Here is a 72,089-nt window from a genome sequence, read left to right as displayed (position 1 = left end):
AGAGGTGCTGGGCCCAGATATCTTGAAAAATTGAAAAAAGTTCATATTAGAATCCATTTTTTAACAGTTTTTCCTCTGGAAGTTATATGATATAGTTCTTCAATTTTTGGTAAGATATTTTTGGCTAAGATATCTTGGAGCACACAAATAACGTTTTCATAAGACAGTTTTTTTCTTTGAAATCTATATGTTAAAGTAGCTCAATTGTGGTAAGTTTTGCTTGGCTAGAAACCTTGGAAAACATAAGGAAGTTTTTTCTGCGAAAGCTTTTGATAAAGTTAATCAATTTTGGTAAGATTTTCTGGAATAAGCTCTAACAAGTTTACATATGAGAGCTTATTTATGGACAGTTTTCTCTTACATATATGGGATATTGTGGATCAAAGAAAACACAAGAAAGTTTTCCATATCAGAGCTTAATTTTAGATAGTTTTTTCCTTCGGAAGCTATGATAATGTAGTTAAATAATAGTAGATTTTCTTGGTTAAAATATCTTGGAAAACACAAAAAATGTTTATCTTTAAGAGAAGTCAATTCTAAAAAAAACTTTCACATTGAAGCTATATAATATGACTTTCATATCATATCGAATATTTAAGCCAATTCTTCCAACGCCAACAACATATATATTGTATGGCAATAAAATATGTCTTAGCATAGAGTACAATTTTATTATAAGAATAAGAAACCAATTTTCAACAGAATATACTAAAGGCAGTTATATGAAATATATATGATATAGTAAGCCGATCCGAACAATTCCTAAAATTATGCAGCAATAAAATTATCTTTTACGAGTTTTGTCTTCATAAAATCTTTCCAGGTAGATAGGTGCGCACAGCTACGGGGAAAGAGGTAGAGAGAATACATATGTATATATATATACATGTATACAATAAAGGCGCTGCACATTTCGTGATAAATTTGTGAAACTCTACCCTCGGCAGGGTATCAAAAGCTGGCACACCAAATAAATCAACAGACACTTGGCGGCGCGACAAATTAACACATAAATTCTAGCGCATTTATGAATCCAGATCCAGATCCAAGTCGAAGTCGAAGTCGAACTTGCAGCGTGTCTCCTCGCTGCCCAGCCTCCGCCTCAGCCTCCGCCTCAGTCTCAGCCTCAGTCTCAGCCCCAGCTGGAGCCCCTCTTCCTGGCCTGGTTCTATGGGCAGCCAATTAATAATATGCGAGGCAACTGACACGATGACAACGCCAGATACGCGTAATGCATGGCGCATTACATGCCGCTTATGGTAGTGGTAGTCCCCATTCCCCCCATTACCCCTACTCAGCTACGCCCCCCCCCCCCTCTTCACCTCTTCTACATTACCCCCTACTCGTGCAGCTGTGATCTTGATCACGTGTCGGCGTCGGCGCTGCAATCATTGATCATCGTCAGCCAACGAGGCGGAGTGGGGGAAGGGGGGAGAGTGCGGCTAGGCATGGCTTTTACCTTCGGCTTTGACTTTGGCCGCTTGCTTCGCTTAAAAACCTCTTTGCCCCCTTCGCTGATCTGCACTCTTCCTCTTGCTTCTGGCAATCTGGCCAGATCTGCGGCGGCGCAGTTGCATTTCAGTCCCTCCTGTGATTCGAAAATTTCATTTTAATTAAATTGTTGAATGCGCAAGTGCAACGCTAAGTTGCCATTTAGCTTGTTGTTGCCCCCGATCAGGCCTCGCTCTCTCTCCCCCTCTCTCTGCCTCTCTCTCTCTTCCTCCTGTGATAGTATCAATGCAACGGTTTATTACTGGCGGCTCATGCCGCAAAACGCAAAACATTTCGCGCCTCAAATTACATTTTAATGAGCTGTGAAAAATATTTGGAGCACTGCGTGAAAAAATAATAAATAAAAGACAAGAACAAAAAAGAATGAAATCCCCAAAAAAGATAACCTCAAAGCGATTACAGATTTGGAAGGAAACATTTTGCGCTAAGTGGAGGCAAATTGTTGCCCGAAAAGCCAAAGGGAAAGTAAAGAATGAAGCTCTCTCGGCATCCAATATGTTGCGTTATTTAATATGCTGTAATTGCAGCGCTTATCGGCCATCAACAGTCCGAGATAACTCGGGAACTATACACGACATACTTATGAAATTTGGTATGTAGCTTCTGCTAGTTAAATGACGGGCTTTTATGCAGGGTTGAAGCGAGCTAGGCTTAGCTATAAAATGAAAGATACTTGATTTGTAGATACTATTCAAGAAGCCATAAGTCAAATTTGCTGACTCTAGCTCGAAAAATAGATTTTCGATATCGATATTTATCGATTGCTTGGAAACGGGGCAAGTTATCGATTATCGAAAACAAACTCACACTGCGCTGGTACTAGAAGAACCTGCTTTTAGAATTTCAGTTTCTGACTCTTAAAGCTTCTGAGATGGACCCTTTCAGACAGACAGACGGACCTGACTAGATGGACTGGTCTATTGATGCTGATCAAGAATATATATATTCTCTTTGGGGTTGGAGATGCTTCCTTCTGCCAAGGACTTCTAACGAGTAAGTAGGTTTCGTCATATTAACATTGCGGGATATTCACAACGAAGGGAAGGGAGGACATAGCATAATACTGTGAGGTATTCAGATGATTCGCCTCTTAGGTAGGTCGCAGGTGTGTAACCTTTCAGCCAGGAGCCTGGCTGCTGAGGAAGTTTATTTGATCTCCGACCTTTACGAGCAATTTATAGAACTGAATAGATACGAGCTCAAAAAGGGGATAAACCTCACCTTCAGCTCTTCAATAGATTTAACTTACAGGGTATCTATTTAGCTAGTTTCAATAGACTAGCTCAAAAATTGTAGTTTCTGCAGCGACGTGTCAGCTGCGCGTCGTGAGTGTTTAATGGATTTCGTTGGGGTTCGATTGGTTCCCATGGAATGCACTTGTTGTTTTTTGGGCTGTTTTTTTTTTTGGCCCCAAAGTGCGCATGTCATGCAAATCGAAGGATGATCGTCAAAAGGATGCCACAAGGATCAAACAATAAGCTGATGAGCTGAGCAGCAGAGAACAAAGCGGCCACTTGACTAGGGCCCCAAGCAAATTTTCGCTTCGGCTTTTAAACACAATGCCACTTGTTGCGCCAACAACAGCAGCAGCAGCAGCAGCAACAACACTCGAACTTGCCACTTGGCATGATTGACTTATCAAAAGGAGTAGTTGACTGAACAACAACAACAACAGCAACAACAGCAACAGCAACAACAACGACAACGAAATGAAGTGTTGACAAGTGGCAAGCAAAAGGAATGTGTGTGCCTCGTGAATCAATGAGCCAAAAACTGGCTGCAGCAGGTTGGGGGTTGGGGGTTGGGGGCATTGTGCTTGTCAGTCGTTGCATGAATGAATGAGCGCGCTTCAAGCAGCCACAGCAGCAGCAGCAGCAGCCGCATTATGGGGCGGCAGCGGCGTGTTGCATGCAACACAGAGCCTGGCAGCCTGAATTATGCGCACGCATTGTGCGCACGTCATGCAGCAGCCAGCGGCTAACCGGGCAAACTCTCGGCAGCCGGGCAACCGGGCAACTGGGCAACTGATGTTGCATGCGTCTCCAACCGGTGGCAACAGGCCGCAACACTTGCGCCTGTCCAGTGCGACGCGTTTTCTGACGAAATTTACAACAAGTGCGCGCGCGCAAAATGCTAAAGAGATGTTGACGTTGACGTTAACTTTGACGTCGACTTCGGCTTCGGCATCGGCATCGGCTTCGATGTTGACGTTTACGTTGACTTCGACGCAGACGTCGCCGCATTCGGTGCTGCACTCGTGTGATTTATGATGTGCCTCGGCGGCAGCCCCGCTGGCTGCTGCAGTTGCTGCTGCACTCGCTTCGACAGGCAGCAGTGAAATGTGGCATTGATCGCTGCTAAAAATGCTGTTGTGACAAGTCTCAACCCTCAAACCCACCTCCCGTCCTTCCCAGCCGCCCCGCCGTACCCCCTTCAATTTACTTGGCGATTTTTTTATTTTTTATTTTTGGTTTTTTTTAATTAAAACGTGAAGCGCAGTCATGTAAAGCAGCAGCTCCGCAAACGCAATTACATAACTCAATCAATTTGTAAGCAAGCCCCCCTCCGCAACTAAAAAAAAAAGAGGTCTACACATGTAAGCGCAGTCTAGTCGAGCGTGCACAGCTTAAAGAATACCCTGTAACAGATTGTGCAATATGCATGCTTGAGGAGTTGCTTCGCCCACGCCCAACAACCCAAACACTGTCTACAATACATTCTCTAAATACTTTTCCAATTTACTGTTTGATCTTTTCTTAAAATTTACAAATTTACTCACAAACAAAACTAAGGCAATCGAAAATCGATATTTATCGATTTCAGGAAAGCGTTTCACCCTAACGATCACCCGAAATAATCCTTATCTGTGCGTGTTATATGAATATCTAATAAAAAATCTGTTGAAGCTATCTCGTCTAATCTCTAGAATAATGCTAAAACTAAACTGAAACAAAAAATTGATTTTTATCGATATTCTTATCGATAATTGAAAGTGTGTACCACATTTGCTGTGTTCAGAAACGATAATCTCATAGATATGCTCGCAATGAGGCTGACAGTCGATATTTATCGATTTCATAAAACAGGTATACGCTATATATATGATATTCGAAATAAACCCTATCCGTGCTTTCTCATACTAGATTTGTTAAAGCTAGCTCTCATTATCTGCAATATATGCAAAAATATAAACCGAAACATTTTATCGATAATTGAAGGTATGCATCTTAGAGATATGCTCGGGCATCAGGTTGACAATCCATATTTATCGATTTGTGAACACGGTATTTTATTAAAAAGCAACGCTTGCTCCACATATCATACACAAGAACCAGAAATCCTCCACCTATTACACAAATGGGCACAACTGGAACTTACTTTCTCTGTAGCCCATTTGGACTGAGTCCAGGGTATACAAATCAAACCGACTACCCATATAACTTTGCCAATCACTTAATCTGAACTAAAAAATATAAAAAACCAAGAAAAAAAAAACAGACAAGCAGGAAAAAAAAAAACAAAAACTGATCGCTTTTAAATGATTTTGGCTGCTGGAGCCGCGGCGATAAACGAATTTATTGCAACAACGCACACAATAATTGGATGAACTCTACAAAGCGGGAGACACAGCCACTGAGAGAGAGGGCAAGTGAGGGAGCAGTCGAAAGAAAGGCAGCGGGAGAGGGAGAGGGAGAGGGAGAGAGGGCTACAGATCCTTAAACTTTATTATTGCCGACTGCCCGCTGCTGTTGCTGCTGTTGCTGCTGTTGGGCAGCTCCTTGGGTGTGCTGCCCCATTGTTTTGCGGCCAAGAGCCATAACAATAAGCCAGGCGATTGAAATTAAGTTGCTCCATTGGCCACCCAAACAACCAGATCGCTTCATTTCTGCTGCCAAGACAGAGGGTCGGCAACGGGTATGCGGGAATGCGGGGATACGGGGGAAACGGTGCAACGGGGGCACCCCAGTTGCAATTCCAATTGGGCAGTCCAATTTCCAAAGACTTTCTGCGCAATTTATCACGTTCTTTATTAGCGACAAAAAGTAAAGAAGCCCTCGCTTAAAATAAGACAAAAGCGCAGCTTCCAATCTTTTAATCGATTAACGATCGCTGGGCTGCGATCTTACACAATACTGAGCCGATCCTGAGCCGAGTCCTGCGCTTAATTTCGTGTTTCGTAAATTAGTCCATTGTCAAATGGCTGACAGGCTGAGATTCGAACAGCCCCAAGTATACCTACAAGAGAGCTTTATTAGTACTTGGCTGTGCGCAAGTACATGCTTATATATTTGCATTGCTGCTAGGCTGATCGTAAAAAATGGCAACAACATAATCATCGATCGGTCCGATCAGCGATTCGACCACCAATTGATCGCCTATCGCGACAATGCGGCTGCCTATTAAAATTAAAAAAATGTCTGAAGAAAAGCCGCAGCTGGTATACACTACAAGCACTTGATCAGTGTGTGATCAGCTGATCAGCTAATGTTCTGATCAGTAAAAAGTTACTCACGACATGGAAGTACAACATTAATATGCTCCCTCGATCTTTTTTATACTAAACACTGATCAGAACAGACGATCCTTAAAGATAACAGACTTTGAAGATCGTAATAGCAAAGCTCTACTTAGATTTAAAGTCAAGAGCCAGTTAAGAGCCGCTCATGAGCTTTTAATAAGAAGAAGCTTAAAGAACGCAAGATGAGCTTAAAGTGATATAGTCAGATATAATTAAATTTGTATATCTTAGAACGAAAAGCTCTCCTGTCAGACAACAAATTCTCATGTTAGTTTCATACAAACTCTTAAAACGCTTTAAGCAAGCTTTAAGTGTATTAAAAGAAAAGCATTAATGTTTTTCAATTACGAGCTCTTTTGATTAGAACATTTATTCTGAAAAGCTTTTAGTGAGCATCACCTCTACTTTATACACAAATCTATTTATTACTCAATGCTCAAGCCTTATAATTAGTCTTAAGAGAGCTTTAAATGCATTAGAGGTAAAGAATTCAAGCTATTCTAGCAAGCAAAATATACCCTAAGCTCAACTCTTAATAGCTTTAAATGAGCTCGATGTGCATTGCCAAAACTTTATAAACAAGCCTAATAAATTATTTTAAGAGAGCTTCAAGTGTAATATGGGCAAACAATAAAGCTCACATTTGTAGAGCTAAAAGCTATTCATCTAGGCGAGCTTATTATACATAAAAGCTTAGCTTTAAAGCTTAATATTCAGCTAGAAGCTCGTTGGGCAGCTTACTCTCTTTGACTCTTTCTTCTTAAGGATATAGTTTGAACTAGGCTTTTTTTTATGGAGCCGCGAGCTTTTATATTAAATCGTGACTTAGGGACAGATCGTTCATTTCCGAAAGCAGTTGACAAAGTGTTGAAGCCCCGCCGCAGAGAGTACAAAACAGAGCTTAATTATAATGAAGCTCATAAACTGACACTCGCTCAGAGCTTCGAAGAAGATGCTGTTTGCGATGATCGAAAAGGGCTGGAGAGCAGCGGTTAAGCGCCGAGAGCCATGATCAAAGTCATGATCAGCGACGACAAGCGGCGCATATAAAATTGATCAAAACATTATTAAAACGTTGGCACAGCCAAGCCAAAAAGAGGACAAAAGTTGTAAATTTTTAAATACAAATACAACGCATCGACGATACGAGACGAGACGCGACGAGTGCCCACGATCGGTGATCGATAATCTGGCCAGGGATCTGGCTGAGCCGGAGCTGAAGCTCGAGTTCGAGCCTGACCCCGGCCCCGGCCCTGGCCCTGGCCCTGGCATACATTTTGCTAACGCTAATTTAAACGATGCGGCCAGGCGACGTTTCGCCGGAATAAGAAGAGTGGCCCGTCGCCGGGCGGCATAATTTGCATATCAGCTTAATGTAAGGCGTTGGGGATCTGCGAGCTGCGAGCTGCGAGTTTGTAAAGCGCACTCTTATCGCAGTCGGCGATCATGTACCGATGCTCGACGACAAAACTGTCCACGCAGTGCCGCAGCAAGATTGCCAAAGTTTTTATTATTTTTTCTTTTATTTTGCAGGGCGTGCCCCACAGTTTTGTGGCTGTTGCATTAATGAATGCCACAGGCTGACACTTTAATTTTCAATTACAACAAATTGCCTATAATGTCTATGCTTATCGCCCCGAACCACAAGATCTGCAGTGCGAGTGTGTGTGTGTGTGTGCTTAATTGCGATCGCGAGGCGAGGCGAGGAGGATCAACAGCGAGGCGGAGTTCTAATGACAGCTTACAAGACAGTCCGAGTTTGCTGCGTCTGTTATCAATATCTACGCAATCTCAAATCAATTCATCAAACTCAAAGATTACAATTGATTTTCAGCGCTCGACCCGAGAGAGGTAGAGAGGTAGAGAGGAAGACAGCGAGCGAGCGAGAGAGCGAGAGAGCGAGAGGAGCGATCGAGCGAGTGAGCGGGGCGGATCCATAAATAAATGTAGTGCATTTCAGCTTGTGCGTGTGCAGCATATCCGGTCGCCAGGCTTGCAGCTCCAGATACAGTTTCTGGTCCATCAAATGCGCAAAAAAAAAAAAAAAAGAATAAGAAGAAAACTAAAATAAAAGCGGCAAACGACGATCAGCAACGATCGCTGCCCTATAATAATGAAATGGGTCTGGGATCTGAGACCTCCTCAGACCCGAGGAAGCTGCGACTCTCAACGATCTGTGTCTCTGACGCTGACGCTGACGCTGACTCTGACTCTGACTCTGACTGTGTGTCTCTGCCCAGTGATCGATGTGGCAATAATTTTTAAATAAATGATCGCCGCTGCCGCTGTAAATGATCGCTCGGTTTGGTTTGGTTTTGCCTGCCTACTGCACCACAGCACCACAGCACCACAGCACCGCTAGCCAGCCAGCACCCTGTGCCGCTCAAGCTGTGCCAGACAGCTACCTAAGTGCCCAGCATCAGATCAGAGCTAGGCTCGTGAGCTGCTTCTGCTGCTTGCTGCGATCGAACTGATTTAACTTATTTGCCTCCTCTTCTTCTTCTTCTTTTGCGATCGTTTCGATTCTGCTTCTTGTAGGTGTTGTCATTAACTTCTTGGTTAAGTAATTTGCCATGTACACCAAAAACCATTAAGCACCTCTCGAATACACTAAAAAAAAAGAAGTGAGGCAAAATGTCAGCAAAAAAGTGGAAAGTGGGGAACAAAATGTTGAAAGTGCTCCAATTTGTGTAGCACTCAAATGGGGCATGCTCTTCTGATTGTGCGGGAACAAATGACAGCAGGTTAAGACAACGAAATTTTAATTTTAATGGTGTTGTGACTCTCAAACTGTTACGGCCCGAACAATGTCTTTAAAACTGTAGGAGACACCAACTTTTGTAATATGCAGGAGAGGAAAATAATGAAGAAACCTTTTTACAGCCATCCTTAATAATCCCAATTATATCGAGTAAATCTAAAACTGTAAGCTACTCGTTAGCAGTGACTCTTAGACTGTAAGAAATATAGGTTTCGCAATGTAAACTTATTTTCGTGGCATAACTATACACAATACAATTTGAACAATGATTCAAGGCACCCAATTTTGGTAAACTTACTCTAAAACTGTAACTCGAAGACACAGTGGCTCTTAAACTGTAGCAAAGCCAGATTCGTATTAAAAACGGAAGCCGGCAATGTTTTCGGAACAGTTTTTCACAAGTTGTCTGCAATCCAAATGAGATCTGGTGACTCTAAAACTGTGACTCTAAGACTGTAAGCCGTAAGGGCTCATGTTTACTTTCAAACTGTAAAGGATTTTGGAAATAGCTTTGCATAGCTAATGGATGTGGACGTGAAAAATGTATTCGTAACTTGATCTGCGAAGCAACAATTTAGCAAAATCAACGGTGGGCACTATAAAAATGTAGCTTTTAAACTGCGACTGTAGCTTTAAAACTGTGAATGTGAAACTGTAAAAGAAAATATACTTTAGCTTTCAGACAATTTACTTTGGTATTAGTGGGCGTGGCGTCTCCATTGGATTTCATGATCCACTGAACCAAATGGAATGCCTTCAAAACTATGCTGTTAAAACTGTAAAATAATCATTGTGTTGGAAAGTGGGCTTGGCAAAAAAGTAACATAATATACATAGGTCGCAATATGAGCCAGAGTATACATTTTTTATAGTATATAAATATATGAGTCGAATCCAATTAGAAAGTCTGCTCAATTGTGGAAAATCAAACATGCAACATAATCAATATACCCGTTTGATTTGGCCATTGAAAACAGGGCATCAGCAAGGGAAATAAATAAATGAAAAGCCAGAAAAAGGTAAACAAAATATTTTGAATCAACATATTTTTTGTTCACACCTTTGCAAGAGCCCGCGGCGCTAGCGATGCGCGCTCCAAAAGGACCCAACTCAACGCCTCCGCAACTGCACAACACACACTGGAAAAGGGGGCGGCGCGGGGTGCGTGTCGGCTGGGGGGGAGGGGGGGGGGGTACGACTTAATCCAATTTAAGCATATAAATTATGAGCACGAAACTGAAATAACAAATCGCTTTATTAACCAACGCAAACATTTATCGCAAAAAGTATAAATATTTGTTATTGCATTAGTTCGCAGCGCAAAACCTCTCCCCCTCTCTCTCGCACCACGCCCCTCCCGCCAAAGCTTGCAACGGACCAGCGAGGCATTCGGTGTGCCCCCAAAACAACAACAACAACGGCAAAAATGTTAGGCATGCCTCAGACGAGGCGAGCGAGAGAGTGAGGTAGAGGGAGAGCGAGAGGGAGAGAGTGAGAACAGCTACCAAGTCGCGTTTGTTGGCGATGACAATCTCAAGTGCAGACAGCTAAAAAAGAATTGTGGCAACTGCGGGGGCGTCAGTGGCAACGACGATGGGGGTGGACGGGAAGGGTGGGGGGCGGGGGTCTGCATTGCGTGTTGCCGTTTGGCTTCATTTGAATAAAGTGCCCTGTGCCCAATTGAATGGGGCTACACAGTGTTGGAAAATCTCAAAAAACACGTCTAAAGTAAGGTTGCCCGGCTTTGCGCGAGCAAAGCTTGACTTTAGTGAGATATAAGATCATCCAGAAATTATAAATCTTCAGAAATCGGAAACTCTGTATTCAATTGAACTGCATTCAAACCCAAGAAAAAAGGCGAAAGATATATAATGTGCAATTTTATGTTAAGGTTTCTTTCTGTTTTGTATAGAAAAATGGCGCTTACCGAAAGTCAAAGTTTTGCAAATCAGCTCTGAGTCCGAGGTCTTCCTAATTTGCGAGCGACTACTGTAGAGCAAATATCTGGTTTCCTTTATATTCCACCTGTTAGATTGGATTTTAAATATATTAGTAAAAAACGTCTGTAATCAGTTCGCACGTAGCATATATTATAACACATTCAAAACCAATGTGAAAAAAAGAAGTAAATGGTATTAATCAGAATTCCATTCATACTCCAACTGACAAAGTGAAAGCATGCTAGATTTCTGTCTAAGTGCTTATTCACGTCTTACATACGAAGCTAGATAAAGTAATTATTGGCATTGATTTCGACTGAAACATAGATAGAGGCCTATTTTGGACACACTTACAAGTCATGTATTCTCAGCTGTATTCGTAGATCTTACACTAACACTGAAGATCATTTAACCAAGAATTCTTTTTCCATGTATTTCTAGTGTAAGCTTTGTATTAAAAAAAATGTATGGTAAATATTTTGAACAAAGTTTCATATTAAATATTTAATATATATTTTTATAAAATTTTACTTGCTATCAGATATCATTATAGATTAAAAACCTCAAGAATATGCAGGCACCTTCCACGCAGTTCGCATTGGGCACCCGACCGAAGCTCGGCTAACGCCTTAATTATATATGCAAGAGCCGCAATGGCAGATATATCACCAGAGAGGACGCTGCAACACGCAACCGAGGCTGCAGTCGAAGTCTCCATTGATCAGGTTGAACTCTAGAGCGCTAATCAGAAACAATTTTAAAGGCAGACACAGACGAGACTCGCTGAAGGAAACCCAAGTCGAATGCGAGAGCCCATAAAGATTTGAGAATCCGTTGCGAAGGTGTTGAAAGTTTTATATTACGAGAAGAACCAGCCGCAGGCATGAGTTCTGTCTTATTGCCCAGCGATCCACACACACACACACACGCACATCCTACTCCACCCCCCCAAAACAGTCGATCTGCTGAGCCTCATCCAAGTCATGGGGGCTGCCGGAGCTGAGTAATGCTTTGCATATAATTCATGCAATTTTATTAGTAACAAGTAAGAGTGATGCAACCGTTTAAGCACGACGAAAAAATACCCTATGTGAAGTTATGAATTCCTTTGAGCTACTTTCACACTCACTATTGCTTTGCTGTGCACTTTGCAACTTTTTCATTCCTAAATAATTGTTGCATGAATTGTTCGATCTCTATGAAATCGAATCGATATGAATCGATTTTCAGTCACGCTCGATATTAATCGATTTCCAGTGATAATCGATATATAAATAGTTTTTCAGTCACAAATCGATGTTCAGTCACAATCGATATTGATCGACTTTTAGACAGGCTCGATATTAATCGATTTTTAGTGACAATCGATGTATAAATAGTTTTTCAGTCACAGAAGAGAATCGATTTTCAGTCACAATCGATATTAATCGAGCTTAGAAGAAAAAAACTCTAGCTGCTTGCTAAAACTATATCGACTCAGCTCGACCGTTCGAATCGTCTGAACTATTTTTAATGTGTACAGGGTATTAAAGAAATTGCAAGAATTCCATTTTTGGCCTTCGACTGTCGATGGGCAGCTTGTTGTTCGCTGTGATTGATGGGCACACGCAGAGAGACAGGGCGGGGCTGTGTGGAGGAGGGCTTTAAGGATCCTCGCTATATACCAATTCCCTTCAATCACATAAAACAGCAAAAAACGGAGCCGCATGTCAACATCGTTTTGGGCATTGTGTCAACGAGCGTAACGTTTTAATTTCTCGGCAATCAAACGGAGCAGACACCCCAGAGACAACCCAGCACCCCCTCCCCAGCCCCCTGCGGGAGGAGCACCTACACACACGCACACACACGCACACACACACACAATCGATATACGCTGCAAAAGGGTATCAAGTGTTTTTTTGCTTGAGCAGATGGAGGGAAGTAAATCACGCAGGACTTTGACATTTTGTGACAAAAGTTTGTCTCGTGTTTTTACTCTTTTTGCTGCCAGTTTCTCTGCTTCTTCTTGTTATTGCTCTGTATTTTTATGAGGCCGATGTCTGCTGTTGCCTTTAAATTTATAATGTGTGGTCGCTGAATAATTTGAAGGCGTCTAAATTGGTGCATGTCTACATTTAATGGCTTAATTGGACCCAAAAATAAAAAAGATAAAAGAAACCCAAAATGCCCAAGGCATAATGTACTAAGCTCTAAATGCTGACTAGTGCAATTCTAGATGATGATACGAGAATATGATTTAATGAAGATCTGACCGGCTACTCGAAGGAAGCGCAATTAGAGCTATTGTAAAGGTTCCATTTAAATATACATGCCTGTGGCTATCGGAAATGCTTAAAATAAAACTAACTGCGAAATAAAAGTTGCATAATAAAGCAGATATTACGATTTTAAAGATATATATATCAGAGGATTACTTTGAAGCATTATATAGAAGATAATTGTAAGTTTTGTATTGCAAATAAAGAAACTGAACATGAAATAAATCTGAAATACGATCTTTAAAGATGACATGACATAATTTATATACCCTTATAGAGGGTATTGTAATTTTGTCACGATGTGCGACACATAGAAGACATCTTCTACACCATAAAGCATATATCCTAGATCTGTATCAACAATCGAGTCGATTAGCTAAGTCTGTACGTCCCTCTATCTGTCTGTCTGTTTAAAGCTATCATCTTGAAACCTTGCATGGGTCCGTCTTTCTGTTGCAGAAACCGGCCGGATCGGACCACTATATCATATAGTTGTCATATGAAAGATCGGTCGAATAGTAGGTTCTTGTATGGTAAACTTTTTTGTTTATCAAGATTTCTTGACCAAACGGCATTTATAAGTAACACTACGTTCTTCATATATATGCCAAATCTTATCAACATCGCACTACTGTATCATATAGTTGCCATTGGAAAGGTCGAAGGAGCTTCACTATTCTCACATATTTGAAAAAGGGAAATATCTATAAGGGTGTTGAATCTTCGCCGATAAATGGACAAACAATAATAGGATATAGGATGTATATCAAACGAATGGGAATAGAAGACATGAAACCATTCGAAAAGTAAAAATATTGTAGCTGGACTTAAAATATTAAACGAATGCGTCTGTTTCCATACGAAAAAGGATATTTAAGAGAGAAGCTTTCAAAAATGGTTGTAATGAATGAGGAGCAGCTGCTCTTTGAGGCAATTTCTGGCTCTGTCCTTGGTCGAAGGGCAAGCCCCCAGCTAAGCGCTGCTCGCAATTTGCTGATGTATGATCCATTAAGTTGGCGCCGGGCACAGGAACAGGAAAGACGCAGACGCAGACAATTTTTCGTGGTAGGCGTGAAATTCATAGAAACGAACTCGGAAACTTGGGCTGGGCTGGGCTGGACGGGACCGGGTCAGGCACCACGTTACGGTCTGTCGCTGCAGGACTTGTGGTCAAACGGCGGGCCCGGGGCCAGGGCAGGTCGCACAACAGAAAAAAAAAAAAACAACGAATAAGTAAAAGGCAGATACTTAACGCTGGGACTAAAAGGGACTTTTGCCACGTCTGAGGTGCAAATTGGTTCGCACCTTTTTCTCTTCGCAATATTTGAAATCGATCTTGTTAAGGAGCGACTGCGACTGCGACTGCGACTGCGACTCGGACTCGTAGTCGGACTGGGGGTTGGGCTTTGGGTTCAGGGGCATAGTTAAGCGTGTGATTAATGAGTTTTTAAAAGGCTCACTTGGCATTTTAGAGAACTTTAATTGGAACATGCTGCTGCGTAAATCAGCTTAAAATTGCCACTAATAGGAGTACGGGGATTTGAGCCCAAGATCCTTTGGTCTGATCGTGTGCCGATTCGCACCTTTTTTGTTATTTTTTTTTTTTTTTTTCAATTTGGGCACACAAAAAAAGGTGTCGAGTTTGGCACTTGGCACAACAAATTAGCGCACACACACAGAATAATTAGATGCAGCCAGTCGATTGATTGATGATTTGTTGCCAAATATTTGGCTAGACAGGAAGTGCTCTAGATGACGGCGGGGGGGACCTAGCGCGGGGCCACAGGCTCTCCATAGGATTTAGTTGGCCTGGACAGTATCTGTTTTGCTACTGCCGCTGCCGCTGCTGCTGCTGCTGCTGCTGCTGCTGCTGCTGCTGCTGCTGCCTACGGGTTTTCGGTTTTGATCACATCAAAAGTGATCGTTGCCGTTCGCTTCATTAAAAATCAATAAACGGCTGCCGCTCAGACAGTCCAAGGCGGCATCCCAGAGACGGGGCGTGGCAGCTAGTAGGACGACGCTGGGCATAAACAAGTTTTTTCCTTCAACCCATTGCAAATGGCTGAACGGGGTATTCTGTTCCAGTGCGAATGCATGTAACAGGCAGAAGAAAGCCTCTCCGATCTTTCCTAGAGCATATACGATCTTGAGCACGACGATGAGCTAAGTCTTTCTAGCCTTGTCCTTCTATCTGTTCGTACTGCAAAAGCTAAAAACTCGAAATTTGCAATACATATTCGTGGATATTATCAAAAAATTTCCATTATATCCGTAAATATCGATATTGAGAGATGGTGTTTGTTTCTTTTTGGGGCTAATTCGAACATTATAAGATAATATCACACTCGAAGTGCAGGTATAGCATGATAAGAGCTAGATAAATCGAACTTAAGAATAATATGCATAGATTAGAAATATTCAAGCTTTTCAAAGAGAGAGAGAGAGAGAGCTTTGCGCTTTGGTATAGATACACTTTATTAGGCCATGTTCTTGTTCTGAAATTTTCAAAAAGATCGGACAATAAGCACCGAAGTTAATATAGAAAGCATTTCGCATAGTGTGGGACTAGGGGTAGAAGAAGCAGAGCGCGGCTTGCATATATATATGGAATGTATTTGAAGGAAAGCTGGCGCTCAGTCCAGGGCATCTTTTAGTCGTGCACACCCGACTAGCTCACTCTTGCTTGTTTTTCTTTTCGCTTTTTTTTTGTTGTTGTTGTTGTCGAGCTTGCAATCTTCGTCGTTAAAAGGCGCAAAATGTGTCTTTCTAGGCCGATCGCCGCATCGCGATCGTTGCGATCGTTTCGATCGTCTTCTGTCTCCGTGAAAAGAGACATTGTTACAAAAATTTTATGCGTTTTTAAAATTAAACGTTATATGCGCTAATCCCGAACTAAACTGCGATTTACGATCGCGCCACGCAACGAAAAATTGATTAAAATTTAATGAGCCGCAACTGTGTTGGCCATAAATTTGTGGGACACACCAAATGGCTTCATTTGCATCTAGAGCGTTCGCTCTGGCTAGGCTGGAGCTGGAAATCTTTTGACCTTTTGGACTGAAAACTTCTCGTTTTACACGCTTCAAAACACTTTTCATTTCAGCTCGGCTTTCCATCAATTCTCTCGAAAATGGCGCGCGCCACGTTTCAAACCCTGTTGAGGAAAACACACGTTTAGCTGTTGACCCCAATGAAGACGAGGCAGACACAGACACAGACACAGAGAAGAGCAGATGTTTTCGTGTTGACCGCATCTAATGGTGCGTGCTACTGCCGTTTGTTCTTGCAACTTGCCTCTTGCCCCTTGCCTCCTGGCTGTTGGCTCTTGTTGCCGCTTCCTTTCCACCACATCAACATGATGATGACGCTGATGATGATCAGACAGAGACTCAGACCAAGGCTCAGGTTCAGACCGCAGAATTGTAGCCAAATACAAAAACAAGAGCCAAACACACACACACACACAGCCGTATGCAGCCCGCTGCGGGTAATGATAGTTATCAGCTGTGCCTGTCTTTGTGGGTTTGTCCCTTTGGCCCGCGACTACTCATAAAGCAAACCTCCAAAAAAAAAAAGAGAAGCAAAAACAAAACTAAAATAAAACAAAATATACTCCAAACATTTTCTATGCCATGCACTTTTGATGCTCTTTCTGAAAGTTGAAATCTAAACAAATTTTTAACAATTTATTTTATTTTATTATCATTATTATTATATCATCTAGATCGACGCGTAGTTAAAAGAAGAAAGTTTCTGCCTTAAAGCTTTGACATTTTAGTTCCACATGGGAACCAGTTTACAGAACTGATATGTGAACCAGTTCATGAACATTTTTAGGTTGCAGCTGAACTTATTCACACACAATACCCTAAATATGAACAGCTTTGATTACCATAAAATATTATAGAAACTTTTTAACAAGTTTTTCAAACACTCGTGAGCCAGTTCTTACAAATAAGAACCATATACTACACTTTTACAATTTTAGTTCAGAAACATTTTTAAAATAGTTTCTCAAGTTCATTTGAGTCAGTTCGCGGCCCAGCTTATTGAAATTCTTAAAAGATATTTTAAATATGCGTTCCGTGAACTGATTCAAATGAACTTGAATAAGTATGTCAAACATATTTCTGAACTAAATTTGTAAAAATTGAAAACGAACCATTTTTTTTCAAAGAAAAGATCAAATTTTAACACGATTAAAAATCTATTGAAAAGCGACTGCAGATTTTTGATTCAAAATGATTTGACACATTTTTGAACCAGTTCCACTAATTCAGCAGTTATAAAAGCTCAAAATATACTTCAAATTATGCCATATACTAATTTGTGGCTATTTGTTCTGGTTAATGTAGACTCCTAAATTCTAATGTTTTTTTAAATATTAATAATTTTTTTTTTTAAATTAACCTTATTTCATCAGATTAAAATATTAGTGAACCAGTTCAAAGAGCAGAGCAGCTTTAAAGCTCTAACAGCTCCAGTAAAATATTTCTTCATAGCCCTAAATTTTAAATAATTGTAATAATAATATAAATTGCAAATGAAATTTGAAACACTTTTCAGGTTCTTATGAATGTTGTTCGTTTATTTTGTTAATATTAAAAAAAATAGCACATATTTTATTATTATAAGACAGATTGCTAGTTGACAGCAAACAAAACTGAGAATACAAGAAAGGAAAATGTTAAACAAGTTCCATGAAATAGCTAATATGTTCGAAATTTGTGAAAGAGTAGCTAAGCAATGCAAAACAACAAAGAAAGAGGAGAGAATCAGAAAGCTGAACGTCGATCTCAGCTCGGCAAAGTTGGATTTGGCGTCGTGAACTTTTGTGCTCTGTGCGCAAAGTTCAATGAGCCGCTCGCGCGGTCGCGTGGCCGCTCCGCTGGTTCCAGCTCCCCTATTTTAGTGTGTGTGTATATTTATTTATTTATTTTTTTGTACTTGGATACAAAATGCGACTGCGAGACAGGCAACCCCTAGCCAAATGTGTTTTGTGTGCGTTCATTTTCAGCTGCAGCGGCAGACAGAGAGAGAGCGAGAGTCAAACATAAACAAGGGACAGAGACAGAGAGAGAGAGAGAGAGAGAGAGAGGGGGGGAGAGAGGCTGTCTCTCTAAGCCCGTGCCCCTGGTGCCACGATCGCAGCAGATTCGTGGTGTTTGGTCGCGTAAATACACCTGCCACGCGTCAGCTCGTACTCGGAGTCGGACTGAGCGTTCCGGGCGAGTCCTGTGCCTGCATTTAATTAAAATATTAACTACGAAAATGACTGCAGGGGCGTTAGGGGAACAGGGGAGACAGAAAAAAAGAGCAACAACTACGCTCGGTTGCCGGGACAACGCAGGGCGGGGGACGCGGCGGACTGGCTAATAGCCGGGGCCAGCGCATAGGCCAGCGGGGTTCAGTCGGGCAGCCGGCGGCAGGTCCTTACGGAAACTTGTTTCAATTAACATTCATTTTTGCATTTCAAGTTTCGATGGAAAAACGCTCAATGCTCGCGCGCCCCAGTTTCAAGTCAGGATATGCCTGTCCTGCGAGCATAATACCTCCCTCCCTCTCCCTCTCTCACTCGCTCTCTCTCTCTCTCTCTCTCTCTTTCTCTAGCTCGCTCGCACGCAATTAACGCACGCGCCGCCCTGGTATCTGTTGCCTGGTCCGGTCCCGGAACTATGCATCATATCAAAATAATTATGCATTTAAATCTTCCAAGCGTTGCAAAAGGATATGAACGCCTCGGCAATGGCGGGGGCGGGGCTGTTGTTGTTTGCGGCTGCCAGGGGCAACAACTTCCACAATGAGAGAGGTAGACAGAAAGAGAGGGAGGGAGAGAGAGAGGGAGGGAGAGAGAGCGAGAGGGCACAGGGCGCAGCAGCGACCGAACTCTGGCCACTGAAAAAACCCAAAAAAAGTACAAAAAAATGCAAACACATGATCTGCAGCTCAGCTTTGGCATAGATCAGTTAATCAGCTTGATAACTGATCTAAACGATCTTGTTTCACTATTTTTAACCCCCAAGTTGACCGCGATTACAGCTCGAGCAGGGTACGGAAAACATGCAAAATAGTCCAGTATGCAGGTAGCGTGGCGATACGATCAGCGATCGTTCGAGTGCAGCAACTGTATCTGGATTTGAGTTCGCTCATATGTAAAAGATTTGACTTTTTGATTGCTGCATCCGTTTGATCTTCACATATCGAACTGCGATCAGTCGAGTACACTACAATATGTAAGCCAAAAGATCAAACGAGCCTTTGATCGACTGAAGCGTAGATCCCTTTATTGTGCTGCAATCAGCGCTTCTACGCATATTTTTGATCAGAGATCCTCAGCTATACGTTTTGAGCAAAAGCCGATCCTTTCGCTTGATCATTGCTAGCGATTAAAAACCTTGCATAAAAAAAGATCAGTTATGCATGTGACGATCGTTTGATCTGTGGCAAACACTGGTTAAAGTTGAAAGCTGCTTCTCAGATGATGAGCTGCGCTTCTACTCGAGCTCGATCAGCAGCATAGAATATACTTCTGAGACATATGCATCTATATCAAGGTCTATTCACGCCTTTAGAAGATCTGTGTGTTGCTTTGACTTAACGATCATTGCGTTCCTTTTTTCGTCAATCTATAGTGATATTAACTAGAGATCTGAATAGTTTTAGTATTACGATCAAAGCTGCTCACACTTATAATTATAATCGACCAGACACCATATTCCAATGGACTTTAATCCTAAGACTAATCTTTTGTACTGTAATATTACATATGACATTTAAATCATTGGGTTCAGAAGACGCTTCTTGGCATTTTGTTTGTTGCGATCGTTGCATGTAAAAACTCAACAAGAATACACAATTCCTTTTGTTAGGCCACGATCGTACCTCAGTTAGGCGATCGGTATTTTTAATGAAATTCAAAGGCCACACTTTACCCATTGACCGATCCTCTAATGTGATCTTGCAATGGCTCAGATTAATCCATGGCATAAAATCCATATACATAACGTATCTTTAGAGCATAAGCCGATCCTCTAGCCAGATCAGTTCTTTGCATTTGGTTTTTCGATCACTCGATGACGCAGACTAACTAATAGAACACAAGCGATTGTCCATAGGCTTTGACCATAAGCCGATCTATGGACACGATCCGTTCTCTCCAATTGGCGATCATTACGCAAATGCACTTCAACGAGTTGTCTCTCGCATATGCCGCATTTGACAGAGTCTCTGCATAGAGGGGAATCAACTACAATGGGTCATCAGGACGCATTCTACGGGTCAGACAAAAGGCCCACACAAAACCTCACAGCCCTATTTTGAACATTTCAACAGGAATATCATGCGCTTGCTGCAAATGTCAAAGGTAGAGAAGAGCGAGAGTTGCATTTATCAAATCAATTTGAATAGCAATAGCGGAACGGCGGCTCAAAAAGGATATGTCAAAGGATATGCGAAAAATGTCGAAGAGTAGAATTTGCCGAGATGCGAACAATAAAAGTGTTAATGATGCCAAAATAATGGAGTCTAAGCCTGGACCCGAGCGCTCGGCATCGATTCCCTGACAGAGCTCCCTTGGCATTACAATGCATAAATACAAAAATACAAAAAAAAAAGAAGAGAAATACCAATCTGCAGCATGCAAACAAGAACAGGACGAGAAACGCTACGCAAATTGTCAAAGGATGCAAAGTAAACAGCGCCGGCAACAAGCAAACGGACGATCGGGTCGGTCATGGCTGTCAAAAAAGGGTTTTTGTGTCAAGAGTTTTTGGCAAATGGAAAACGAGAAAAATGGGAAATGGGAAAATTGACACGGCTACCGTTTCGATCGATGATGGTTCAGCACAAAATGTGGCCAAACACAACAATGGGAACGAGTTGAAAGAGTGAAAAACAATAAAACCGAATAAAACCAAATCGAAATGCAGCCAGCACCTGGCCATGGATCGTACCAAAGATCGCACGATCAAACGATCGAACATTTCTTGATCATGCCCAGCGAGTGAGAGCGAGACAGGGAGAGTGTGCGAGCGTGCGAGTGTGAGAGATAGAGTGTCAAACGGAAGTTTGCTGCATGCGTGGAAAAAGTTGTGATCTTGTTGATCGTTTAATTAGAGGCATATGTGAAATTGTTCGAACACCTAACCAAAGCCTGACTCTGCATAGCTAATAAGCACGACAATCCGTTCCGTTCCGTTCCGTTGCGCTCCACCGCAGGACTCTGGTGACACGCGCATGCCAAAGCGTTTGGGGGCGAGTTCTCCGGCTCTGCCGATCTGCAGCTCCTCAGTTCTTCTGTTGTTCTTGTCTTCAGCCAGTTCTTGGCAGTTCTTTTCTTGCAGTGGCGGCGCTAATGAATAGGGGCGTGTGCGTGAGCTGCACATGAAATGGGCTGCTAAAAAGAGTGAAGATCGACGGCGACGACGACGACGACGACGACGACGATCGCGAGTTTTGCTAAGTTAATTAACACGGAAATCAAATTGCTGGGATGCCAACTCAGCCAGGCAGCCAGCCATCCAGTCGAAAGCCATAAACGCACAGGGCAGGGCAGGGCAGGTCTGGGCAGGGCTGGGCAGGGCAGGGCTGGGCAGGACAGCTGCCAGCCAAAGGCTCAGACGCGATCTACTGATCCTCGAAACTGTTCCCAGTCCGATCAAAATCAGAGCCACAAGCAGAGCACGAATCAATCAGAAGAAAAACTCGCTCAAATACTAAAATAAAGTTTGCTGATCAATGCGAGACACTCAAAATACGCTCAGCCGAGCTGGGAGTAAAGTTTTGCAAGCCTTGTTGAATGAAAATAATTTTGGCAGGTTCGAGAACAAGACAAACGGCAGAGCAGAAGCAGTTGCAGCAACTGATCGTCGAGCTGCTGATCCTCGTATACTCAAACAGATAAAAACATGCTCGAAATGCAGCAAGTGAAGTTTTGAGTGTGCGCGAAGAAAGAGCCGGCAGAGCGCAGCTTGAGCCAACTGATCCTCGCGTATAAAAACTTAAATTAAGTCTCAATTGAACTGCTGGGGACGAATGGCTGTTCGGGCTGGTCAGAGACACAGGCAGATCAGAATTGAGCGATGCAATCTACCGATCCTCGCAATTAAAGCTAAAGAAAATGGCTCTGAGTGAACTTTAGCTGCCTCTTGAGCTGGTTTCATTTGGGACAATCCACAGCAAAAGGAGCTCATATATAAAATAAATATGCATTGCTGAGCTGCTCAAAGGCAGCGGCAGAGCTCAGCTCGAGCTACCGATCCTCAATCAGAAAATAAAATACACTCAAGATAGGCCCTGAGTGAAGTTTATTTAGTTAGTTTTTTTTTTTGTTGCCTGAGTGGGAACAGTTCGAAATGGCGAGCGAGCGTCTTATCAGGCGCAGGCTAGGCAGGAGCGAGCAGGCAGCCAGGCAGCGATCGAGCTCGAGAGAGCTGAGCGCATTTGAGAGAGCCGCTGCTCACTCGCCTGCTCAATCTCTCTGACTTTCGCTCTCTCTCTCTCTCTCACTACCTGTAGCTCAACAGTTGCCGCACGCGTGTGACTCAATTGCCAGGTGGTTGCCGTCGCTGTGACCTGCACACACAGGTAAGCGCATGAGCGCAAGCCGAGAGCGAGAGAGTGAGCGAGTGAGAGAGAGAGCGACGTGCGCTGAGAGCGCATGAGTGAGTCGCACGCGGCCTATTGCGAAAGGTACAAAACATGAAGGTTTAGGACGAAGGGACTCATTCTTGTGCAAGGTGTCAAACGATCAAGTTGAGCTTCGAAAAAAAAAAAGAAACCAAAAAGAAACAGAATTTGTACTTCAAACAAACATTTGCGTTGCCAAAACAAAAAGTTAAATAATACTAATTTTTTTTTTGTTGAACGTGTGTGTGCGAGACAGAGTCAGAGAGTGAGCGAGAGATATACAATGTCAAGTGTGGTGTTCAATGCAAGCGCCGTCGGCAAAAACGCCGCCGAACTATTTCCCACAACAATCGGCGGTGCGAGCAAAATGTATCGCTACCAGCACATAATGCCCGCTCCAGAGCTGAAGACGAGCGGCAACGGCTCCAGCAATGGCTCGCTGATCAAGACGCGCAAATATACGCCGCGTGGCATGGCGCTGGCCAATGCCTCGAGCGGCAGCAGCAGCAGTAGCAGCAGCAGCAGCTCCTGCTGCTCCACCAGCTCGCCGTACAACGTGGACCAGTCGCAGTCCGTGCAGCGTCGCAATGCCAGGGAACGGAACCGTGTCAAGCAGGTGAACAATAGCTTTGCCCGACTGCGCCAGCATATACCACAGTCGATCATAGCGGATCTGACCAAGGGCGGCGGCCGTGGGCCGCACAAGAAAATCTCCAAGGTGGACACGCTGCGCATCGCCGTCGAGTATATCAGGCGGCTGCAGGATCTGGTCGATGATCTCAATGGCGGGCCGAGCAGCAATGGCAACAACTACAATGTCGCTCAGCTGAATCTGTGCCTGGACGAGGAGGAGACCTGCAGCAATAGCTCATCCATCTCGAGCAGCAGCTCCAGCCTGGGCAGCCAGCAGCTGGGCCATAATCTCTACTATAGCAGCGCTTTGCTAACAGGAGCTGGCACGCCCATCCCGACGCCGACGCCCACAGCGCTGCAGCAGCAACAGCAATTGCAGCGCCAGCAGTTTCCCCATCAGCCGCTGACGCCCATCACGCTCAATGGCAACACGCTGGCGGCAACAACAACAACTCCAGCAGCAGCAGCAGCAACAACAACAGCGACGACAACAACAACAACAACTGGAGGCTGCCACTCGCCGACATCCTCATTCAATTCGAGCATGTCCTTCGACTCGGGCACCTATGAGGCACAGCCACAGCAGCTATCCCCGCCCGTGGCGCCCATGGATGCCCAGCTGCAGCTGAAGTTCGAGCCGTACGAGCATTTCCAGCTGGACGAGGAGGACTGCACGCCGGATGATGAGGAAATACTGGACTATATATCGCTGTGGCAGGAGCAGTAGGGCCCCAAAACGAACATCAATCATAATCATCCTGCTGTTTGCTTTCTAGTCAAAATATTTTGAGTTGAACCAAGTGCCTCAAATTGTAAATAGACTCAGTTTCTAGCCTAGTTACGATTATCATACATATATATATATATTTTTTTGCACTCTAAATATTCATTTTATATTCTTAAATATTATTTTAATATGCTTTTTAGCAATTTATTTTTTTTTTTTGCATAATTTAAGCGAATTTTTTTTTGTTTAGTTTAAGTTTAACTTGAGACCAGTTTATGAAATATATAAAATATAATATAAGCAGATATTTTTTTTCTATTATTGCTAATTATTAAATGTTAATTAGTTGTTGTAAATGAAATAAAAGACAATTATTAAGCAAACTGAAAGATTCTTCTTATGGAGAGCCGAGCCAATTTTCAGCAGCCACGCCCCCCATCACAAGGCGAGTTGCCAAAGATGCGGGCTGCCTGATGATGGTGGCCCGTGCCCGTGTTGCGAGCCGATGAAAATATATATATATATATATATATATTGATTGGAGCCAGTTGTGGAACTGCGCTCTACAGATTGGTTATAAGTGCCAGCTGGCCAGCAGGATGTGCGGGCCATCAGAGAAGCCGTTAATATTCTAAACTCAAGCACGGGCCCGGATTAGCGTACGGGCCCAGATCAAAGAGGCAAGCTCTTAACCCTTTTTTTCTTGTTTCTTGACTTGGGCTAATCAACCGACACATCAACACGCGCCTCATCATCATCATCATCATCAGGTAGCTCACGGTTAGGGTAGAGTAAAAGTAAAAGCCCCTAATTAAATAGCAGAAGTAAACCCCGCCTTGGCGCGTGGTTGAAAACTACAAAATTCAAATTACACGAAAAACACCACAAAAAATACTAAATGAAAAAAAGCGCAGGTAGGTTCCAGGTTCAGAGGCCACAAGCTGATAAGTAAAATGACGCCCTTGACGCGTGCTCGAAGCACTTGAGTACAGCGGAGCGAAAGAGACAGAGACAGAGATCCAGCTATATGTATAGAGAAGGAGAGATATAGCCAGCTATGGCGCAGGGGAGGGCGGGCCAGTACTGGGAACTCTCTTATCGCTAAGCAATTCAAAATAAATACTTCAGATATGCTATTTCAATTGAATTCGAACATTTCGCAAAGCCGGAAATAGGCGGCGAATACTTAAAAGAACGGAAGGCAATCGAATCTGTAACGGATCTGACGAGCCAAAACTCAAAGAGAACAAAATTTACATAACCAAAATTGACGCCAAAACTCAAATAAAACACAGACATTCAAAATATAACTTCAGTTGTTCGAATTTGTTGCATATTGAAGCAGTTGAAAAATCGGAATGCGAGAATTTAGATGATTTATTGGAATGTTTATTGGATGAACATTTTTTCAATACATTTCCAATTATAAATTGTAACCAAGATGAAGTATCGAATAGCTCTGTATATATAACTCGTTGTCCTGAATGACTGACTGATGGACTGATTGACCAGCTGACTGACTGATTGACTTACAGACAGCGAGACTGACTGACTGACACTCACGCTCTCCGCAACATACACCCCTCCTTGGGTAAGAGAAAAGGTAACAGATTTTATATAGAAATTTGCAAATTATGAAAACTCATATAAAAAACAATTAAATTGATGTATGGAAAATTTTGAATTAGCTAAAGCTGCGCACGAAATTTTTTATTGTTTGTATAAATCATTTCGCATCTCATAATCTTTCTCTAACAAATTGTACGTTCTACGTGTGATAAACATATTCACGAATGTTTTATTTTATACTTAAGCCTTAATTCTCGTTTCTCTAACATGGACATAAAATTTAACATTTGCGTACGAACAAAGCAATGTTTTGTCCCAGCTTAGATCGAAGTTACTTGAATTGAGAACGAAATTCTCATTTCAAGAACAATTTACATAATTCAAATATTCTCAGTGACACGACTTAACAACAGTTTCCAGTCAATGCGATATTTGGCTTCAGTTGAGGAAGTTTTATGCTTATTTTAAGTATGGAAATTATTTGTACAATTATTTAATATAACCCAAGCCTATTGACAGTCTTATATCGAGTTTCCAAAACAACTTTCTCTTTTAAAAATTCCTAAAATAAATATGTTTTAATTCCTATTTATTTAATAAATATTTGAGCCAGAAATGTACTGGAAATCTTAAGACTAGAGTTTAGAAATGCGTTTTACACTTAGCTTAAATATATATTAAAAAAATTGGTATTAAGTAATATTTTTAATTTTTAATTTTCTATGAACAAAAATGCGATTTTCAACCAAATCAATTAATTTTCTGAAAGTCAGATTTCAAGATTCTGCTGTAGAAATATGTTTATAAAAATTTTCTTAAAAACGCAGTTCATTTTAAGCTAGAGATGGCGGCCTTTGCATTTCGAGTTGTTTTTGGTCGTTGGCTGCTTGAATCTAAATCCTTTTTCTTCGCTATATTAAAGAGTCTGTTGTTCGCGGGATTGTCCGCTCCCACGCCCCGAAAACAGAGCAAACCGAACAATAAATCACTTTTGCATTACAAAACAACCAAAAAAAAAAGAAAAAAAAGACAGACTCACTCTTTGGACTATATTTTGACACATTAAAGAGCAACAGAACAATGAAGGATATCTCTAAGGACCATTGTCACCTTGCCGTAAAAGAACTGGGTCTGGGTCTCCATGTGGGCCCAAAGCGGGAATGAAAAGTGTAAGGGCATGGAGTTTTCTCTACTCAACTATTCCATATTATTTTCATTTGATTCTATTCTTTCAATGTCAACGCTGACACTTGACAACTCAATGCGATTGTCTCCCCCTCGGCGACCCGAAAAGAGTGTGGGGCTGAGAGAGGTTAAAGGGGGACGACGATTGCGAGGGCAGCGCTACTGCACCTTGATATTAGAATAGTAGGCAAGGCTTATGAAAGGGCATTGAAAACGACAGCGCCGGAAGAACTTTCACCTTTGTTTTCTTTTCTTTTCTTTTTTTTTTGGTCTTTTTATGGAAGAGCATAAGAAATGAGCATTTGATAAACAGCAACTGTCAAGTTGTGCATTGTTCAGCTGGGGGGGGGGATGGAGTCCAGGCAGCTGGTTTTTTTTACCACTTCTTCTTCTTCTGCGTCTTCATTGTTTTTGTTTTGGACTTAATTCGAAATGTTGTTTAATAGATTTTTTGGCGCGCCACATGGTCAACTTTGTGGCCAAAGACGAAGAAACGCGCCGCCGTCGCATCAATCAGGCCAACAAATTTGTACAAATTATAGGCTCAGGCTCTCGACTATGCTAAGGATCCACAGATTGATGGCATGATTCACGGTCAGATGTGGCGCGGGTGTGGAGGGGGGGTGCGCGGGTGCGAAGGGTGCGCGGGTGCGGCCAAGTCAGTCGCTCGGCCGCGCATGTGGCCCATAATTCAGCTCTTTAAGAAGTTGTTACTTTAAACATTTATTTTTACACCTAAGGCGCGATGCGAACGCCGCGATAGCCGAAAAACAAAACATATATTAAACCACAACAACAACAACAACAAAACAGAGCATGTAGTAAAAAGAGCTATGCTGAATACTAAATACCCTTGCAGGCGGGCACATGCGAAATGCATGCTGATTGTTCCTATATCTGCTGCAAGATATATAAGAGAAGCCCAAGCAGGGAACGTTAGATAACTAATAACTATTTGCGTTTAGTTAGAGATATTTATAAGAAAATACGAAAGACAAGAGTTTTTTCCAAGCAAGTGGAAAGTGTTACCATGGCAGCTATATGCTATATGGCAATATTTTATAAAAAAAATTGTTAGCTCACATTATTAAATACTTTGGCAAGTTCTTAAAAGTTAAATTTATTCCGAGTAAGCAACAAAAGTTTGTTATACACTAACTCGAATTTGATTGTAGCTCAAAATATTGCTTAAAGAAACACAATTTGCTCTGAAAAAAACCCGAATTTCCTTTAATAATTACTTTGGGAACTGCATAATATACTAATCTAATGTAGAGAATGGTAAAAGTTGTTTAAAATATTCCGAAAAAACAGAAAAGTGAAACATGAGAATTTTCGCCTGATGATTCCTATGGCAACTATATGATATAGTGGTCCGATCTGGCCAGTTCTGACATATAAACAGAAAGACGGAGCTATGCAAGATATCTAGATGTGGGATGTAGAAAAAGACAGACGGCTTTTGATGCTGATCTAGAATATATATATATACCATATGATTTCCGAACTGTCCTCAATGCGTTACATTTTCCATGTCAGACTGGCAATGCCCAGAGAAAAAAAAGGGGAATCCAGCCGCAACTAAAACTCAAATCGAAAACCCTTCGTTCAAAAAGGAGGTTTATTTGAATTTCAATAAGGCACCGGGGCAGAGCAAGCGGCAAAGGGAGGGGGGCGGCGAAGGGGCGCTGTGTGGGCGTGGTGTCTCGAGTTCATTATCCTGTTATGTGCATAGGGCGGCATTTTCGGCTTTCATCTCTCACACACACACACGCAACATTTGAAGCGGGGCGTTATTAATTAGCGTTATGAATTATGGATGTGGGCTCCATCGGGCATCGATTGTCCCTCCTCCCACTTTCCCCTCTGCCAGTCCCCTTAGCTGCGGCTAATTTTGATAGTCGCAACTATTTGCACTTGCGACAAGGCCTCACAAAATTCTGATATCTTCATTGTGCACAGTGGAGAGGATGCATAAATCCCAAACGGACTGCGCGTACATCATCATGCACCAGACTGGCGGTCGATGGGAGGGAAGGGCGGCGAGTCGCGGGGGAAGCATCACAGCCAAAGCTGATGCAGCAAAATATGTTCCAATTAGCGAATACTGTGACAGCTACACACAGAGCGAGCGGGGCAGAGCTCACGAGTGGACAAAAGTCTCCAACGAGTTGTCAAGAGAGTGAGAGGGAGGGAGAGAGAGAGAGAGAGAGAGAGAGGGAGGGCTGCCGGGTAGTCAGGCAAAAGTTATTCGACTTGTCATATTAGGTTGTGATAAATGTAGTTACATACCCAATGTGATAACTTTGCTCGCTGTCGCCGGCGCTTAGGTAGTCCCGAGCCGAGAACCTAACGCCAGCACCCGCAGCCGTAGCCAGCCTCAGGCTCAGGCTCAGCCTGAGGCTCATCTCCCATCATGACGTTGATGATGATGATGATGATGATCCGCGTTGCAGCCGCGGCATTTTTCAGGCTTTGGGAATCATTCAAAACGCTTTTATGACATTCGGGAAATTCCTAGAGCCTGGCATTCGATATATTCTTTTTGCGCCTTTGTACTTTTCGGGGTTTTACAACCTTCGACTCTGACCCTGACTTTACAATGGAGGCCTCTTCGCCTCATGGCCACGCCGCCGCCTGCCTTGTCCTTTTGCATGCCAGAAAATCCCGAACTGATGCTCGCCTTAGCTACCTGTCCGTCCTACCGTCTATCTGGCTGACCTGTTTTAGAGCGCTTAAGATTACACCTGCCCGCGGGGCTGGCTAGGCTGGCACATGAAAGGGTTCAAGCTTCTGGGCGCTACCTGTAATAATTACTGGACCTATTAGCTTCTAATCTGGACAATTGGCACGAGTTGTCAAGATCTGTTCAAGTGCCTATAATCGCGTTTTAGCTAAGAGTCGAAAGACCCAAAGGTTAAGTAAAAGTTGAAAGTTCCCAATCCAAATGCCAAAAGGCTTTAAGCGGGTTTTTTCTTGCTCTCGAAAGAGGAAATCATACGAGAAAGAAGCATTATCTTTGTCTAGGGAAATGTGAAAATACAAGAGAAAATCATAACATAAAGAATTATTATCCTTGTCTCTTCTGCTGCAAGCTTTTTATAAACTGATCAAGTTCGAACTAGATTTTTTCTAATTCTATTTCTACATTGAACTGAACCAGTTGTTAAAAGAACACTGGTTCTAAGCTCGATTTGGTGTGTTTATTGTCTGACCTTAATGAAATATATGAAATACCAAGTTCTAAGATCAATAGGATATGTGCATAATACACTCTTCTAGTTAAGTTATGTCTCTGACTCTTAAAAGTTCCATGACGACATCGATATATATCGATCTCCTGGAAACAGGGTAACTTACGATGACTTGAAACTAAAAACTCTGCGATCAGCGTATGCACACAGACGGGCAGACAGAGATGACTAGGTCGACTCGTCTATTGATGCTGATCAGGAATATATATACTTAATGTGCTCGGCGAATCATTCTTCTCTGTCATGTATGCAACATTTTATTCCATTTAAACATTTTTACTATGTTCGGGCTATAAGAAATAAACATTGCACAACTTACGCCCATACAGGCTGCATATCTTATATATTCGATATATTCTCGAAAGATTTCGTATATCCAATAAATATTTCTAGTGCAGCTTCTGTTAATAGTTTTCGAAGACCACCCGAGTTGTTGGTTTTTGTCTCAATTAAAGACTTAAAATAATTATTTTAAATGCTATTTTCTCAACACATAAACTCGAGTAGTTGCAGTTGCAGTTTGTAGTTTGCAGATTTAATCCCAACTGTCAACATAAACAATTTACGAGCTTGCCACTGGGCGTGGCCCGTTTCGCGCTGCAATAACAAAAAGTCAAGTGTGGCTGCAGTTTTTCTTCATTTTTTTTTTTTTTTGCTTTCAATTTCCTCCTTCTGTATCCATATTCATGTGTTTTTTTCCACATTATTTTGGCATCTAATTGCCCAGCACTTGAGACGGTTTACTATGAACCATGACAACGACAATAAAAACAACAACAATAACCAGAAGAATTGTAACAACAACAACAACAGAAACGTTTGACATTGCCACACGTGCCCTAGGGGCAGTTGCAGACCCAGTTCCCAGTTCCCGAGTTGCAACCTCAAAGAGCTGGCACGTAGTATAGCAGAATATATATATATATATATGTATATCTACACCTATATATGATACAGGGTGTGCGTGCGTGTGTGTGTGTGTGTGTCTGTCGCGTTGTTGTTGTTGTTGTCGCTTTTGCAAAGATCTCGCATTGAAATTCCGAAACACGTACAGCGAACGTCTGAGATGTTCTTTGATGGATTATATGGATTTTGCTCATAAAGTGGAAGTAAGGCAAAAATTAATATCGCAAAGCGGCAAATAGTTTTTGAAGTACCCACGAAACAAGAATTGCCCGCATGGGGAGCATGCCACACATTGGGGATAACTATGCAACAGTCGGTGGGAAAAAAGTGTAAAATGTGTTCACAATTTAGATGTCTGTCGATTTGAACTGAAGACTCAAGACTTTACCTGTATGCTTAATATAGAAACTGGCCTCAATATTTTTATATACGTGGGATATGCTCAACCCACCTATGTGAACTCGGGAACTTTAAGAGCTATCTTAAGCAAAGTTGGTAAATGAGCTCGTCTAGACTTTATATAAACGCTCAATAGTTAATCTGATATCAATATTGATATATTCTTCAGATATCTTTAGTCTACCTTTACGATCTCGGGAACTTTAAGAGCTACTTTCATCAAATTTGGTATATGAGCTCGTCTAGACTTTATATGTATGCTCAATAATGAATCTGACCTTAATATTGATATATTCTGCAGATATCTTTAGTCTACCTTTACGATCTCTGGAACTTTAAGAGCTACCCTCAGCATATTTGGTATATGAGCTCGTCTAGACTTTATATACATGCTAATAGTTCATCTGACTTCAATATTGATATATTCTTCAGATATTTTTAGTCTACCTTTACGATCTCGGGAACTTTAAGAGCTACTCTCATCAAATTTGGTATATGAGCTCTTCTAGACTTTATATGTATGCTCAATAGTAAATCTGACCTCAATATTGATATATTCTTCAGATATCTTTAGTCTACCTTTACGATCTCGGGAACTTTAAGAACTACTCTCATCAAATTTGGTATATGAGCTCGTCTAGACTTTATATACATGCTAATAGTTCATCTGACCCCCATTATTTATATACTCGTTGAATATGCTTGGCCCACCTATATGAACTCAGGAACTTTGCAAATTAGCATCAGCAAATGGTATGCGGTTTCTTTAAAACGTTTCAATGTTTTTTAAATATTGCATACGGCATCCATTTGTTTCAGATATTTCAGATAAAATGTCAACAGGGTAACTTTCAGTCGAGCACTGGCGACTAGACTATGCTCGCCTGTTTTCCTGCTAAAGTTTCAGGCGTTTAACCTCTTCATCTAGACCGTCTCTCTCACTCTTTGGCTCCTGCTCTGTCTTTGGTGTCATCAATCTGCGGTGGCGGGTGCTTTGGTGACGTCTGGCGGTGCTGCCAGGTTTGTCAAACACTCTGCAAAGACAGAGAGGCAGGCCAATGGCTGCAGGGGAGGGGGGAGAGCCGTGTATTTGCATAAAAATCGCCAAGACGCATCTGCAATGCGTTTGTTATTGTTGCTGTTGCTGCTGTTGCTGTTGTTGTTGTTGTTATTGGAGCTGAGCTGGCCAAAGCGAGCGACTTGGCTGCGCCCAAAGGGGCCAAAATGGGCGGACAGAGCTGAACTGATCGATCGATTGTTGTTGTTACCCATTCGACTGGCCAAGCCGTGGCCCGTTGCCCGTTGCCCGTTTTTGCCCGGTGCCCCATAAATCATGTGCTGTAATTACCCGTTGGCGCAGGATGCAACGCATAAGCCACGCGCAGCACCAGTTCAAGAGTTTATCGCGTAATCCTTTTAACTGCAGCTTCTTCTCAATCTACCCAAAATAAAAAAAAAACAAAACAAAGAAGAACTCCAAAAAAAAAAAAGGATTGCGCCATGCAATGACCAAACATTTCAGCATCTTTCTGTTTCGAGTGTGTTCCGCTTAAACCCTTTGAAGTGCGCCCACATATAAATATATATATATATATATGCATATAAAGATATGTGTCCTATGTCCACATTTGTTTTGATATGCATGCAACTTGGCGTGCTATAGCCGAGCGGGCAGTTAAGTAAATATGAATAGCTTGTATCTATATCGCAACCATTTAAGGATATATATTGTCCTTTTGTTGGCCCGCTTTTGTATTGTGCTGTATCCTTTCAACGAGCGCAAACACTTGAGCGCGCCGGCGTCGCAAATATTTTGAAATGCAACCTCACAGATGCATCAGTGCAGTCACAGATAAATAGATACATGGATACATGGCTTCATGTGCTGGCATTATGACAGTTCCAGGAATACGTCTATTGACCTCTTCTCTAACTGATTCTGTACGCACTTTAAGTGCCTCGCATTCAGCCGAGGCTCGCTTTCGGGCAATCAGCGCAACGCAACCGCAAAACCTCAGCGATAAACTGTCAAATGAAATCAAGTCGATGCCCTTTGCTTGGCTCTAGCCAAAGCGGGCTGCTCAGCTACGGCAAGAGCTTCAGCTATTGTAGAGAGCACAAAGTTTGGGCATCGAGTATTGCAAGACAAAAGTTGCTTTTTTATTTTTTTAAACGTTCGATAGCTTGCCCCAAATCGATTAATATCGATTTTGGGTTTTTTTTTGCCACAGCTTGGAGCTTATAGGAGCTAGCGATGACCCCTTTTGGGATTTATGTGCTCGTTGAGTCTTTGGTCTTTACACAAATTTGAATGCCAATTTTATGCCCTGAATATTTCTTGTAGATCGGACTTTAAGCACCGAAGTTATGCGCGTGCTTGTGTGTGTGCCTTTTTGTGTATATAGAAAAAAGAAAGAAGCTACAATCTTTGACAACCTTGCCTCGGCGCAGGGTATCTGCTAGTCGGGCACAGCCGACTAGAGTACTCTTACTTGTTTGTTGCTCAGCTCTTGCCTTGCCCACTTCCCATACGGGTTTGACCAAAAATAAAATGAAACTAAATAAGGAAAAAACTGATACAAAAAAAAGGCCAGAAAGTGTAAGAAGAAGACGCCGAAGAAGCCTCGGTGCCTCAGTGCTGTCAGGTTTTGTCAATTATCAGGTGCAGCGCAGCAGCAGCAGCCTCCAAGCAGCGTCTCCCCCAAGCCTCAACTACCCGCCCCGCCCCATTCAGAGGTTTGCAGCTTGAAGCGTGTTTTAAGCGTGCGAAATTTTCATTCATAAACTTGCATTCAACTTGTGGGCCAAACAGGGGCGCATGGGGCAAGGTCCGCTTACATAATGCCAGTGCGAGATTGTGCATTCAAATGAGTTTCGTATGAGTCTCGTATGAGTCTTGGATGAGTCTTGGATGAGTCTTGGATGAGTCTTGGATGAGTCTGGGATGAGTCTTGCGCTGTGGCGCCACGCAGCGCAACTGATGCAACTGCAACTGTGCGGCAACTGTTGCAAGTGTCTTCTGGGCAGAACTGTAGCCAAATTAATTTCACATTTGGCATTTGTATTGTGTCAATATTTGGACTAGCCATGAAATTTAACGACCAAATCTAAAGAATTGTCAAAGCATTTTGCGCCAACTGAACTCGTTTCGTTCTGGTCGCAAGGTCAAGTTTGTTTTGTTTTTGTTATTCATCTTTGACATCTGCCCATCTGGCCAATTCTTTTCGTTGACCCGCGCCAGCTGTGGACGGCGCATTCGTTGCACAGTAGCCCAACCACGTGGGTGCTACCGTCGCCCCTGACCCGTGCCTAATTCTTAGGGTAATCCAATGCCAATGCCAATGGCAATGCCAGGGACGAGGAGACACACCGGCTCGCTCGACTAAATGGCAAACATGGCATGTGCCTCAGGTTTCACCTTACGCAGTTCTTTGCACACTGGCAAAAAAAAACAGGCCGACATTGAAGATCTATTATAAACGGGATTTACTTTTAGGTAATATAGAAAAAAATATTACAAATAAATATGGCAAATCTCAAGGGAATCTTTGGTATATTATAAAATATTAGCTTAAGGAAATTCACATACAAAATTTGCTGCCTGTAACTCTCATAGATCCTGAGTTCACAGAGTTGGGTGCAAAAAATTACAAAGGAAATAGAAGATTTTCTCAGTTCAAATATATACACTATGTTGCCAATTTGTATAAAGTAAAGGAAGAGTCTGCATTGAAAAATCTTTTAAACAAAATTCGCAAATAGTTCAAAGAATCTTAATGAAAAAGTATTCCATGTCCATTCTCAAGTTAAAAATCGCTCACATACCCAACTTGGTGCCTTTTACTTGTAGAGTTCTTTAGTTAAAATAGTTTGGGGCAAGCGGATGGATCATCTTATTCTCTGATCCCATTGAAAGTGGGCCAAAATGGTTTTGTTCAAATGTATGAAACAGGCAGAAGGAAGCATCTTCCAGGCCAAAAAGCATATATATACTTGATCAGCATCCATAGCCGAGTCGATCTAGTCAAGTCCATCTGTTCGCCTGTCCGTCTGCCCGTCTGAAGATGATTCCTCCTAAAATCCGCTATTGTTTTCTTTTGATCTAATCGATAATTTGCCCCGTTTCCAAGCAATCGATAAAGACCGATATCGATTTCTTTGGTTTTAATGTCTAGAGTCACCAAATTTGACAGAATAGTATATACAGATAGAGTATCGTTCATTTTGTAGCTAGCGCTAATATTTTAAAATACCAAAAGATTCTTGAAGTTTTTGCTTGAAGATTTCGCCAAGTGTACGACAATTCTTCACTTGCCTGCGCGATATTAAATTTCCACCAGCGAACCTCAGCCAAGGCAACCCCCCGCCCTGCCCCTACGCTGCGCTGCACTACAGTATTATTTACTTTTAATTTGTTTCTTGTTGCAATTTTTATTATTGTTGCATAATGGGCATGATGCGAGAGAACCTTCTGGTAATTGAAACGCCGCGCCGAAATCAATTGGCCACCCAAAAACCAAATTGCAGGCATAATTTTGATTTGAATTTAATGACTTTATTTGCCAGCCGCAGAGATTGATGAGCGCCCACCTCGGATCGATGATCCTGCGGCCGGTCGGTCCGATCTCCGGGCAGCTGGCTTCCAGGAGCTGGCTGCGTGTCTGCGCCGACGCAGACAATTCAAATGTGCTGTTCGTAAATTGCATTTTAATCAAGCCTAATTAAAATGAATTTAGCGCATTTTCTGCATGCGGTGGGATCTCTGGCTCAGCGGATCGATTAAGATGACTGCTTGAGATCTTAATAAGATTTTAACTAGCCAGTTCCGTTCCGTGAGTCGAGAGTTGTGGAAATAAAGTTATCAACACTTGACCCACACGCAGTCACAAATTGGCCTCTCCTTCCCTCCCTCTCTCTCTCTCTCTCTCCCACTCATCCCTCGCCCTCCCTCTCTCTCTCTGGCACTCGTCACGCGTGTCCAGTCAATCAACAATCGTTGGCATTCAAAATAGCCGCCATGCACGCAAATTGAAGCCACTGCGGGCTGCTGCACCAACAGCTGAGGCATGCCCCAGTGAAAGTTAACACGCGTCAAGCAGTTGTACACAGAGCGGAGGGGGGGGGCGCGTGGTTGAGCTGGGGGTTAGGCGAACCCTGATAGGGTCCACCACAGCCACAGCCTCGGGCAACTGTTGCCTCGGGTAATGTTTATTAACTTCCCTACCTCGACTTGCTCTTCAATTTTAATAGCTCATTTATAGATGCATTTCTGCAAATGCCCTGCATTTAATGAACTAAAAAAAGTCTCTTTCATTATTTTTCAATTTCTTAAGTTTATATAATACTTCTTTGCCATAAATAACTGAGCTCAAGCAAATCAAATAGGAATTAGGCTGAGCAATCGAAGATCCTTTCATTAATCCTTACATTATCCCATACATAGGCATAGTAAAAGTTTGAGGGCAATCGGCCAAAACTTAAAACTTTACCCTTATAACCTTTCACCCGCATTTATCATACAATTTTGGGGGGGGGGGGGGGGGGGACATTTTCTGAAAATTGTGAAACACGTCGCAAATGAATTCGAAGCGAGATCTTTGAAAATTAGTTAAACAAAAAGTTTCAAACAAACCTTTTACACGATTTTTCCACACTTGCGGGTGGATTTAAAGCACATGAGGTAAATGCAGTGAAAATCTCAGCTTGCCAACTCTTAAGGTTTGGGCTGTGCGTTGATCGCCATTTAGTCGGTCAATCAGTCAGTCAGTCAATCAATCAGTCAGTCAGTCAGTCATGGACAGACAGTTTTATATATAGAGGCACATAATTAAATGAATTGCTTCTCTTAACGTGTTTCATTTACTTTTGATTTGCAATTCTGTCCTTTTATTCGGTATTCCCCAAGCTTAATGAATGTAATTTCTAATTAAACGAACTCTTAAGCTATTCCAAATTCGGAAGACTTGTTTATAGGCATTGAATAGGATATCATTTCTCGAATCGGACTAATCGCAGCGCTTTATCACCTCTTTCTCTAGAGACTCATAGAACTGAATTTCTTCATTAAAACTCTATAATAATCTTCCAATTGAAGTGCATTCTGAAAGGTTTTTATCTCTGGATTTTCACATTTTTCCTGCTAATACCTTTTCGCTATCCCGATATCTTCCCAACTCCAGTGGTAGCTTTCTCAGCTGCACTAAAAGCAGGACGTGTGCCTCTTGAGGCTGCAAACTGAAGTTGCGAGCAGTCATTAGAGCGCTTAAATCGGCAATTAGAAGGCAACGACACGTTCTGGCACTTTTCTGGCCAGGCTCAGACGGCTGGCTGCTGGCCAGGGGGGGGGATCGTATAAAGATTTTAGCTGCGATAGAGTTTGGTGTAAATTTCCAAAAAGGAAAAATAAAACGCGATGACCAAACACAAAAGGCAGAGCCACAATGAAATATGAAATTATTAAAACTACACCGCAGGATAACGCGTCCTTTCGATACGAAATAGATAAAGTAAATGGAGAAATAATAAAAATGAAAACACAAGTCGTAGACGCAGAAGAAGCAGACGCACTTTTCCAACTATATTTTCATCTGAAGGGAATTAATGCGAGCTATTAACGACCGCAGGATCTGAAGGCAGGCGCAGGCAGAACCCTCACACTCAGACTGAGGCGAATTGCTTTGTCATTGCCTAGGTAGAAGAAGAAGAAGAAGAAGGAGCCCGTGTTCTATGTGTCCCGAGACGCGTTAAATAAGTCATAAATTTCATTGACTTTATCCTGAGCTGGCCATCAAATATATAAATCTATATATATTTTTTTCATATTTAATTCCATTGTTTGCGCGTGGGCGCTGTCTTTAATCCTTTCGACTCGGAATTCCCCCGACGACAAATATCATGCGGGGCATATTACTTACAAGCTGCCTCCCCTGCCTCCAGAGTCCACAATTGTCAGGCAATTGTTTTTTTTTTTTTTCTTTTCGATGGAATTAAGTCACATAAATCGTTGCGTTGACTTCGGCCCCAGCCAGAATTTGAGCTCAATCGTTACTTTTCGTTCAGTGGAGAGCAGCTTGGAGTACATTAGATGAAAGCTGGTCTCTATGAATAAGGTACTCAGACTTCGATTAGTTGCTGTGTGGTCCACTCTCGGGCTGCCGCTTGCGGGGGCAATCGGCTTAGAGTTTAATACCCAATTGTCATAAGTTGACCCTCAGCTGTGTATGGGGCTTAATGCTGTCAGCTCTGGACAGCTGTAACTGCATCAACTGCTGCCCGCTTTAAGTGTTCTACTTGAGCTCAAGTTGTGGCAGAATCTGTGTCTGCTTGGCTCTAGAAATGATCCTTGTTATGTTAACTTAACCCAAAGTCCTGCCAGTGCCCAAATGTTGGACACTTCTTTGCCATTTCATTGAGCATTAAAACGCAAATGAGCTCTCCTTCAGTTTGCAGTCGCCTCCGCTGCAATATCTTGAACCCTCAACCCATGCAGTTCTCAGCGAACTGTTTGCCAGCGCGAATCCGAGCCTCGAGGGCGCAGGAGCAGGCGCAGGAGCGGGCGCTGGCGTTGGTCAGTCAGAGGGTAATATGGTTCAACACCAATTTAGACACTTCATGCATCTTGTTAGCCGCTGCAGATTGCAAGTTGGGCCAAGAGGAGTAATGCGATACGCTGCCCGGAGGCGATGGCCAGTGCGAAGGGTGAATGGTGAAGGGAGGCTGCCAAAAGGAAGTGAGAGCGTGCGCGAGGGGCCGGTAAACAAAAGGCTGTTAAGCGTATTGATTTCAATATTAATCGGCTGCACTTCACCAGATACAGCTACAGCCACAGCTAAAGATACAGATACAGCTACAGCTACAGCAACAGCTAAAGATACAGATACAGCTACAGCTACAGCAACAGCTACAATTCCGCAGCGCATCTTCTGCAAGTCCGAGATTTGTTCTTTTATTTCTTTGTGTAATGGTCCTTGGAACGCTTTGTCTTATAATTGGATTTAGATTAATTGCATCTGCTTCGAATCGCAGAGGAAAAAAAAAGGAAGGAAAACGGCGCATGAAAAATTACATTAAAAAAAAGCAGAGCAGAGCAGCGAAAACAGATACAAATAATAAATAAGAAATAAAAAGCAATATATATATATATATATACAAAAAATATTCAGTTTTGTTTTCCTAAGAAATACCAAATTGTGAGCGAGTATGGGCATTAGGCATATTCTGGCTGCTGGCTTCTGCGGAATTCGGGATTTCTGGCAGCGTGTGCTACTCGTCTTCCACCCGCTGCGCGGCGAATATCAATATGAACCGCAAAATGCATTAGCTTCGTTTGTTTGTTTGTTTGTTGGTTCTCTCCAAAGGATATCGAGAGCAAATCCCTGGAGCACATATTTTACATGGCCTTTGTCTATTTATTTTGCATAATTTTGCGGCTTAGCCATGGGGCGCTCGGTCGTCATTAATTAGACACAGATCAATCTAAACAGTTCACATTTCTGCCAGATCTGTTGCATCTCTCCAGGGAGCTGCCGCAGTTGTAGTCGATGCTGTCTGGGGCCACTCCGGCCATGTCATGTTACTTTTAATGATAATTGCTGCCTCACAACTCATTTCTCACAGTGATAAATACGATTCGCGCTTCACTCAAGTTCACCAAGAAGAAGACGAACAGCAACAACAAGAACAACAATAAATATATCATGATCATGATCACAATCGCGTTGACATTCATGTCGTCCGACTGGTCTCGCTGCCTCTTCCCATTTGTCTGCACCCAAAAACTGTCACCACGTGTAAGCTTTAAGCGCACCACAGCGGAGCCCAATGCACCACACGATTCAATGTCATGCCAAAGCATTTATATATGTTTTATATATTTTTTTATATATATATTTTTATGTGCGCTTAAATGAAGCTGGACTCAACTAATTTATTTCATTTTATAGAAAATGTTGACTATTTCTTTCATAAAGAGAAAATATATTTACGAATTGTTTGCTATTTTTTATGTGCCAAAATTTTTTCTTGAATTTAACAATTTTCTCTTTATATCAACTCGGCTTATGATGCCGATCTAGAATATATGTATATACTTTATAGGTTCGAAGATATCTTCTTCTATGCGTTACACATTTCATGACAAAACTATAATACCCTCTTCTAGGCAATATTGAAATTATGATCAAATAAAAGTCTCGTAGCACGTTGCATAACTTGAGTGTACCAAACAAAACCTTCAAAAACAAATTAATTATAAATTAATTAATTTAATGTAATTTTGTGTACTTAATTTTCATTTGTTGAGGTTGTTTTTCGGCCTCTATATAATTTTATTTACATTTTAAATAGCTGCCAAAATTGAGGCTCTTTCTATCTTGCGACACTTTGCACTTCAAGCCATGACCTGGCGCAACAAAATAAAATCGTCACGTTGCCGAGTGCCCCAAAATGCGGCTTTATGGCCGCACAACGAGAAGAAGAAGCAGCAGCAGCAGACTCAGCAGCAGCAGCAGAGAAGCTGCCACAATTTGTCTTTATGGCAAAGCCCCAAAGCGCTTTCAAGGCGATCGCACAGGGCAGCTCCGGCCCTGCGCCCCCTCGCCCGCCCGCCCGTCCGTTGCTGCCATAAACCATTTAAACATTTTGCGACTTGTTAGCAATTAATTAAATAGATCGCTGCAGCGGCGGCAGCAGCAGCCCGTGGCAACAGCCTGACTCTTCGTCTTGTCATTATTCTTGCGGCCAGCACTCACAAAATGTCCCCATCGATATATGTGGCACACCTCCCCCCCGTCTCCTTCTCTTGCTACTGCTCTGCCCTGGCTTAATTACCGCAACAGCATTCAATTTTTATGGAGGACACACGCCCCATTCGGCAACGGCGGCGGCGGCGGCATTTGCATGCCTACGTAACGATCTGGCAACGCTTCGGACTTTATTTTTTCTTTTCTTTTCTTCAAACGTGACCGCGTGTTCGGGCTGCTTAAAGGGTTTCTTTTATGCGTACCAGAGCGGTTACGGGTGTTACGGCAACGGAGCGAAGAGGAAGGGGGGCGGGGGGGGGGGGGGGGGGCATCCGTGCACCTATCGTAACGCGGGCTTTGGGCTGTGCGGCGTTGTCTGTTGGCAGTTTGAAAATTTATTTCGCTGTTTTTGCAATTTAAGGTAATTATTATGTACCTTTGGGGTAATTTTAACACCTCGGACACCATCGACAAATATCATCTTCACGAGCGGGCACCGTACCGGTGCCTCGGCCGACTCGTACTACAGAAGTAGCGCGCTCTTCATATCAACCAGCCAAAATCACAACAACAACAACAACAACAACAATAACAACACCAACAACAAACGTTTCTTAGAAGCGCAAAGCTTTCAACACCTTCGATGCGTGCCCAGGAACAGGCTTCAGGCTTGCCGCAGCAACAGCAGCGGCCGCAGCAGCGGCAGCTAACCTACCCCCCCGCCGATGCCGACAACCTGTGGCCAGTTATTTTTCACACCTCGACAACATTTTTTAGCTGCGATTTTTTTTTCTTCTTCATTCATTTTTATACCCTTGCAGAGGATATTATAATTTTGTCATGAACCGTGTGACGCATAGAGAAAGACATATCCGAACTTACGAGGTATACATATATATTCCAGATCAGCATCAAAAGCCGAATTGATAGTTCGTCCGTCCCGCTGTCCGTCTTTCCTTCTGTCAGTCTCTCTGTTTCTATGCGAACAAGTCTCTCAGTTTTATGACTATCGTCTTGAAACTTTGCATAGGTCCGTCCTTCTGTTGCAGGCAGCAAATATATCGGAGCTGGCCGGATCGGACCACTGCCATAGGAAAGATCCGTCGAAAAGTAGGTTCTTGTATGGGAACCTCTTTGGTTTATCAATATGCTCTTACAATATGCTCTTCATACTTATATACGCATAATCTCATCAACATCAACAGACCAAGATCATACGAGCGATCAATCGAAACGTAGCTTCTCTTATGGCAAAACGTTCTGTTCACCAAGATATTTTCATTAAACTCTGCATTTGCCAGCTTCACTTTTCTCACATATCTGCAAAAGGCAAATGTCTGCAAGGGTATCAAATCTTCGGCCTGATGAAGATATCCTTGCTTTCTCGTTGGTTTTTTTTTTTCTTTAGCTGTTCGCACTTGGCGGCGTATTCGGTTACTACAGCGAGAAGAGGAAGCACAAACATCGCCGCCGCCGCCGCCGCGTTTTTAATAACCGCTGCGGCCGCTGTTATCTCACTCAGCTCATCAGCAGCGGACTCCCGAAGAACGGCGGGGTGTGTGTGCGTGTGTGTGTGTGTGGGGGGGGGATGGGGTGGTGTGGGGAGGGGCATATCCTGTGCCCTCGCAATTATCGGTGGCGAGTGGCGTGCGTACAAATTACCGTTATTAGGTGTGATCGTGCGAATTTCACAAAAGGCTCCCCACTTAAGCGCACAGCTCCCAAATCCAAAACCGAACCCAAACCCAAAAAAAAATGCCAGCCTTAAGCTCAACAGCAGCCTACAGAGATCGCAGCAGCAACTGCTTCGGTTTTCACTTTTACAAATCACGCGGCGAAAAGTGACAATTTCCGCCCGATGTTTTTTTTTTCTGCGTTCATTTTTTTTCCCCGTCTCAAACCAGCCATAAAATGTCAAATTAATGTGTTGGCAACAATCCACAGAAACAAAGGGGGGTGAAAAAAAACAGATTAGCGATAAGCAAAAACCAGAACAACCCAAACCCCACAGCGACAACAAAGCATAGAGCGACGGACTAGTAGATACCCTGTTTTTGGTATTTAAAAGGTAATTTATCTCAGCTACATAACAAATTTTGCCTCTTTTCGAATTATGTTAAAAATATCAAATGCTGTAAATCGATATTTATCGATTATGGAAAAGTTAAGAGAAACAATCAAAGTTTAAAAAGTTCTGGGTGAGGGGATATCGTAAAGTGAAATCATTTAACCTACTTGTCAAATGTTGTGTCAGTTGTTGTTCAAAATCTGCGAGATATGCTAAAAACTTCCAGATGTCGATACTTATCGATTTTGGAAATCTTGTGGCAAGCTATCATAAATGATGTAGTTGTGTCTTTGGCGATAAATACCAAATTAAATAATCTAACCCTACTTGTCATATAGGGTGTCAGTTATGCTAAGAAACCAATCGATATTTATCGATTGTGGGAAACCTGTGTGAAGCTATACAAGTTTTTGGATTGTGTTAAATTTGGTTTCAGTAGTTGTAAAAGTCTTCGAGATGTGCCTTAAACAACGATGGCTAAAAATCGACATATATCGATATTTTGAAAATTGGGAAAAATTGTCAAAAAGTGCCAGATGCAGAGAAAAGAGATTTGATTTGATGTCACTAGCTCTTAAAAACATCGAGATACGCTCAAAACTTTAGAGTTTAAGAGGACTGAAAATCGATATTTATCGTTTTTGGGCTAATTGGGCCATATCAAAAAATTCGAGCTGTGTGTGTGGAAAAGAGTTATCCTAATGTGAAATAACTCAAACTACAAGCCAAATGTGACCTCATTATCTTTTCAAGTATGAGCTGCCCGATACACACATTGGCTTATTGTGAACATACCCATTCTGCGTATGTTCAATGGGTATAAAAAGGGCGACAGATTTCACGCTCACGATATCGTTATGTGAAAACCAAAAACCATAGCCAAAAACTGATAAACTGTAAATTCTGTAAACTCGGTGACCTACTCCATCACGTTTTACACTTGTTCGATGCGTACGTGATGCGAGTGAAGGGTTCCAGAGTTAGGATTGAAGTAGCACAGCTCTTCAGTAGATCAGCTCCTCAGTAGCTGCTGTACGGAATTCCAATTAGTCTTAATGAACAGAACTGTCACATAAAGTACGTAATTAATTGTCATATCGATATAGATATCGATATCGTTAGATAGCTAGAACAGACGCGGCAAATCGGAATTGTTGACACTTGGAGTGTGCTTCCGTTCTTTGCAGCTTGCCAAAGGACGCGCTCCAGGGAGGATAGAGAGGGAGGGAGAAAAAGGGCAAGAGAGAGACAGAGAAACTCAGCCAGCGAAGCAAAGACATTTGCTGGAGTTCGTAGAAAAACCCAAGCCAATCAAATTGCGTGCCAGATGAAGCGAGTGCATATATGAGGAAATGTTGTAGAATAAGGATTGGCCATAGATACATATATTAATTTGACTAAGAGATTCTTTTACAATTTGGTAAAAGCGGGAACAAATTGCCTTACGATTAGTGAAGAAGAAAAACAGAATATTTTTCTCCACAAGAACCTACTTTACGACCGATCGTTCCTTTGACACAGTTATCCGATGTTGACAACATTTTGCATATATATTAAGAACATTGTGAAACTTATAATTGCCGAGTTTGAACAAGATATCTTTATAAACAAAGAAGTTTTATTCGTTCCTATGGCAGCTATATGATATAGTGGTCCGTTCCGGTTGTTTTCGACATATGTGCTGTCTGCCAGAGTCAGGTTTCAAGATGAAAGCCTTAAAACTAACAAACTAGTTCGCATAGAAAAAAACAGACGGACAGAGAGACAGACGGATATGGCTCTATCAACTCGTCTCTTGCGATCTAGAATATATATACTTTCTGGGCTCGGAGATGTCGCCTTCTATGCGCTACATAAAAACGGCATAAAAACGAAAACATTAAATCGTCCTCGATTTCTGACAAGATTTATTCCATGCTCACCAATGGGTTTTACAATATTCCGATTGGGAACCAATCTGAACGTTAGAGGGCGCTGCATAAAACCCATTAGATTCCATTACATCCAATAGGAATGCAACATGAGCCACAGATGTCGCCAGCTGTAGTAGGCTGCCAATTTATCGGGTTGCCCTGGCAACTCTGGCAATCCTGTTGATCCTGCGAGCTACGCCTGCGGCAGCTACCTGTTGTCGTTCCCAACCCCCGAGCATTACGTGCACTTTAATTAATCAAAATGGAAACGCAGAAGCTAATTAATATGCTACCAAAACATTTTCTCGCTGATCTTTGTTCTTCTCTCGTTTTTGTGGGTGTGTTGGGGAAAATGTAAAACTAAAAGAGTTGAAAATGAATTTTCCCGAAGGGTTTTAATTTTCTAATCAATGGGCGTGTAGGCGATGACGCAAGGCATTTGCCCCTGCAGGATATTAGAAATGCATTAATGAAATGGAATTTTCCGAGAGAAGCTAATCCACAATCGGTGGCAGCTTTTAAAAAACGATTAACCGAATTTCTTGAGCGGCTCAAAATCGAACCTTCAGCTCGAGCCCGCACCCTGCCGGAATTGCACTCGTTGTGGCAGCTGCTTAAGGTTAATCAACGTTTTTTTTTTTTTTTTATGCATTTATGGGCCGCAATCTCGTTACCCCAGCGGAGTGCAGATCAACTGTAACGGTAACTGCAGACGCATCCATGAGCCCGAGCCCGAACCCTACCCTGGACAACAATGTTGCAGCCCATAACAAATTTATGAGTGTGCTTTATGGGGGCCACTTCCATTGTTGCGGGCGTATAAATAGCCAGCGAGACGCACGTGGACACGTTTGCGCCTAGCGCCAAGAACTTCAGAGACCAGAGAATCTCACAAGTCCCGAGGAAAGCCAGTCCCAGCAAGCGCTCGACTACAAAGATGCCCTGTATCCGGTGCAAAAGCTGATGAAATTAGTGCACTGCGGGCAAGGGATATTTAATTATGAAAATATTGCCAAGCACTAAAATATTAAAATTGAAAACTAAAAGAGAAGCCATATACCAACTATTCTGACTCCAGTTCGAACAGGTTCTAAGTTCATGGGGATAGTCGGGCAATAGAAACCCTCATGAGGAGCTTTAAGGTAGACCTAGTTCTCGAAGCGTACATAAAAGTTATGTACACAGAAGACAAATTGATGCCAAAGATTTGAAACTTATAAAAATCCACATACAATCTTAATATTACTTGACTTATACAGAAAGAGTATTCGAGTATTATGTGCAAAAAGCTCACTTACCAAACATAATGTTATAGTTCCTGAGTTCTTCGAGATGGGTATCGATATTAATCTATAGACTTGCCTATGGATGCCTATTATAAATGCAAAATTTATATCGTTTGTAGCTCCAGCGATGTTTGCGCCTGTAAAAAAAGTAAACAAAAAAATAATATTAAAATTTGCCGATACCAAATTCAACAAAATGCTTCTTACAATCGTCTGCACTGCCTGATAGTATTGGAAATCCATTGTTACTCTAGTTTTATGTCTAGAGATAACTACATACCGAATTTGCTAAGGGTAACTCTTACAGTTTCCGAGTTCATATAGGTGGGCTAAGCATATCCGATGTATTTATAAATATTGGGATCAAATTATTTATGAAGAATACATATGAAGTCTAGACGAGCTCATATACCAAATTTTGCTAAGGGTAACTCTTACAGTTCCCGAGTTCATATAGGTGGGCTAAGTGTATCCATCTTATAAATACATATAGAGGTACGATTTAATGCCAAAGATATTTATATTGTCCTGACATTCTCGTATACCAAATTTGCTAAGGGTTTCTCTTATAGTTCCCGAGTTCATATAGGTGGACTTAGCATATCTGACTCATATATAAATATTGAGGTTAAATGAAATCATAAATTGTACTTATAAGGTCAAGACGTGCTCTGATACCAAAATTGCTTAAAGTTGCTATTAAAGTTCCTGAGCATATATATATAAATATATTTTGGCCAGATTCGATATTGAGCAGACCAATATGAACCAATACATCAAATTTGCTAAAACTAGACTAAGACTAGACATAGAGTCCTCACATATCCTAATCATATCCGACTTATATTTAGGAAGTATACTTATAAAGTCCAAACGTGCTTAGATACCAAATTTTGCTAAGATTAGCTCTTCCAATTCCCGAGATGGATAAGTATGACTAGATAGATTCAACTTCTGTTGCTTGCGATAAATACAAATAGGCTTTCTCTTAAAACCGAATATACCCCATTGCTTTTAATCCTCTTCTGAGACATAGGGTATACGACGCGCTGAGCATGCCAGACACTGGGGGTCTGTCAGGCACGTCAAGTTGCAGCTTCGTGACAAAGCTTCAAGCAAATGAGTTGCAATGCAGCCAAGGGCAGCCCCTCTCAGCCCCTCTCAGCCCACTCTCCCGTTCTCCCACTCTCTCGCTCTGTCAGGCACGCACTTGATATGCATGAGACGGCACACACTTGTGGGATTTGTTGTTGTTGTTGTTGCCTTATGTTAATCAGCCTCGGAATCGGAAGCACGTGTCAAATGCGGCAATGCGGCAAATGCTTAATGCAAAAGAACAGTTGCCTCGGCGTCTGCTGCCCCAAGGCCAACAGACACAGCGCATGGATCACAGATCCCCAACAAGTCATCCACTGTGGCATGCAGCGGGTGTGCAGTGCGGCAGGTAGGTGCCAAAGGGGGAGGGAAGAGGGGGCTGGGGCAAGCGAAAGTGCCAGAGGGCAGTGGCGCACACATGATGGATCACATTTTTATATAGTAGAGAGTGCGCAGTTTTTTATTATACTTTTCTCTCATGAATTTTGTTCTGTTTTTTTTTTTATGATATTTTTTATTTATTATTTTTTGCCCTGACAAAAAGTGGAAGTGCATTGAAAAGCGAGTTTGCTTCATTCTTCAGATTCTTTTGCTTCTTATGTGTGTGCGTGTGTGTGAGTGTGTGTGTGTGTGTGTGTGTGTATTTTGTGACAAGGATCAGCAGTTAGGATCATTGTGCATAAGATTTAAGTCTCGATTTCGATGTAGTTTTTCCCAAACTGAAAAACTAAAGAAAACTCTATGAAGAAAAACGAGAGACAAGAAGAAAACGCGGCACAAAAGGAATTGTGACATACAAAAAAGCAGAGCTACGGACAAGTTGAATGGGCTGGCCAGAGCGAGAGGGAGCGAGAGGCAGAGAGAGAGGGAGCGAGGTAGGGAGGGAGAGCGCGGGCACCCACATGAGCACAAGAGCAACCCCTAGCGATTAACCCCTAGCTCTGCAGAGAGCAACAGAGAGAATGAGAGATCACTTGTGCTCACAGGCAAGCAGGCAGGCTGGCAGGCAGTTAACGAGCCCTCAGGCAGGTAGTGCGATCTGCAGCAGCAGCGCAGTCGACGTTGGCGGCAGCGGCAGCGGCAGCGCTCGGGCCAGCTACTTAAGGGCGAGCGCGCAGGACGAGGTTTATCATTGCGGAATTTGATTCCAGACAGTCAACAACTAGCAAACGGATTAAAAACTAATAAAAAGTTACTAGACGAGCAAAAAAATATTTAACAAACATGACGAGCATCTGCAGCAACTATCCGCACTTTCAGCTGACCAACGGCAACATCATGTTGCTGCATCAGCAGCAGCAACAACTGCAGCAACAGCTCCAGCAGCAGCAGCAGCATCAACAGCAGCAGCAGCAACAACATCAGCTGATTGCGCCCAAGCTGCCGCTGGGCAACAGCCAATTGCAGAATATGCAACAGTCCTCGATTGGGCCCATGTTGGCCAAGAAGAAATACAACTATTCGAGTCTGCCGTACGGCGGCGCCGAGCAGCAGCTGCCCTCGGTGGCACGTCGCAATGCCCGGGAACGGAATCGTGTCAAGCAGGTGAACAACGGCTTTGTCAATCTGCGCCAGCATTTGCCACAGACTGTCATCAATACGCTATCGAACGGTGGACGCGGCGCCAGCAAGAAACTCTCCAAGGTGGACACACTGCGCATCGCCGTCGAGTACATACGCGGACTGCAGGACATGCTCGATGATGGCCAGCCAAGGCGCCAGCAGCTATTCAGCAGCCTGGCGGACGAGAGCAGCAACGATGGCAGCCATGACTATAACGACTACAACGATAGCCTGGACAGCAGCGGCTCACCAACGCCGGCTGGCGCACTGGGCGCTGGACAACAATATGCCGGACATTCGTATCACTCCAGCTCGCCCACGCACTCGTACAGCGACGATGCCTCCGATCTGTCGGCCAGCTATGTCAAGCAGGAGCTCACCGAACAGGAGTCCGAGCAGCAGCAGCAGCAGCAGCATCAGCAGCAGCAACAACAGCAGCAGCAACATTTCAAATTCGAGTCCTTCGATAGCTTCAGCGACGAGCAGCCCGACGATGAGGAGCTGCTCGACTACATCTCCTCGTGGCAGGAACAGTGAGCGAGATCCGTGGCCCGGAACAGCAGCCAAGCCAAAAATCCTGTACAAACTGTATATAACCAGCAAAAAAAGAAAAAACAAAAACTGTTGCCTTAGTGAAAACAAAAAACAAAAACAAACCAAGTCCCAGATTCTAGAAGTTTCCTAGTTTTAACAACACTTTTTTTTCATAGTTTAAGCATGGAAGACAATGATATAAAACCACTTTTTTTTCATAGTTTTAAGTTTTTGTTATAAGCATGGAAGACACTAAACTAGCTACTAAGTATTATTATTATTATTATTATTATTATTGAAATGCAATAATAGCAACAACAAATTAAAAAAACAATTCCAAAAACGAAATTCAAACAAACTCTTCTCATTGAAACAATTCTCAAAAATTTCAGCAAAAGTTTCAGAACATCCAAAGTGAATCTTAAAAATAGGTTGACTGAAAGGATGAGAGAGACAGTGAAAGGGAGAGAGAGAGAGACTGCGAGGAAATAATCATGATCTTAAAAGAAGTCCAACCAAGTTGCGAGAGTGTCTTTTAAGCAGAATCATGATAAGAAACTTTAAAATGAAATTTTCAAATTTTCTTTAAAAGAACGACCAAAATCTACAAACCAAACAAGAAATAGAGAGAGCGAGCATCTAAAATATTGTTTATTTGGAAATTTTCAAATATTTTAGAATGTGTGTCTTCATAAAAAAAGGACTAAAATATTGAACAAAGCAGAAACAGAGATATCGAAAAAAAACTCATGATCTTGGCGATTTGCGTTCAAATATTTGTTATTAGAAGTTCAACTTTTAAGGATTTTAAGCCCAGACCAATGTAAGCCGAAATTCTTCAATAGTCAAGTGAATCGTCATAAAAGATATTAAATTTTTAATATATACTTGTCTATCTGCATATATTTCAAATTTAACAATTTCCTTCCAAAACTAGCCCATAGAAGAGGTTCCTCGCTTGAAGATCTGCAGCCAAGAACCTTTCAAGGCAAGACAGGGAGACATAGAGAGAGAGGGAGAGGGGAGAGAGGGGAGCTGCACTTAACTTTAATCACAATTGATTCAATCCATACTCTACAGTCACAAAATAATAAGGATTCAAGCAAGCGTATTTCTTATAAAGATGCTCAACTATCTTATCCGCATGTCTGACTATGATTTATAGCACTTCTTTACACTCAAGTGCTTAGAAGTATATTGAAAATGAAACCATTTCCATAAATGCGGCAAATAGCAAAGTATTTGAAAATATTTAAAGAGCAGACGAGATGCTGTCTATAGGAGAGGTACTGGCTGTCATTAAGAAGGTTTTACTAGAAGGCAATTGTCTAAATATTTTCATATTTTAAGATGTATAGAAATGTATACGAAGTAGTATTATATGGAAATTCAGAATGTTCTTCTCTCTTCAACATTTTACATAAACCTGAGCTTGATTGAAGCGCATTCACATATGAAAATTTGCTAGCTGGAGCTTTGATATCAGCTGAGATCATATAGATGTGTCTAAAACTATAGCTAGATCGATTAATATGAATATATAATACATAAATAATAGAAGTTAGATAAACCTGTAAAGACCGAGTAAGCTCTCTTACATATCAACTCAGGAGCATTACGATTAAGCTCTATTTACAAATCGTCTTTTTTGATTTCTGAGGAAATTGTGCAATATATATATTAGCTGAATTGCACTGTAAGTGTATTTGACCTACAAGAATTCACATACCAAATTTTCCAGACATAGCTTTAAAAGATCCTGAGATAATAAAGTTGAATGAATGCTAGGAAATCGTCCCGAATCTTGATGCACGTTCAAATGTACATGCATTAATATATACAAAAAACATCACTTGCTCAATGTTTATTATTATAAACTTTTTAGAAGAGTCTTTAAATGGTATTTATAACTAATTCATATTGATTTCTGTAACAGAGTAGAGCGTATTGAACATCTCTCGTGTAAGGGAATGTGCATACAAAATTTGCTAGCTCAAGCTCTTACGGCAGCTGGGTGCTAATCAGGAACAGGGGCATGTGCTTTACGGGGCCAAGGATAACGGAGAATGAGTCAGAAGGACAAGGCGCGCTGCATTAGAGGGAAGGAAGGAAGGGTTTCACTTCCTGGACAGGCACAACAACTGCGCGTGGCTCGGGGCAAAGCCCTTGGCAACCCACTCACTCAATAATCAACACTCCGGACCGGAAATAGCAGCAAATATTTGTTGAAATATGTTTTAGTTTGTTTTTTATTTTTTTTTTCTGTTTTTCTCCATAGTTTTTAACGAGTTTCAATTTGGTTTTGGCATTGTTAATGGCGCATAAATTGCCTGGCAGCAGGAAATAGGCAGTCGTCACGCCTGAGAGGCTGAAGCGGACCGAACAGGACCAGCTGAAGGACCAGACTTACGAGCTAGGCGCAATCGCGGAACCCACGTGTCTGGCGCACCCCAACTTACGAAAAGAAAAACAAAAAAAGCTGGACGTAATCACAAGGCATAAAATGCACTTCCGGCTAGGCATTGCGCCTCGCGGGGTAGAAAGTTGCGCCGCGCCGCGCCGCGCCATTAGCTACCCCTAAATGACGCGTAGTCAACCCCAACTGAAACAAAAAAAACAAGGACGAGGACGAGCTTGCTTAGGCGTGTGCCAAGACGCAGGACAAGAAAATTATGTTAAATTGCCCAGGTGGGCTTTGTGTGGAATGCGATCTAAGAAAATGCAAATGTGTGCCACGCCCACAAGGAATATTAATATAAAGATATATACATAAATGCAAATGGCAATGCTGGACACGTGCAGGAATCAAAGGAAGTGCCTGAATGTTGCATATAGATAGACAGAGGCTGGCGTAGGGTGTTGCCCCGCATGGCTGACCCGCCCCGGCAAAAGGCGACAGGAAACCGGAGAACGTAGCCAGCAAATATTTCAGCGATATTTTGCCTCAAAAACGAGAAGAAGAACAAGAAAACAAGGGAAGCAAAGTACGGGAAGGAAGCAGCTCTAGGAGCGCAGCGCAGGGAGGCAGGCAGGGAGGCAGGACCAAGGTAGGTAAACGAGCGCGCGCGCGCGCGCGCGCGTTGTACGGAAGGACAATGCGAAATGTGATTGTATGTCAGCTTAAGATGAGACCAGGGCCAGGATAAGACCAGGAAACAGGAGACAACAGCAGCAGAGAGAGAGAACGAGCGAGAGAGGGAGAGGAAGAAGGAGAAATCCGTGCATTGTTAGACGTTGTTATCAAAAGAAGCTTAGCTGCCGGATAGAGAGACTCATGTCCAGCGCAGGACCTGCTCCTGGCATAGGTGTCAAAATATGAGACTAAGCCAATGTCCTTTAATAGGCTCTAGCTGGACGGCTCGCTCGAGTTTTTATGCAATTTTAGCTAAGATTTCAGCTGAGCACTCAAATAACTCAAACGACACACAATTGGACGGACGGGCAATTGCAATAAATTCATTTGAGCTGGATGGCTGGCTGGCTGGCTGGCTGGCTGGTCCTTTTGGTCCTTTTTAATTTCATTTTTTGGCAGGCAGGAAGTAACTTCTTTTGTGCGCCACTTTAGATCGAGACATGTCCGCCGTTTCGTAGGTCGCAGGAAGTGCGTATTTGTTTTGCATCTTGTGCCATGCGAGAGTAAGCGCTTCGGCTTCGGCTTCATATACAGAATATTGAATGTCCTGGCCAGGTCTTGGTCCTTGGTCCTTGGGCACTGAAGTGCTCCTCGTTTTTATTTATTTTTGTAATGTGCGCCTGTGTTTTCCTTACTACACTTCGGGAAATCCGAGTCGCATGTTATTTTATCATGTCGCAATTCAAAGAAAACTGGGCGCACACCCGCTAAATCTGGCTCTGTCTCTCTGCCAGGACACTTGTCCTGGTACTTGTAGCGACATCATTTTCGGTGCCAGCTGTGAGTTATGTGACTTTATGACGGCGCGCGCGCCTCACTGGACTTGATTTATGAACCATGTGTCAAAATACGAGAGCGCTTGTTGCGCCTCCTCAAAAAACCTGAAGACTCTTTGACTCTTTGAGCAGCCGGCAGAGTGTCCAGCGCATCCTTCCATCGATCAATGGCCATAGCACTCGAACGGAGGCTTGTCAGATTTCGCACTTAACTAGGCGTCAAGTGGACGTCCTAGTTGTCCACTTTCCTAGTAGCTCATTAATAAGGCGACGCCGAGTGCTACCAGACATGCCTCAGACAAGTTTTTTCCCAATTGAGTTGTAACATTCGATCGTGCCAGCTCAGCCAACAACAGTCAATGGTTCGTCGAATATGGCAGATCATTTCGTCAAAAACTACCAGGAAAAATCATTAATATATATATTTATATTTATATATGACACTCAGCAGCAAGAATTTGTTTGAATGGAGTGTAGATCACTTGCTCAGAGGATCGCCAGATCGTTGACTGCAAAACAGACCTATATACACGGCAATACAGGCAGGGTATTATAGGTAAAAAGAAAGGGAAATTAAAACAGATCTACAGCTCAATAGATCAATAGCTCATAATCTCATCACGATCAATATCTAAGTTACTTGTGCATATAGATATATTATTATAAGAAATTAAGTGGAAACTTCTAATACTACTCGCCGATCACAGGATCTTGCTGATCAGTTAAAGTCATAAGCTCTAAGTGCGAAGATCAGCCGATCCTTTGCTTCATAATCAAATGTTCCCTCAGAGAGATAACAAAACGCAGAAACAGAACAGAATCCACTGCGAATTGATCACCGGATCATGTTGATCTTGTAAAGATATAAGCTTTGAGTGCATAGTGAAAAATATTACTTCATGACAAGATCAGCCGATCCTTTCATAATCAAATGTACTCTCAGAGAGTTAACAAAACGCAACGATCGATTGCCGATCTGGCTAATCAGTTGAGGATAGAAGATAATACGTTAAACGAATATGGAAACTATTTTCAACTATGCAGAGCGGGCGATTTGCACAACTGATCGTTTGCCGAGCATGCTGATCATGCCGATCATGCTGATCGTTTAAAGGCCTTGTACATATCAAACAGCTTGATTTTGGCTTCTGCTAAAAATTTCCATCGAAATCACAAAATGTATCTGGAGCAGGCGATTGCGTAACAGCAGGACACGATCGTCAGGCCGCACGATCATTAGAATCGGCTATCGCAACAGGCACAGCAAGAGCCACCCCCGATATCTTATCCCATTTTTCTGACTATCTATAGAACTGTCAGTTTTGGCTTGGACAGCTAAAAGGTAATCTTCGATATTGCATTTCACTTTGGTATCGCATTTTTTGTTCTCTCTGATTTTTATTGATCCTCAACACACGCTACATTTAGCACAGTGTGAACTGTCGGTAGTTAAATGACTTTACAGAGCGCACAACCCTTCACAAAAGGCAGTCAACGAGAGAGTGAAAGAGAGCTGGATGAGAGGGGGGAGAGAGAGAGAGAGAGCGGGCAATAGTTATATAGAGTGCCAGTTTCAATGCGGGTTCAACTTTGACTTGATTGTTGACATGATGAAAACTAACCGCAGATATTACAAAAGCGCCCAAGCACAATGCAAGGATCAATGTGTAGAAAACGCAGTTGCATTCAGTCATTCACACACACACGCACACGCACACGTGTTCAATTCCTGGCCATGCAGGTTCTCATCGCGCAGGAATCTCGGCATACTATACTCCAATAAACCATCGGAGGCAATCAATGTCAGAGCGTTTTTAGAGCACAAGCAAAAGCCATATCGAGCATATCATCCAGGACGACGACTACAGCGTACAGGAGACAATGGGGCTGAAAAGGCAAAAGCGAAAAGCAAAATCCCATTGAAAACGTTTTCACTGGAATATCCTTCGAGCATTGTCTGGGCACTCTCAGCGCTTCAATCGCATGAAAAGTGATTTCTATTTTCCTTGCGATCACTTTTTATTTCTAATTTTTTTTTTCTTCACATATTCTATTTTTTGTATACCCTTTGAATGTGCACAAAAAGGGTATACTATCCATGTTTTGCGCCCATATATGTAGCAGGCAGATGGAGGTTTCAGAGATGAAATATACCTATTTATATATAATCCTGATCAGGACCGTCTGCCTATCTCATCTAAATTGCACAGAAGAGTCGTATATTTTATGTACGATAACCTTCTCCATTGGCAAAATTATCGATATTTATCGATATCTTTTTGTCTTCTCCCTTGCCAAAATATCGATAAATATCGATGTTGCGATTTGGGTTTTTAAGCATAGCTCAAAGATTATAAGAGCTATTTACATCAGACTTGGCATGTAAGCTCTCGAATCAAGGATAATTTTTAAAAATATTTCACAAAGTTCTTAATGCCTCGTTAAAGTCCTGCAAATATCATAAGAATCAGACTATAAGTAACAGAGTTATCTGAGAACGCATTTGCCAGCGTGTGAAGCAAAGGAAAGAACAAGCATAGACGCTTCGTATGTGCGTGTATGTGTGTGTGTTTTAATGCATGTATGCCTAGAGGAAAGCGAGAATCTGTGCAAAGGCAGCTCCGCGCTGAGTGCAGGGTATCTTTTAGTCGAGCACTCCCAACTAGAGCACACTTGTTTTTTTTTTCTGATTTCACGACATTCCCGTAGCGCGAGTTCTCATTTTCGCTGCATAGAAATTGTTCATTGTGGCGTGGTTCGGGCTTTGGCTCTGGCTCTAGACTCCTCCGCACTGCTCGGTATTGTTAGAATTTTTGTGCTGCGCACCCATCAAAAGGTCAACGCTAAGGTCAACTACTCTGCGGAACAGCTCAAAGGGCTGCGCGCCCAGGCCAGAGCCAAGCGAATTGCGCAGCATTTGCAACAGTTCCCGAGCCGTCTAGTTGCTTAGGATTTCCCAAGTTTTATTGATGCCTCGCAGCAGACCGCGGGGCGGCTCTCAGTGTCTGGTCATTAGCATTACGAATAGTCCTGGATAAAGGACAATTTCGACATTCGTCACGACATTGAAGCATGTCTGATTTCTCGCTGTTTACGCCGATTTCTACCTGTTCCGAGGGTAGACAACCCTCGGAGTTTCCCTGTCGTGGATATTTGCAAGTGCAGTTTGCGACATTGGCAAGTGGAACCGGAACCAGAATCAGGCAGAAAATCCCGGCGCACACATGTGTTGAGCGCATATTCAAAAGGCGCGACAATGTCACGGGCCATGGGTCAGAGATCAGCGCGGGATCTGCCCTCCGATAAATGCCCAACACAGCACACATAACAAAGGAATTTGTAAAATCAACTGAATCCTTGCACATTATGAGCCAGAACTAAACTAATTCTGCAAATTTTAAATTGCAAAAATAGTTTAGGTAACTCTGAAGAAGTGAAAGGTATTTTGGGCATAAAATATACGAACTGAAACCCGAGAATAGTCGAGCCAAAGCCAAAATTGAACCGGGGATGAGAAAAGTTCATGAACCGAACTGCAACTGACTGCAGGGATTTAATTCGAATCTTATATATCTCAAATATATAGATAGATAGATATAGATCAAATAGATAGATACAAATGTATCTCATAAATATAAATATATACCTGATTGATACATATGCATATGATAAATGCTAATGTATCTCATGCGAAAAATGTAACTGTTGAATACAAATGTAGCTGATAAGTACAAATGTATCTTAAAGATACAAATTTATCTAATGAATTCAAATGCATCTGATGGATACAAATGTATCTTATAGATACAACAGTAGCCTGTGAATACATATGTATCTGTAGATGCAAAAGTATCTGATAGATACAAAAATACTTGATGGATTTATCTGATTAATAAAAATGTTTCTAATGGATAAATATTAATCTGATAGATACAAAAGTAACTGATAGAAATAAATTTTTCCAGTAGATGCAGTAGTAAGCGCAACTGTTTTGGGATCATAGAAGCGAATGTATCTTATAGATTACAAGCGTACGAGAAAAACGCTGAAAGATACTAAGATGTATCTACGAATAGACATGTAGCTCAGCTCAAAGTTTCTTTTTCTGCGCAAGGACTTAGTATGTTCGAAGATAGCAATATGCTTAGATTCAAATGTATCTTAAAGATACATATGTGGCTGATTGATACAAATGTTTCTTACGACCATTTTTGAGCCGCAACGCGAACTAAGATCGTTTGTTTTGTGTTAATAGATACGAATGTATCCGTGTAACTCAGCTCGAAGTTTTTTTGTCAGAGCTAAGACGTAGTAAATCCGAAGAATGCAACATGCATAGATACAAATGTATCTGATAGCTTGCATAGAGCAAAAAGTAGCACATTAGCTGCGATTACAGCAAAGGTTTATCGGCAATGCGAACTAAGATCGATTAAATAAAAATGAATGGCATACCAGATACAAATGTATCTGATAGGGCCAATGTGCACGTGTGAACCCGCTGCCCTAAGCCCGGAGGCGGCAAAATTGTGGTGTAAAAGTCGAGCAGAGCTGCGTAGACGCCCACTAAGTCATTCTTCTCGGTTTATTATTTTTTTTTTTTTTTTTGCTAGCCCGCCGCAAGTGGGTGTGGCAAGCAGGGCCAAAGTAGCCGCCCGAGCGTCGCTGAATAGACTCCGGTCTGTTAGCGAATGTAGCTCAAAGATTTCATTCTATTCACATGACTTTTAATGCTGTCAACGCGCAGACCGCCGACTGTTGCAGCTCCGCCCGAGCGAGCTGCTCTCTTTGCTGCATCAGCAGCAGCAGCAACAGCAACAGTATTGTGGGCCGTTGCATGCGGCACAATGGCCGGGACAATGGTGACAATTTCACATCTTAATGCACATGAATGCGCGTTAAAAATTTGCCGCCCTCTTTGACCCGGGCGGCGGCTACTTTTGCTTTTCCTTTCATATTGCATTTTTTTCTTCTTATAGTTCCTTTTTTTTTGGCAAAGCGTATTTTGCTTTTTGATAAATCGATTATCGCATCGTAGGAGGCAGTCACAAAAACAATGCGATGCGCAAAACTAGAAAAGAGAATTCAGCAGCGATTCACAATGCAATCAGAATGGCCATCGACAACTCCTCAACCTCAAAGTGAACCTCAACCTCATCGTCATCGTCATCGTCATCATCATCGTCAGCATTATCCTCATCATCGGTTTTTCATTTATTTTTTTTCTGGTTTGGTCTTTGTGGTCGCTGAATGCAGATCCATCGATCGATGTCGTTGCCGCAGTTTTGTGGTTGACATTTTCTATGTTTTATTTTTTTTTTTCTGCTTCTTCTATTTCAGTATGTGCGTTACGGTCGGTGACTTTGCTTTGATGCCCGGCATGGGGCAGGCCCCGACCCCTCGGTTACCGATCCAGATACATGGCCCAATTTTGACTATGACTGTGACCCCGGCGCGGGTTAATGCCGATGCCGATGCCGATGCCTCGCTTTGTTTTGCCTTCGTTTTCGCTTTTCCTTTTTTTGTCTAGTTTCGCTGCTCTGAATCTGATTTCTCGATGCGATTTTAACTAAATCTGTTTTTTGTCATGCCTTGATTTTGGCCATAGAACTCGCCGATCTCTTCCCATGGTCCAAAGAGCCGCTTAAGCTGGTCAAGCGTAGCTGGAAATTTGCTAATGATAAAAAATTAAGCAGCTATTGAATAGCATATGTGGACCGAGCAGGCGGTTTCTATTCATAAAGTCCATCAGTTATCAATATCTAAAGTCTGAGCAGGATTAAAAACATATCTCATAGATACAAATGTATCCTATGTAACTTATAGGCATATATATGAAGCTCATACCATAAAATTGATACAAACGATAAAAATGCGTTTTTCCATATATAAATGTGTCTTATAGATAGAAATCAACTTCATAAATAGAACTTGAGCCAATATAACCCATAGAAACAGATATTTATCTCCCGAATGCAGTTGTTTTTTATATGCAAACGTATCTTATACGTTAGGGATCTGAGGGATGCTCATGTATCTGATGAATACATATGTATCTGATAAGTACAAATGTTTTTGATAAATACAAAACTATGTTATTATATATCTCATGAATGCAAATGAATCCGATCGATTCAACATTATTTGAAAAATACAAATATATCTGATAGATACAAATGTATCTTATGACATATATACTTCAGTCGCGATAACAGCAAAGCTTATTGCAACGCGAACTAAGATCGATTGGCTCAGAATTATAGATATGAAAGTATCTCATTCTGAGACTTAATCTTAAATTCAATTGTCGCTGCGCTTGTGCAATTCCTGCGATACATTTGTATCTTTGCTCTTCACAGTCTCTAGAGATACATTTGACATCTATATCAAATGCAAACCCGACTAATCGCAATCCTGACACTTGCGAGAAACCTTTAACTAATCGAAACTCGCATCGCAGGCAGCGCTGCACGTGTGCAATCCCTGAGATACATTTGTATCTTTGGCCGAATGCGGGCTTATCTTATCAGTGCCTGTTGTCGCTGCTGGTTTTTCGCCAAAAAGGCATGGCTAGATAGATACAGCCACGGCTCGAGGTGCAGTTGCAGATACGAAAATCAATTTTATTTTACTTTTGGTAACTGCAATTAAGTACAAACAGCGGGCAGCGGGCAGCCCCGACCCTGAAACGCACCTCAACTCTGAGCCCTGGAACTGACCTGACCTGACCTGACCTGCCCGCCTACTCGCACAGCGGGCATACGATTTATGATTTTCCTGGGAAATCAACCCACGATCGTCGTTTACGTTCGCCCCGATTGCAATTCGGCGCCCGATATCCGATCGGGGCACACGCTTCAGCGTTTAGCGTCGCTTTGCATAGCGCCCAGAGGCTGGCCAGGATGTGTGTTTGGGCAATTAATGTAGGCCAAAGCGCCGGCGCATCAAAGTGTCTATTACGCGACCAAGGCGTGAACAATTATGTCCTAAACACTTGCCTCAAACAACGGCAACACCCCAGCTACAAGAGACAAGGCGACAGAGAGATAGAGAGAGAGAGAGAGAGAGAGGGCGAGATATTCATTCTGAATTATTTTGCTTCCGCCAATTTAGAGAAATTCAGAGCAGACGCCGCCAACAGCACAGCAGGCTGTCTTTTAATTGAGGCGCACATCTTTCGTAGAAACAAGTGCCAAGCGGTTCCATTGAGCCGACAGACCCGCTCCGCAAGGGGCGTGTCGTGGCGGGCCGCAACAGACGAGAACCAAGCCAGAAGACAGCAAACACTTTGCATAGGCTATGAAAATTATTTATTTAATAATAAGGCGAAACTTGAATATGCTGCGAGGTAGAGAGGCGGAAATTAATAGCCAATATATATTATTATATTTTTTTTAGATACAAATTAAAGCCGTGTTTAATCAATAAAAGTTCTATTCAAAGATGAATTCCGGGCTGATTACATTCAATATATTGGCTTTAGCTTAAGTATCTTTAGAGATTATTTAAGGCACATTTAAGCTAGAGTTCCATATAATTAATTAATATACAAATATATTAATGTATCTCATGGATACATGGAAACAAAATTAACTCATAGGCATGTATATAGTTCGTAGCTTAAAATGTATATTAGCTATATAGATGCCTTTTTCCAGATATAAGATAATTAAGATACATATCTTATGGATAGATATCTACTTCATAAAGAGGACTTGATAGAGATAGAGATAGAGATTTATCTAGCAGATATAATTCTATTTCATATGCAAATGTATTTGACATTTAGGTTGACATCCTAGATACATTTGTATCTATACAATAATACTAACGAAAAGAATACATTTTTCCAGATATAAATGTATCTTATCGATTGAAATGCTCTTAAATAAACCTAGAGCACATATATCATAAACAGATATTTATCTACCAGGTACAACTGCATGGAAAAGTATCTAACATTCAGGCTGACATAAGTATGTATCTAATAGTATCTAAGAATAATAATAATAGCATCTAATAATATTATAAAAGATATAAATGTATCTAATGTATAGAAATCTACTTAATAGATGGAACTAGATAAATCGCATAGAAAACGATATTTATCTACGAGATACATATGTTTTTCATATACATATAAATATGTCCTACATTTTAGTTGGCATAAAGAAGACAGATATATATGTAGATACAAATGCATCTAATAGATACAATAATACCACATGGATACAAATGTATCTGATAGGTACAAATGGACTAGCTTTATCTATGCTAAAAAGTCACACTTTCAACGATTTTCGTATTTCCTATTCTTAACGTTTTTGTTGCTGTCTGCTCTACGCTTTCTTCTGTGCTACTCCAATTATTGTAAAAACAAATTTTAAATACTCCACGCAAGTGGATGCCACATAACGCAATGTAAGATAGCGACGCGTTGACTGACGCACTTGTGTAGATACTCGCTCTCATCCCATCCATCCACACAAGCTATCTGAGGCAGCTCTGCTCGGCAACAGCAGCTGAGTGCTGTTTGACGCGTGTCTGGCTTTCGGGTTGTGAAAGAGTTTTGAGCTGCATATCGTGACGTCTAATTGACAGGCAACAGGCGTTTAAATCCCGAGACTCGCCAGCCTGTCATCGCCTCGAGAGCAAACAAATTTAGATATCTATGGACATTGACAGGCAAATGGCGAGGGGTAAGAGCAAGGACGGGCAGCAGCAGCAGCAGCTACCAGTTAGGAGGGCCATGTTACGATCGCACTCAAAAGTGGATCAGCCAGTGTTCGAAAGTTGCCAGAACCAGACGAACAGAAGAAAAAAAAAACTACTCCAGAGATGCGAATGGAAAGGAAATTATAATTGACGTTTGAAATTACAAGCAAAACGGAAGGAAATGTGACAAAAATATGAAAAAATGTGAAAAATGCTATCAAAACGATGAGGAAAACCACAAAAAAATAACAGAGATTAAGATAGATAATTGGAGAGAGAGGAGGGAGAGAGTGTGAGGGCAGGGAGGCGGCAGGACGCGACACCTTGCACAGGATATACGTACAAATTGAGCTGTTTCCTGTGGCTTAGAATTGCACACTCACTTAAAAAAAAAAACTGGCGTGGCAAATATGATTATGATAAGAAACTGTGCAGAGAAAAATTAAGACAGAGAGAGAGAGAGAGAGAGAGGGAAATGGGAGATAAGAAGAAAAATGGGGGAATACAATTTGCTGAGCACGAAATGTGTCAAAAATGCCGAACCCGGGAAAATTACTCGCATTACACAGCCCACAGTGTAAAATTACCAGCGTAATCAGAGATTTCCAACACCTTTTCGTCGAGGTTTTTAACTAATTAATTTTCACAGAGCGAAATGGAAAATGGGAAATGGGAAAAAGTCAAAGGCTGGCTGAGGACGTGGGCGGCATGCGCGTCGAATGCGCTTAACAGCTTTGACCGCAGCCCAGCGCTGCCCGTCGCCAGCCCCTCTCTCTGCCGCAAGAGCGAAAGAGAGACAGAGAGGGAGTGGGAGAAAAAGAGAGAGAGTGAGTGCGAGTGCTGATCCTGCTGCTAGTCAGGATCATTTGCCTGGACATGGACATGGACATGCTTGACGCTCGGATTAGGCTGACGTAATGTGCTCTGAGCCGTGGGCCAGCACGCACGCGCCCTGCTCCGGCGTTGCCCAAGTGCTAAGTGCCTGCTAGGCGAGTGGGCGTGGCAGCTTAGGAAGAAGGCAACGAGGCGGCGTTATTAAGAGTTTCACTCTCTGTCACTCTGCAAAAGCCGGGCAGACATTTTTATTTGACAGCTAACGAACGTAACTGAAAGATACATTTGTATCTGACAGATTGACGAGGACATTTCAATTAAAATATATTTCACAATATATATGTTCTTAAACATAATCCCACCTCAGTCTGATATTATAATCAAAAATAAAAATGTACACATTTTTCTATTATGGTTCCTATGAGAGTGATCCGATGATATAGTAATCCGATTTTGTTAAAAGTTTACTCAAATATAATTAACACAACAATTAATATTTGGAATGATTCTTCCCTTGGGAGCTATATGTGCTCATATCTTGAGAGCAGAGTGAAACAAAATAATGCTGGCGTTGGCCTCGAAAATTTTTAATAAACGAAAAGGTAAGGATATCTTCGAAACGCAGCAAAGATAATGATGAAAATATCTTGGAAAACAGTGCATTTCGCCATATAAAAGCCTACACATTTCGACCGATCTTTCCTATGGCAGCTATTATATAGTGGTCCGATACTGTTAAGAATTTTGCATATATGAGGAGTATAGTGAAACTAATAAATGCCGAGTTAGGATTAGATATCATGATAAACAAAAAGAAGCTACTTTTCGACCGATCCTTCCTATGGCAGCTTTACGATATAGTGGTCCGATCCGACAGGAAGGCGGACCTATGCTAACTTCCAAGACGATAGCTTTAAAACTGAAAGACCGAGAGATGGATAGAGGGACGGACGAACTGACGTACAGACGGACGGACATGGCTATATCAATTCGGCTGTTGATGCCGATCTAGAATTTATATACTTTTTAGGATCGCAGATGCCTATTTCTATGCTTACACAGTTCTTGACAAACTTCTCTTAATCCTTGTAGAAGGTATTATACTTCTACAAGGATTAAGAGAATCGATTAATCAAGTACTCCCTATGACAACTATATCAAATAATAGTTCGATCTTCATTAGATTTCGCTCATATGTAGGTTGCAAATTAAAACGAATAAATGTCGGTTTCGGTCAAGATATTTTGAGATGATACAAAAACAAAGATTGTTAACGCAGCAACTAAACTTTCGAATGATTGTTCCTATGAGATATATTTGATAAAATGGTTCAATGCGGTTGATTATGACAAACAATTTGAACAGCATATATTCAGCAAGAGCTCAGTTCACATAGAACATATAAATAGTCGATCTATATAAATATCATAAATAGAAGAATAACTTTATAAAGTTTAAATGATCTACTTTTTAATGCTAAAGGAATACGTGAAGTTGTTTTTATACAGAATAAAATTCTAAATGACAATGATAATGAAAAATGTAATCAAATATAAAATATATAAGTTCAATTAAAATTAACTGAATAATTATTTAATATAAAAAGGACCCTAGCATTATAAAAGTGTACATGTTGAAGGACTTTCACCTCAATTTTCATTTTCAGCTCAATAAACGTGGACACAAACAAGTTGCAAATATTTCTAATTGGATTTACAATTATCTATGTGTATTTTTTTTACCAAATATATCGGCATGGAACACTTTGTGCAGAGAAGCGAGAAGAGCTAAGAAAACGTTTATAAATGTACAAATTCAATTGAATTTGTATGCACTTTATGACTATGGAGCTCTTTTTTTGTTGGAATAAAGACGTTCGCTGGAAGAGTCCGTTCCACCGATCCCCCCGAGGGCCGAAAACAATTGCAATAGAACGAACAATAGAACAGAGAAATGAATTTGCGGTCGTTAGAGGGAAATCAGCTACCGCACACAACGCCTCGAATCACGCCTCAATTGTCCATGGGCCAAGTTAATGCAATTTGCAGTTGCAGTTGCAGTTGCAGTAGCAGATGCTATGAAGAGAAATAAATGAAGACCGCAGTTGATGGTAAAATTTGTTGAATCCTATCGCTGGAATGCATCTCGAATCGTTTGGCAATTGACAAGCAGCGAAACAATGGCAATTGCAGTTGGCAGAAAAGACGAACTCAAATTCAATAACAATTGACAAACCGCCCACCACAAATGATTTGTAAAAAGTTCCGATACCCTGCGCAACACCAGGTCCATAATAGAGAGATAAATATATAGTGTGTGTGTGTGTGTGTGTGTGTGTGTGTTATATAGAGATGTCACGCATATAAAAACGCGCCTTCGTGTGACAGTTGAGGCACAAAAACAAAAGAGTATCGAATGAGGACCACCACAGTACGAGATGAGCGTGATTCGGAGCCCGCTTCTCTGGGCCAGTTTTATGACCTTTTTGTTGTACGGTTTTTGGCCAGCGGGATTTGTGTACTAAATATATATATATACAGATATATATATTTTGGTTTTGGCAATGCGGTCAAAACATTGTCTATGAAAACAATGCTGGCATAGCGCAGAGCATGGGACCGCACAGGGCGCAGGCAGTTCGCCAAAATGTTCGAAAATACCTTCGAAATGAGCATTTGGGTTCTTAACTGTTATTAGCATGCTGGGCATGCAGGCACACAGCAGGACACTCCAGCAGCGCCGAGGACAAAGCTAAGCAGTTTCTAATTGTCGCAACAAACATGAATAGCCAAAATACGAATGTATCTATTATAATAGGAGTTGCTCATTTGCCTGGCTGCTCGCTGTGTTTGCTATTTGGTGTTTGGTGTTTGGGCGCTCGACTCTGGCCAAAATATTTAGACACAATTAGCGCAAAATGGCACGAGAGTGACAGGACAGCTGTATTCCCGACTAGACACACACACACACACACACACACACACACACACACAAACAGACACCTGGTCTGATATTTAATTTCTCTATTGGGACTTGTTGCGGTCGAGGTCCAGGCCTCAGCCACCTACCAGCATCTCTCCAGGGCCGAGCAGAGCCACACGCGCCAGACACAAGCCCACACTTTTATGCAGGCATATACATATATGAATATATGGGCATATATCTGCTTGGTTATATATAGAGCCAGTTCTTGGTAAGTGGGCCGAAATACTATAGCCACACTTCCTGCTCTTCAGCAGCATTTGTTAAACTCTACTAGGAACTGGCTCACGAGAGACATCAATCTCAACTCTTCCGCTTTCTATTGAAATATTATTTTGTTTATATATATTTTGTGGTCAGCTTCTGGTTCCGCCCTCAATCTGTGCATTTAAGCAAATAAACAACAGACTTTCAACATACACAACCCTTCTTTTGCACTTTGCCCTGTTGTCTTTCTGCGGAACTGCGAAATCTTGACTGTTTGCCTGGGCTGTGCCCACTTAAGTGGCTTAGCATTGTATTTCACACACACACACACACACGCACGCACACGCACACAACTCAAATTCCAATTCTCAATACCCATCCTTAAGCCCAAGTCAGATCCATTCGCCTGTCGCTTTATAGTTAAGGGCCAGAGTCAAAGCCAAAGACAAGTCCAACTGTCGCCTCAATAAAAATTTACGCCTAATTTTCTGCGACTGCTTCCGCGCATGCGCAGACATTGCCCCGCATCCCTCGCGTTCACCCTCACTAATTCCCCCTCTCAACTACTCTAACCAATGGACCACAGCATTGCGTTCCATTTGCCTCGTTAGCCTTGCGATTGGCGATTTCATTTTTGATTTGTGTCGGCATATTTTGCATACAACTTCGGAATGGGTGCAGCAAGTGGCTAATGCGAGGGGCGTCACAAAAGTTAAAGGCGACTATGCTTTATGGAGTGACAGAAGAAGGCATAATAAGATAGAGAAAGGGAGAGAGCAGCCTTCTACTCTATAACAACTTTGAAGGCTTTGTCAAATCATACTCGTAACTTATTCTATCATATATCGTTTCACATGATAGTCTATCTCATCCTATCCTAGTCATATAATATCGTATCATATCCAATCCATCCATATAATACTCGTATCATAGTATGCCCTATCATATGTCATATCGTCTCATATAATACTCACGCCCTATCCTATCCTATCCTATTCTATCCTATCCTATCCATTTCAAATCATTAAATTCTCGTATCATTGTCTATTTCATCCTATGCTTGTCATATCGTATCCTTCCATATCCCATCCTATCATATCCAATCCATCCAAAACCCTTGAGAATGAATACAATTCGCATTTCAATCAATTTAGAATAATACCTTCGAAATCCCAAGCACAAGCAAAACCCTTTATACAGATCAAACTTTATATATAAACATAAAACGAAAAAAAAAAAGTTTAAACATATTTTCTGAGGTTCAGTTCACGCTTCGAACCAAAATTGTACTCTTACTCAAGAAGCCATTTTTTTGGTTCGGAACTTGGTTCGTATCATCTTTGTTTGAGTTCTAATAGAACGTCTCATTTGTTATTTGATTTTTAACTACATATTTTCTTGAAACAAGTATTCCTTAAACTAAATATGAAGCTAGAATCCTGAAACTGAGCTGTCGTATGCCATGCGCTCTAACGCTCAAAAAGCTTTAAGTTGTGGAAGCTTTAATATAGAAGAAATAAATGTAAAGCTTAAAGCTTATTGCTTAGATGTTGCATGCTTTCTGCTCTAACTCGAAATTTAGATGCCACAGCAACAAGAAGCTTTAAGACAAAACTTAGAGATGCTTTAACATTAAAGAAATAAATGTAAGCTTTAAAGCTTATTGCTCAGATATTATGTGCTTTCGCTCTAACACGAGCTTTAAATGTGTAAGCAACAAGAAACTTTAAGCCAAGGCTTATGGGAGCTTTAATATAGAAGCGATGAATATAAAGCTAAAGCTTAGCTGTCGTATGTCATTCGATCTAACGAGAGCTTTAAGTGTCAAAGTATTTAACAGCTTCAGCTGTAAGCTTAAGGAAGGTTTAATACACAAAAGTTTACAAGGCTTAGCAAAGAACTGAAGCCTGCTAAAACTAATTATGTCCCTTAACGACTGTGAACTCGTTTCCATTGACTCAATTCTAGACCCATAGAGCAGTTTCTGTCTGCTGCAGCGGCTTTTGCTAAAACGACTCGCAGGCACCTCGTCGTCGCACAGAGAGGTTGACTTTAAAAAGTCGCCGACGCGGGGCCAATCAGTTGCCGCAAAGGTGGCACAAGAAAATTATTTAACAATCAATTTCAATTTCTTGCAGCGGCATTTTGCCATCTAATTATAATCGAGGACGAGCGGGCACAGAAATCAAACGAAATGCGCCGCATTGCGACTAACTAAAATTTTAAATTAAAATTTGGAAAATAAAAATCAAACGATGTGAAAGAAAAAACACAACAACAACAAAAACGTAGCCTGGACAATTTTCCCGAGTCGACCTGAATTGAATTGAAAATTCCTAGCGATGCTCTAATTAAAATTGAAATTAAGTGTTCGGCATGCGAGCGGGCAATAAGAAGGTCCTTTCACGCACACACACACACACACACACACTCATACACACACTCTCGCACACCAAGGCCAAGGGTCTCGCGACTGTCCCAGAGCAGAGCAATAAATTTTGGTATCTGGGCACGCGGTTCTTTAGGGTGGTCTCTGACTCTGCCTCGGTTCGGATCTCATCTTTTGCTTGGCACGTTCGTGTTTTTTTTGTTTTTTTTTGGGTTTGTTTTTTTCTGGTCCACGACCTCTATAGTTTTTGAATGTGGACCCGATATTACAATAAAAAACGCATTTTTATACCCTGCAGAAAGTGAATTGAGCAGGTCGAGTAGAAGAATGCATAACCAGCAGATAAAGCTGAGAGTCTAAAGGAAATATAATTAAAAAATTCAAATAAATGTAAATACATTCATCTAATTAACCTTGATATTCTATATACATATATCTATTTTTACTTCCAGTTAAGTTTTACCTTCTCAAGCATACTTTGATATATGATTTATATATATATATCATATTCGATATACGTACATAATCTATCGAATGTACTTTATGCAGTTCGAACAAATATTTTTCAAATCACAAACAATTGCACACAAAATACTTTCGCCAGGGTATCTGTCCGTCTTCCACGTCTCCCTTATGGCGCATTCTTTTACATTTTTTACAATATTTTTTATACGCATAGTTTTGTTCAGTTTTCTTCTTCTTCAATTTGATCTTCATGATGATCTTCTTTTGGGCTTGATGCACTCATTTCATGCCAAAATGCATCACACACTAATCCCGCGCTGGCGCAGCCCACACACGTCTCCTTCGGTTGCAAAGGATTAGCATGCGTTGCATTCGTTTGCCTTTCGGAATGCGTATCTCTGGACGGACGGATGGATGGGAATTGTTATGGGAGCATTTCATGTATTATTATTGCCATGTCGAATCGCCACACAATGGCGACACAATGGCCAAGTGTGAGGGCCATGGATTAAAGCCAGCCAACTGAGGAATGAGCGGAGTAAAGGTTGAGGGTTGAGGGTGACCAAGGCCCCCAAGGCCGGACAAAACAATCCAGAAAACAATCGAGCAATGCGCCACATTTGCCATTCAAATGCAATTGCGCGTGATAATCGATTCAGCGAGCGAGTTTATACTCGAAATATTGAAAAAAAAAAACAAAAGTTGTAAAGAGAAAAACAAAAACGAATTTCATGCCTGCTTATAAGAAGGGCAGGGCACACACTGAAGAGCCACTCGGTTCATATTATTATTACAGCTGCGATTAATTAAGCAAACAAATCGGGCAGCCATATCGATGAGGCCCAACTATTAAATACGGTAGCTGTAAAAACAAATAACCCCAAGGCAGGCACCGAACTGAACCCAGTTCAACTAAACTGAACTGAACTGAACTGAACTAAACTGAATCGATCGCACGTTCATTGGAATACACGATCGAATTCGAATTCGCATTCGCGCTTTTGGCCTAATTAATTGCCAATCATAAAGGCGAGTGCATTGCGCTCGTAAAACGAATCAGTTTTTAAATGCCCAACAACTGCAGGTCCAATTATTCAAGTTTGCGCCTCAAGTGATGATCGAACCGAGGAGCTGAGCAACTGAGAACTGTGAATATGGGACAGGGAACTGGAGCCAGTAACTGGACACTGAAGACACTGGAACTGCGCTGCATTTATGGGTGGAAATGTGTGTGTTTGGCAATTAATTAAATTAAGTTTTCATCGAAATGCCAAAGGCGTGAAGCAACAAGCCGGCAATGCAAATTAACCAACACACCGAAAACTTTAATACCCTTCAAAGCAATCGGTGAACTGTATTGAAGTGCAGGATATACGATCAAATGTCGCAAATATGCAACTACAACTATGGATAGTATGGAATATACTACGAATATTCATCAATATATGGTCATAGCATTTCCATTTTATTCATGAACCAGTTCACTGAGTGGTTCATAGGCAAAATAGACTGTTTGACGAGCATCATGTCTATGAACCGGTTTGAAATTGGTTCAGACCTCGAGTCCAGTATTTGCTTTCTCTTGTACGTCGTCTTAGCCTGGAGCTCAAAGAGTTGTATATACAATAATATTTACAAATATAAATCTTAAAATAATAGCTTAAAAGCATGCGAACCGGTTCACAGCTGGGTCCGCGTCATAGACTTAAAATTATTAATGCTGGAAATTGATATGAAGAATAAAAGAACTGCAACTATGTCATAATTTGAAGAAAGGTTCACAAATTGAGCAGGTTTCAAGCACCGAATGTTCCTGAACCGGTACAAAAAGTGGTTCATGGCAAGAAGTCAGTGCGCTTTATAGTCTATGCTATATAGCTGTAACTGATTAAGCAACCTGAGCTTCACATGCTTCACAAAAGTTGAAAAGCCTCTGAACCGGTTCACAAATGCGTTCGAGCCATGAATTCAGAACTGTTGTAGTAAAGAAATTGAACTATGCTATATATATAATATGATATGTAGGGTTATGGAAAGTTTCCTGCACATAATGTCTGTGAGCCGGTTTTAATAGTTGAGCTGCAACCTTGCATAGGTATTTCAAATAAATTAAAAAGCTTCATGAACTAGTTCAAAAGGGATACAGAGCAGATAGAGAGTGTAGCTAAGGGCCGGATCATGTCCCGTTCATAGCAACTTTGTCTGCTCAGCATCCTTTTTGAACCGGTTCTTGCAGTAGCATAAGCCTACTCAAACCCTAATCAAAAAATTTAGTATGCAGCTTACTCTGATATACCCATCTTTATAACAAAAAAAGCCTTCTCACTGGCTTGGTGCTAAATTTTAGCTCCGAGAACTGGTTCAGAAGTGTTGAAGAGCCACAACTCTGGAACTAATGAAGCATTTATTTAAAGAAAAAGTATTTAAGGTCTGCTTTAGGTGCTCAAACGTATTGAATATAGAAGACTACAAAAAAAATAAATTCTAGATCGTGAACTAGTTCACATGTGGTTCAGAGCCATAGCTAAGGAACTAAACGAGCTATTAAGCTTAAATTTGGTACGTAAGCCAAGCTATATTAAATAACAAATTAAAGCTGGACATTTTTCAGCTAGACGCAAAATGAAAAACACATGAATTGAATTTTACAAAAATACACTTCTTTATAATCTATGCATAATCAAAGCCGAAGACTTAGTGCAACAGTCCTTAATTGGGTGAGTGTATCAAAGCAGTGGGCACACAGGAAGTCATCGCGCTGCTGCCGTCGTCAACGTTAACAACAAACAGCGATAACATTTTAATTGCGCTGATCTCTGTGCTGATCTCTGTTCTGATCTGTTGCGATCTGCCCAACGGTTGATCAGCCAAACTGCTAGCCAGTTTTGTTAATGTCTTTTGGCAGCTTCAGCTTCAGCTTCAGCTTCAGCTGCAGAGTTAAAGAGGGGCCTATCAATTGGCATCGTGTTAAGAGGCTCTAATAAAGTTGCACTCCACTCACTCTGGCAGCGTCATCGATCTGTTTCTGGCACTGTTATTTATCTCTTAATATATCTTACATCAACTTATGGGCTGCGGGCTCTGATAATGAAATCA

At 41.8% G+C, this 72,089-nt stretch overlaps 2 protein-coding genes across 2 annotated transcripts; both read left to right on the top strand.

Annotated features, from left to right (window-relative positions):
* The first annotated feature begins 22,883 nt into the window (after positions 1–22,883).
* sc (scute) lies at positions 22,884–24,090 on the top strand. Its single transcript, XM_064682696.1, has one exon. The coding sequence runs from the start codon at positions 22,904–22,906 to the stop codon at positions 23,978–23,980; it is 1,077 nt and encodes a 358-aa protein (XP_064538766.1). The 5' UTR covers positions 22,884–22,903; the 3' UTR covers positions 23,981–24,090.
* Positions 24,091–48,619: 24,529 nt separating this feature from the next.
* On the top strand, positions 48,620–49,495 carry l(1)sc (lethal of scute). The gene has a single exon (XM_064682690.1). The coding sequence runs from the start codon at positions 48,620–48,622 to the stop codon at positions 49,493–49,495; it is 876 nt and encodes a 291-aa protein (XP_064538760.1).
* The last annotated feature ends 22,594 nt before the right edge of the window (positions 49,496–72,089 follow it).

The sequence above is a fragment of the Drosophila montana genome, unplaced genomic scaffold (genome assembly GCF_035044405.1).
Source record: "Drosophila montana isolate Dmon_TW-CO22-7 unplaced genomic scaffold, ASM3504440v1 contig_2482_1, whole genome shotgun sequence".
Taxonomy (NCBI): Eukaryota; Metazoa; Arthropoda; class Insecta; order Diptera; family Drosophilidae; genus Drosophila; species Drosophila montana.
The sequence above is the reverse complement of the archived record's forward strand: the minus strand, read 5'-3'. Positions and strand labels throughout refer to the sequence as shown.

Coding starts and splice junctions, on each gene's coding strand:
- sc (XM_064682696.1), top strand. CDS start 22,904: ATGTCAAGTGTGGTGTTCAATGCAAGCGCCGTCGGCAAAAACGCCGCC.